Here is a 72,089-nt window from a genome sequence, read left to right as displayed (position 1 = left end):
TTTACATTTTGCAACTTGGTATCCTATGGGTTAATTGTAAAATCAAAACATCAGTTCACTTTGAAAGGTATTGAAGATACTGTTCAGTATCCAATATTCTGTCGAAATTCAAGTCTTCATGAGTAGTTGCACATCCATCTCACTAATGTGCAGCCTAGCTTCTGTCTTGAGTAAATGGTAAAATTATATGTACTACATTTTAATAAAACAAATATGTGACATATAACCAGCAAATGCTTGCTTTGTATCATTATTTTATATACCAATATACTTAAGACTAAAGGAATTCAAAAGTAGAAAACATTTAAGAAGTCCTGTTCTAAAGTTGAAGTATGCATACATCTGCCATCTTAGCTAATTACCCAGCACTTGTCATGTATTCCCACTCAAATGTTGGGGTTATGGATGGAAAAAATAATGTGTGTCTGGAATGAAGAGAAGAATAGGGCCATACTGATGAGGTTTGTTATGATAGTGGTGTATGAACCAGTGTTTACCAGTTAGCTACAGGACTAGGCAAAAGAGTTTAGGGAAAGAAAGTCATGCAGTAAGACAACTTTTAATATATCTTCAGTGCTTGTGTTGTGTTGTGTGTATTGTACTGGAGCAAAAGCTCTGGCCCACAGTATTTAAGACTTGTCTAAAACTGCCTGGCAGTTAGAATTGTAGCACTAGACAACAAAAGCTCAGCTGGATTGTGTATGAAGAAGCCAGACATCCAGGCTAAGCAGTGTGCACAAGGTTAAGAAATTGTTGTGGAAATGAGTTTTTGGGAGGAATTTTTAATCCCACCCCATGCGTGTGTTCATGCACATGTAGAGGATAATATTAACTTAGTTCATTATTTTTACTCCCTGAGCCATGTTTCTGGACCTGTTTGTGCTTTTTAATTTTAACAAAAAACAAGGTCTTTAAAGAAATCTTTCAGAATTAGGGCAACAGAAAATATTTTGTGAAATAAAAGGAACACAAGTTTTTGTTATGAGAAGTTCTCACTAGTCCAAATTCTGAAGTGTGGACCATCAACAGACAACCTGAGTCATACCTGACAGAAACTCTGTACTCCCAAAAAGAGTGAACAGCAAATGGGATGATATGTGAATAAATGTAATGAAAATATGGACTCCACAAAGCAACATAACAATATCTGAGGTCCAAATGTGAAAAAACTGCTGTGCACTATATATAAAGACTCCTAAAATTGAATTTTGAATTTAAAAATCATAGTTCAGCAGAAAAATGGGTGGAAGACTTGAAACCTACTGCACAGAAGAGGAAAATTAAACACAAAATACATGAAATGTTACCAAACCTTGATCATAATGGCCTGATGTCATCCTCAGTCCCTGGGAGATAATCTCTAAACCCTGAGATGTTATGCAAGAAAACTGTGTCTACCCTGTGGGATCTTTCACACAAGGATGCTATCTAAACATGTGGACATGACTACTGTGAATAGTAAGAGTGCATTGACTGTGAGGACCATGGGCCAAGTCAGAAGTATAAATGTGATTCAAGATGATGGCATTCAGTTATGTGGCTCTATTTATGCAGAGCTGGAATATTAGCCATGTAGTGAGTCAAATATTCCATTGTGATGGTACTCTGATAAATTATCTAGATACCAAGACTTAGAGGTGCCTCCTTGACTAAGGTTGTTCTAACAGCAAAGCCTTCTTGTAGAGTCTCAAGTGCACATTTCTTCCCTCCTCTGACTTTAATCTTTATGTTTGTACTGAGACACACCTATGAGGATATCAGCCTTCAATGTAGTCTGTGAGTCTTACAAATTTATTGAAACAAAAACTGAAGGTCATTTTGAGAATTCCTCAAATTTATTGTCTGAGTTGGGGGCAGTCTCTTTCTCCATTCCTTTCACTATGCTGGCCTTTAAAGGTAAGCAGCAAACACTTGCCTTGCTGAACTGTCTCCCCAGGCCCCTTGAAGCCTCTCTGAATCCCTGAGCTTCAGTTTCCAGATACAAGTTGTCACTGCTTTGGTGAATGCTAGCTGGAAGCCTTTGTATCTACTTTCTGAGGTCTTGTGGAGTTTCATATCCCTTTCTTTTTTCTCTAGTTATCAATCTCCCACTGATTAAATTATAACTGTGTTTCAAGTATGAATAGCCGTGATTATATGTCAGACTGGATATTCTGCATTGTCCTAGGAAGCATCGCCCTTGCTAGGAGTCTCCTGAAGATTATGAATCTTACCCATTAGATAATGGTTTTAGAAGTTTCATTCTCAAATACAGACTTCTGAGGCTTTCCCCTTTGGTGCACGTGGTCCCGTTTTCTCCTTACTATATTCTATGTTCAAAAATCTTCTTTAACAACTTAGTGTAAAGCACTTCCTCGTTAAAATACCTACTTGGTAATGGCATTTATTACTGAACAGGAAAACGGATCTCTTATTATTTCTGCCCTGTGTTCTTGTAAAGAATGTTTTTCCCTCTGTGCTAGCAGAGAAGTAAAATGTATAACTTGGTTTTCTTGTGGCTTTCCTTATTTTGCTGCTAAAATATTTTCCAAGCTACACTAATATGAAGATTTTTCAGCGATTTCAAGTCGTGGTGCTTCTGAACAAATGTTTTCTCTTCCACTATTCAAAGGAAACCATGGGAACACAGCATCCAATCTTGTTTTACAGGAACCTGGTTAGCAGATCACATGTGGTGTGTTTGTTTTGTTCTATAGTTGTTTCCCCTGTGCCGTGCAATTTATCACAAGGATTTTGAGGGCAGAAAATGTCACAAAGCAAATATACAAAATTAATGCTTAGTTTACTTCATTGCAAAGGGCAGGTAGTGAACAGTGAGGCAGAACACTGGAAACAAGAATCCCTGGGAACACAACATTTTCACCTAATGAAGCTCAGAGTTTCAAGTGCAATATGAAGTTGCCAAGCCTCTGAAAACTATCTTGTTTAATCTTTGAATCTGCTAGCAGTCACAAATGATGTACTTTACATAATCTATCAATTAGAGCTGAACTTGTTTTTTTTAATTAACTGTAAAAAGCAGCACAAATACATCAGCATTTTCAGAACAATTTGGAAGAAAATCTTTGAGAGCATCAGATTAATTTCCAATTGATATTTGTTTCTGGGGCAACACCCAGAACAAGTGGGCCATGTTGCTTCTTACATGCTTTGCTTTGTAGCCGACAGTGATAGCATTCATTCATTCTTTTTTTTTTTCAATAGGCTGACAGGACTCAGTGGACATCTCCCACACAGTTTATTTTTTCAGACGTATTCAATCACAAGATGAGAAATAGCCAGAGATGCTTCACTTTTAATTCCTCCTTCATTTGTCTGCCTTTCGTTCCCAAGACATCAATGGATATTTACAACCTAAAGTCTGGTTACTTCTGACTAGGGAATTTAAATTCCCAGACTTTTGGTTTCAACCTGACTGGAAACATCTATCAATAAGAGATGGAAATTATGTTCCACCTGTTTACCAGGGATCCAAAGACAACCCATGAACCTTCCTTTATGTTGATAATGGATAGGTTATAGGAGTACCCACTTTATTTTATTTTTTTTAAGTTTAAATTTAGATTAGAAACAAGGTTGCTTCACAAGTCAGTTCCAGGAGCCTCTCCGCTTCCCTCCCCTTCTCCCATGCCCTCCCCTCAAACTCCCCAATATCCCCTCATTTCCCCAGGGATGATTAACCCCTCCATGGCGGTGTCCACAGTCTGTCATTTCATCCAGGGCAGGGCCCAGACCCTCCCCAGAGTTCAGGGTGAGAGTACATCTCACATTGTTGGATGGGAGTCCAAAGTCCATGTGTATACTCGGGATGAATACTGATCTACTGCCCAAGGCTCAAGAGATTGCCTAGGCCTCCCCATTGACACCCCCATTCAGGGGGTCTTGATCAGTCCCATGCTGGATTCCCAGGCATCAACCTGGGATTCAAGAGTTAACCCTTGTCAGGTCAGCGGTTTCTGGGGGTTAAAACAGCCCAGTCTTAATCCCTTTGGTCATCAGTCCTCCCTCTCTGTTACTGGCTTTCTTGAGTTCAGCTCAGTGGGAGTCTGCCTCTTCTATCAGCCAATGAATGAAGGTTCTGTTTCCCAGACCCTCTTCTAAGAGGTTCAGTGTGGCTGGATTTATGTTGAGGTCTTTGATCCATTTGTGGTTAACCTTTGTGCATGGTGATAAACATGGATCTATCCGCATTCTTCTACATGCCAGCCTCCAGTTATGCCAGCACCATTTGTTGAAGATGCTTTCTTTATTCCATTGTATATTTTTAGCTTCTTTGTCAAAGATCAGATGTTCATATGTGTGTGGGTTAATAGCAGGGTTTTCGATTCGATTCCATTGGTCTACCTGTCTATTTTTGTGCCAATACCAAGCTGTTTTCAGGACTATAGCTCTATAATAGAGCTTGAGCTCAGGGATGGTGATGCCTTGTTGAACAGGGTTGTTTTGGCTATCCTGGGTCTTTTGTTTTTCCATACAAAATTGATTATTGTTCTTTCAAGGTTTGTGAAGAATTGTGCTGGAAATTTAATGGGGATTGCATTGAATCTGTATATTGCTTTTGGCAAGATTGTCATTTTTACTACATTGATCTTACCTATCCAAGAGCATGGGAGATCTTTCCATTTTCTGAGGGCTTCTTTAATTTCTTTCTTTAAAGATTCAAAGTTATTGTGATACAGGTCTTTCACTTGTTTGGTTAGTGTTACCCCAAGGCATTTTATGTTGTTTGTGGCAATTGTAAAGGGTGATGTTTCTCTGATTTCTTTCTCAGTCCTTTTATCATCTGTATATAGTAGGGCTACTGATTTTCTTGAGTTGATCTTGTAGCCTGCCATTTTGATGAAGGTGTTAATCAGCTGTAAGAGTTCCCTGGTAGAGTTCTTTGGGTCATTTATGTAAACTATCATATCATCTGCAAACAGTGAAAGTTTGACCTCTTCCTTCCCAATTTGTATCCCCTTAATCCCCTTTTGTTGTCATATGGCAATGGCTAGAACTTCAAGTACCATGTTGAAAAGGTATGGAGAGAGTGGACAGCCTTGTCTTGTTCCTTATTTTAGAGGAATTGCATTGAATTTCTGTCCATTTATTTTGATGTTGGCTGTTGGTTTACTGTACATAGCTTTTATTATGTTTAAGTATGTTCCTGTTATCCAAGATCCTTCCAAGACCTTTATCATGAAGGGGTGTTGGATTTTGTCAAAGGCTTTTTCAGCATCTCATGAGGTGACCATGTGATTTTTGTTTTTCAGCTTGTTTACATGGTGGATTACATTGATGGGTTTTCGTATGTTGAACCATCCCTGCATCCCTGGTATGAAACCTACTTTATCGTGATGAATGATTGTTTTGATGTGTTCTTTGATCTGATTTGCCAGTATTTTCTTGAGTATTTTTGCATCAATGTTCATGAGGGATATTGGTCTGAAGTTCTCTTTCTTAGTTGTGTCTTTGTGTGGCTTGAGGATCAAGGTTATTTATGCCTTTGTTGTTTTGACTCTGGGTTCTGCTATGTCAAAGACTAGCCTGGAACTAATGATTTTCTTGCCTTAGCCTTCTGAGTGCTAGGATTAGGTGTGCCCACTATGTCCCACTATATGCTAATGTTCTAAGATAAGTGCACAGGTCATAGTATGTGTTGAAAGCCAAAGAAATAGAAGATAATAGTTGAGCTAAACATTTCTCTAGCAGTTCCCAATCCCGCTCTTTCCTTGGGAAGCTGATACTTTTCTGAGTCTCTCTGTTCTCTGAATTCCAGCTAGGTTTTGTGTTGGCAAAAGTTCTACTGGGAAATGATGTGGGATGTTTGATTAGTCTGCCTCAGGGTTGTTCATGTTTCTTACATACAGATGACTGCTTGTTTCAGAGTGGGCCATTCTGCATGAGTTTCTCACCTTCCATCTCTATAATGGTTTGAATGAGAATGACCCCCATTGGCTCACCTATTTGAGTGCTTTGTTCCCTGTTAGTGAAACTGTTTGGGAAGGATTAGGAGGTGTGGTCTTGTTAAAGAAGGTGTATAACTCAGGACAAGCTTTGAAGTTTCAAAACCTCTCATTATTCCTGGTTAGCTCTTCTCTACCTCAAATTTGCAGACAAGAATGTAAGGTCTCAGTTATTTTTTTCCAGTGCCATGGTTGCTTCCCTGCTACCATGCTCCCACCACAATGGTCATAGACTTATCCTCTGGAACTGTGAACTCCAATTGTTCTATAAGTTACCATGTTCATGGTATTTCATCATAGCAGTAGAAAAGTGATTATGATATTTTCTTAATGTTCCTGGTGTTTTCTGGGGCTCTCTGTTCCCAACCCAATATTTAAAGTTTGTTTCAATTTTTAGTAAATTCCTCCCAAATTACTTTGTTTTATGTGCAATACAAATATTAAAACTATGACAGAAAAAATGTAAATAGCAAAAATGAGTAATTTCATATAACAAAGAAACAGCTCAAATCTTAGTCAGACATGGTGTTGTAATTCAGTAATGCTAGCCACTGGGAATGCAAAGCAAGATAATCAGGAGTTCAAGGTTTTTCTTAGCCACTGTTAGAGACCAGCATGTATAAAAAGCAAAACAAACAAACAAACAAGACAAAAACAAAAAAAACACACAAAAAACAAAAACCAAAACCAAAAACTAAACAAAAAACAAAACAAAACAAAAAATCAAACTAAACCAAAATCTAAGTGCTGTTCTTTTGTAGGATGAAAAAAGATAGTCTGCTAATTTCGCTTACACTTAATGCTTGATATGACAACTAAAACAAGTGAAAATGAAAAAACAAATAGTACCCAGTAACCACATACACAAAATTCCCCTTCTTCTCGAATTTGCCCTAGATTCTTCCTTTAGTTCTGAAGTGGACTCAGCGCCTGCCCAGCTTTGTGTACACGGTCTCTCCAGGACTTCATCAGCGCCTGTCCAGCCATGGACACCTGCCCAGCCTACGTACACGGTCTCTCCAGGACTTCATCAGCGCCTGCCCAGCCATGGACACCTGCCCAGCCTACGTACACGGTCTTCTAGGACTTTGTTAGCACCCGCCTAGCCTATGTATACGGTCTCTCCAGGACTTCACCTCCAAAACTTTTCTTGGTAAGCCCAATGCTTTCATATTTTATGGCTTCTTTAGTTTTGTTTTGATTGGTCATAACAATGAGGGGAACATTGATGGGGTATGTCCTGTATATAAGTTACTTTTATTGGTTAGTGAATAAAACTCTGTTTGGCTAGTGGCCAGGCAGGAAGGATAGGTAGGGCTATCAGACAGGAGAATTCTGGGAGGTGTAGGCAGCCAAAGGAATAACAGGTCCGGACCCTTCTCTGGTAAAATAATACTATGTGGGAATACTTAGATTAGTAGAAATGAATTAATAGCTAAGACAGAGCTAGGTAATAAGAAGCCCAAGACACTAGCCAACAGTTTTATAACTAGTATAGAATCTGTGTGTTCATTTGGGGCTGAGAGGGGTGGCAGGACAAGGCCCAACAAGAATCTCTGGTAACAGAACAGTTTTCCTGAGATGGGAAAATTATGGGCAGAAACATTTTTCTGAGACGTCTATATATCAGATTTATGGAAAGGCTGTATTTCTTAAACAAAGTTTGGTTCAAAAATCTATGAGACTTGGATATTTTAAAGATGTTTTTGAGCAGAAGTCCACTAAAGTGAGTGGAAATGAAAAAGAAGACCCTAGCATAAAAGAACAGTGGTGTATCAGGGATTTTCAGTTTCCTCAGTGACTACAACATCCATGGGGATAAAGGTTCCAGAAAAAAGGCATCTTCACTGTGTGGACACTTCTTTCTAAATCCTGTCTGTGCCGTAAAAAAGATGCATGTACCGCATGGCACAGTCAGGTGCCTCTTTATTTTTGTTGATCCTAAACCATCCTCTGGGCACGTGTGAAGTCCACATGTCCTACAAACTCCTTTTGCAACTGAAAAATGCCTTTACTATTGATCAATACTTTAGCTACTGTTAAAAGTAGAGTTTCCTTTGTATTTTAAAGCTGATTTCTTTGTTTTTAGTGTATAGCATTTTTGAAATGATATTGGACACCAGTTTTATTCCCCTTCCTTTGAAGACATTATTAAAAACACATTCTTCATTGTTGATACTACCTGAAGTTTTTAAAGGAAGTGTCAGAGTTTGTTCTTTTTTGCAGTCCATTTTTTTCTGAAGACTTGTCTTTTGTTACTGCTGGGAAATAATCCTTTATTCTACAAAATTTATTGTATCCATTTTCTTGCTATGGAATTCCTTTAAGATAAATGCTGAACTCCCTGAATTAATCTTACATGCATTTTTCTCGCATTGTCTAGCTCTGTCTTTTTGATCTATGTTCTAGGAGATTGCCTTACTTTTCATCTTGCCATATGAGACATTTTAAATTTTAGGTGTTTTTCTTTCACTCTCCTCAGATTTTATCATATGATTTTACCCTCTCCTTAGGATCGTATTTTTTGATTTATGAAAGTAATATTTTCTCAAATATTTCTGAAGCGTATCAATTATACCCCATTTTTTTCTGTTCTTCTTGTAGTTGGTTTCTGTTTGGCCTTGGTCATTGTCTTGTATGCTCATATAATATTGGTTTACTCTTGTCTATTCATATTTTATTTTCTTTATACTTCTCTCATATAATACATTCCAACTGCAGCCACCCCTCCTCTCCGTATTCCCCCACTTCCCTTCTTCCCCAGATCCACACTGCTCTGTTGTTTCCCTTCAGAAAAGAGCAGGCCTCCCAATCTCGTTTATAGGACTCTCTCTCTCTCTCTCCTTCCTTTTTTTCTTCCTAGGTATTTGTAAGGGAGTGTGCACACCCCTACTCACTTGCATATACTCTGTTTACTGGTTTATTATTGGTGTTATTGGCTAAGCAGCCATTTAACACTGAATTGGATATGTTTGATGTGAGTCGTGGGGTGATTTTGTTCTGTTTTCAGATGGCCAGGCATAGGCTTTAACATGTGAGGATGAATAGAACTCTTTTTTACACTGCCAATATTTATACTGGAAGCATTAGAATTATTTAGATGATTTTCATAGTTTTTAACGAAACATTAGCCCCGGCCAATGATTGTCTGCCAACAGATGGTACACAATGGGAATTCTGGGTGGTGGGAGAGCCTTTCCTTTAATGTCTTTCCTTCTCTGCACTGGGGTGGCTGAGGTAATTTCTCATTGTGAGTATTTCCAGATTAGATTGGGGCATTTTATTGCCATAATTGGTTAGCATGTCTCTCTTCTGCCCTAGCTTATGAACTCTTGGTCGTGACAAGGGCAATCTATTATTAATCTTTCTGCCATCTGTTTTTCTTTCCCTGTGCTCTTACAAAGAATGAAATTCTGTGACACTGATAGCATTTGTTGCTGTTGATACAGACATTTCACAGTGGTATTGCTTAGTAAAATAGTCATAATAATGTTTTGCTCCTTTAATGATTTCTTTGCACTGCATTTTGAGGATTTTGCATCTTAGATTAAAAAAACAAATGCTTCTTGGTATTTATAACTATCTTTTCTATATAAGATTTCATTTTTCAATGCTTCATCTTTATAAGGCTCATTTGGTTCAATTCATTTGTCATCAGTTTGGAAAGAAAAATCATAGAAAATATTTTTCTTTTTATTTCCAAGATGAAGAAAATATGAATCAGTTATTTTCACATTCACAGGACTTGGACATCTGAGGACAAGAATTTCCTTAAGATATGACTTCTAACGGTGGTGGACCTCAGGATAACATGGTCAGGTGCTTTGTCCAAATGAAACTTGCTGCTCTGGTGCAGGCTGTGCAACCAGGAAACGCTTCTGGCTATCAGTACACACTTTCTGGATGACTCATCTTCCTTGACAAAGACAGAGTATCAAAACGCAGCCATTTCTGCCTGGTAGATGATTCTTTGACAACAGTATATGCTCTGGAACTGGAGCTGGAAATTTCAAGGCTTTGTGAAACATATATTTTAATTCCCTCTACTCAGTGTTCCTTTATCTCTTTATACATACTTTTATATATGTTGATCCCTAGTAAATGATCTCTTACACTACATTCCACTTAAGAAGCTGCTTCTGGAGATCTTCTGTGGCACCTATTTCTGCAGATTGTAAAACCTTACTATTGAGGATGACTTAGACTTCTTCCTTATGCTGCTACACTGACCTGAAAGGATTTCATATGACTTAGATAAAAATAAGATATACGTTTTGTGTTTGTAGACATGATTGATCATTTGGCACCTTATTCTCTAAAGATTATAATCCTCAATATGTAGATTCTAGCTATGTTTAGACCTAGAAGACTAATTCTGTACATGGCCAAGAGAATATGCTTTTACTCATTGAACTGCATGACTCACAGTTGCCTTTTTCTCATAGCAAGTACTGAATGTATTCCCTTCACCAGAAATTACTAGAAGATTGCCAGATCTGGTTTTTTTAGTCTTGATCCAATTGTTTTGTTATCATTAAGTCATGGTTCTGCAAAAATCGTTGAAACTAAAAGACCCCCTAAATGAATTGGTCTTTTTTCATGATGCCTATTCATACTAAAATTTGTCATTCATTTATTGGAAAAATGATTTTTTCTTTTAATACTTTTTGAAGCATGCACATACACACTTCTGCTTTTACAAAATTTTATGCATATAAAAAATCTGAATGAAAGCTGCACATCTCAAAAGTACTAACAACTTGCAAAGTGTCTGTAAAAAACAATCCCTTCCACTCTCAATTCCCTGAGCACTGTTGTGGTAGGGATTTCACTTCTCTGTAATACATCTTTGTCCTTATGCTTGAGTTCCCAAGACTTATCCAGAATACAAGAGATAAAGAAAATATTCTTAGTTTTTTTCTCTCTCTTTTGTAGTGTTGTTTCTGAGTCTTGATTTATTTTGTGGTGAATGTAAAGCTTTAAAAACATAACAAACCCACAAATATTTGAATATAAGCCATGTCTCGGAAAGAGTATTGGTTGCTAAATTCATCATTTTATATTATCATAGTATGTATAATTGAGAAATTAAGCATTGGCTATACAAATGTAAATTTTCTTCCTTTTTTTGAGATAAAATGACAGAAACATCTATTTACTTGCAGTTTATAACCAGCTAATATATAAATATTTCTCAAAAAGATGATGAAGTATTAAATATCTCAGCTTTGTATAAGATGGAGTTGTTTAAAGGATACCACCTTTGATGAGTATGAAGTGTCCTTCTCCATTTCTTTTGATTAATTTTAGTTTGAAGTGTAGCTTGTTAATTAGAATAGCTTCACCATCTTGCTTCGTGGTTCTGTTTGCTGGGAAAATCTTTTTCCAACCCTTTACTCAGAGGTAGTATCTATCTTTAATGTTGAGGTGTGTTGTTTCTTGTATGTAGCAGAAGCATGGATCCTGTTTTCTCATCTGTTCAGTTAACTGGTATCTTTTTAATTGGGGAATTGAGTCCATTGATATTTAGAGATATTAATGTTCAATAATTGTTAATCCCTGCTATTTTGTTGATGTTGTTTGTGTGCATCCTTGGTTTTGCTGGTGTGAGAGTATCTATTGCTTGTGTTTTCATAGGTGTAGTTAGCCACCTTGGGTTGGAGTTAATTCTTTTTGCAACTTCTGTAGGGCTAGATTTGTGGATAGATATTGTTTAAATTTGACTTTGTGATGGAGAAACTTGTTTTATTCATCTGTAGTGATTGAAAGTTTTGCTGATAGTAGTCTGAGTTGGCAACTGTGTTCTCCTACAGTTTGCAAAAAAACATCAGTCGAGGCCCATCTGGCTTTTGGAGTCTCAATGGAGAAATCAGGTGTAATTTTAACAGATCTGCTATTATATACTACTTGCCTTTTTCCCTTTTCAGCTTTTAATATTTCTTTGTTCTGTATTTTAGTGTTATTATTATGTGACAAGGCGACTTTTCTGGTTGACTCTATTTGGTGTTCTATGAGATTCTTGTACCTTTATAAGCATATCCTTTAGGTTAGGAAAAGTTTCTTCTGTGATTTTGCTGAAAATATTTCCTAGGCCTTTGAGCCCAGAAAATATTCTGGATTCCTTCTTTTCCTTCTTCTATTATTCTTATGTTTGATCTTTTCATAATGTCCCAGGTTTCCTGGATGCTTTGTGTCAGGAATTATTTTGATTTAATGTTTCTTTGACTGATGTATCTATTTCTCCTCTCATTTCTTCCAAGCCTGAGAGTCCTTCCTTCATCTCATTTGGGGATGCTTGCATCTGTACTTCCTGTGCACTTACCTTCCTTTTCCATTCTTAGAATTCACTCAGTTTGTGGTGTTTTTATTCATTCTATCTCTGTTTTCAGGTCTTCAACAGTTTATTCGTTTATTTTACCTGATTGATTTTTTTTTATTTCTTGCCTTTCTTTAAAGGATTTATTCATTTCCTCCAATTATTAGTTTGTGTTTTCTTATCTTTCTTGAGAGATTTATTCAGTTCCTTCAATTATTGTGTTTTCCTGGAAAATTTTTGTGACAGGTTTTCTCTGTATAACAGCTCTGTTTGTGCTAGGACTCACTTTGTAGACCAGGCTGGCTTCTGCTTCCCTAGTGCTTGGATTAAAGGTGTAGGCTATCACCACCCAGCCTTTTCCTGGATTCTTTTAAGGGATTTATTAGTTTCCTCGTTAAGGACCTTTATCATCTTCATAAAATTGCTTTTAAAGTCATTTTCTTGTACTATGGCTATGTTGGAATAGTCAGGGCTTGCTGTAGTAGGATAGCTGGGCTTTGGTGGTGATGTATTGCCCTGTGTGTTATTGATGGTGTTCTTACTGGTGTCTAGGAATCTGGGTTTGGAGTGATTAGGTTTAGGTGCTGATTTCTAAGTTTTTCTCTGTTGGATGATTGTTTTGTTCCTGGTTTGTTTCTGTTTTCTCTTGGTCTTTTGGTCTTTGTTGCCTATATTTCTGGCAACCAATGTGACCTCTGCTCCTGTTGGGTCCTGGAATTGTGCAAATAATGGGTAACTGACCACAAAAGTCTATTAACCAGAGCAACTTTATTCAAAAACTCTGCAGGGATCAAACACTTTTAACTAGTTAGGGATACAGAGTTTTATTTCACTCTACAGCCCTGAGATGGGGCTATAAGTGTCTTTTTATAGCCAAAGGTTATATACAGGGGAGACAACACATATTGAGATTTAGTGTGTTCCTGGCATCTCAGTATCTACAGACTTGAACTATGGATTTTACATTGGCACTCTCTGGGCATTTCTGATATCAAGATCAGAGTGGGGATATGAGATTTATGGCTTCTGATTACAGGGTGTGATTTCAGAATGTTTACATAGCCATGGGTTCACTTAAATTGCCTTTCCCTTGTCTGGGAAAATGCAGGGCCAAAGTTTAAAGCTTCTCTGCCCAAGGTGGGTACTGGTACCCAGTGATGAGGAAGGAAGTGGGTGTTGAGAATAGTGTTTTGTGGCACTAAGAGAACAGGTGAGGTACATGGGTGGGCCACCTATCTGGAGTTTTGGCAGAGATGTGGTCTTTTGTGCATTAGGTGTCTCTACCTGAGTTGGGGAGCTTGAGTCCTGGTGACTGGCATGGGAACTAGTTCTACAGTGAGTCTCTATCTGTTTACCTGGATGGCATGGCCTGAACCTAGGCAAAAATATTATTCTTAAGTGAAAAAGTGTTATAACTATCACACACATATACCTTTGTGTACATTTGATATGAAGAGTTACCTAGTAACCCTTCCCAGTAACAATGACTACTAGTCCCCACTGGAAGGAAAAACACCATAGGGATCATTCTAGGACAAGTATATTCAGCACCATCTTTTCATTATAGTATGTGTATATGCATATATTATCTCATAGAAAATCATAAGAAACCTGACATCTTGGTAGAAATATCTAACCGCATTAAATCATCTAAGTTGACAGCAAAGACAGAAACTAAAATGATCTACTTACAATCATATGATGACTTACAGAAATTTGATTTGAGATTTTTATTTAAAAAATGGAATTTTGGTCTGGTGGTTTGAATGAGAATGGCCCTAACACATCATATATTTGAATATTTGATCTGCGGTTGGTGGCTCTGTTTGGAAAAGATTAGGAGGTGTGGCCTTGTTGGAAAAGCTGTGTCACTGTGAGCTGGCCTTAAGGCTTCAAAAACCCACACCATTCCCAGTGTTCTCTCTTCTTCTTCTCCCTCCTCCCCGTGTGTGTATGATGTGTGTGCTTGTGTGTGTGTCTTGTGGATCAGCTGTAAGTCCTCAGCTCCTGCTCTAGCACATGCTTACTTACCTGCTGCCATGCTCCCCACCAAGATGGTCACGAGCTCATCCTTTGAAGTTGGAAACACCCACTGGATGCTTTTTCCTATAAATTCTCTTGAACATGGTGTTCACAATAATACAAAAGTAACTAATATAAAGGGCATCTCCCTGTTTTCTATTCATACTGAGAGGGGAAATTTGATAGCCTAATAAAGTAGTGACAGCTACAAAGATACAAATGTTAATGACCTTTGGCACCCTGCAACAAACTTGGACACATTTTCAGTGGCATGCTTGGAAAACTGACCACTTAGCATCAACCAGACAGGAGTATGGTAGACTTAAGAGAGAATGATATTTTTAAAATGTCTCTCAACCAGAGAACTTAAAGCAATGGGAAAATGTAAAAATGTTTGAGAGGACTACTGTTGTCTTAATCACAGAAAGGTAATTTAATTGATTAGACATATACTTCAAAGGGCAGATAAATTTGCTTAATTACATTCCTAATGTTTCCAGTGAAATTGTTGTAAAAAATTATAGGGCAGAGAACAGGGTTTAAAACATTCTTCACTTATTTTTCATTGTATAAAAATTAATGGAGCTATTCTTTATAAGGATGTATAATTTTAACAACAGCATAAAAACTTTTTGGGAACAAACCTAACTAATGCACTACAATGCTTCTTAATGTTTGACCTTCAAACCATCAAGAAACAGAAAGCAGACACAGGGAAAAAGAAAGACATTCCAACTTCATGGACTGGAAGATTTAACATTATTAAGATGTTTGCTTTACAAAAAGTGGTCTACAAATTTGATACAATCACTAACAAATGTAAATGGCATTGCTTATAGAAGTAGAAAAAATTCTAAAATGAAAGATGATTAACAGCCAGGCACTGGTGTACATGAAGAGCAAAGTGGAGAGAATCACATTTTTTTAATTACAAACTATATCACAAAGGTAACATAACCACCCAAGTATGCTAGTGAAATTGAAACAGATGTATGGACCAAAGGAAAGAAGGAAGAGAAACCAAATCAAGACACACACACACACACACACACACACACACACACACACACACACACACACAAAACCAAAGACATAGACAGAAAGGAAGAAAGATAAAAAATAGTAAAGAAAGAAAGGATTTAATTTGAATTTTACTTCTTGAGCAAGAGTCCATAGTAGTGGGGTAGGCACAGCAGCAAGTAATCTGAGAAGGAAGATGGCTGATCACGTGCTGTCACCAGAAAACTAAGAGAACAAACTGGAAGTGGAGCTAGGCTATAAACTCTCAAAGCCTGTCTCCAGTGACCCATTTCCTTCAGCAAGCTTCTGTGTCCTAAAATTTCCTCAACTTCCTCAAACTTTACCACAACCCAGGGACCAAGTGTTGAAATACATGAGCCAATGGGAACATCCTCCTCTTTTCTTCTTTTTCCTTTCATCTCACCACATTTGGTCCCGAAAGACTCATCAATATCTCATGACGCAAAAATGCATATATTCAAAATTAGATATCCCCATATAATCTTAACATTGCTCAAAGTACAAAGTCCTTTTGGAGACTGACGGTAATCTCTTAAGTGTGATCCTTTGGGAATTAAAACAAAACAAAACAAAAAACCCAAACCCAAATTGCATATTTTCTATATCCAATGATAAAGAATACACACTACCAATCCAAAGGAGGAAGAATGAGGCTCTTGCTGCTTAACTTAGCCTCAAATAAATTCTCAGGTATGGACATAAACAGTCATATTCTTTGCCTAGATGTCATATGAATGGCGTCTAGTCTACTTAAAAATACAGTCTTTATTTCTCTCTGAGACCTACTGAGTCAGGCCTTCATAGTCTGCATACTCTTTTTTTTTCTTTCTTTCTTTTTTTTTTTTTGGTTTTTATGAGACAGGGTTTCTCTGTTTTGGAGGCTGTCTGTCCAGCCTGGCCTCAAACTCACAGAGATCCGCCTGCCTCTGCCTCCCGAGTGCTGGGATTAAAGGTGTGCGCCACCAACACCCGGCAGTCTGCATACTCTTGGCACCTCTGTCTTCCATAATCCTACTAGAATTGTCAGTTATGTTCTGATTACAGCATTCAATGTCTTTTCTAGTTCAAAGTTCTGAAGTCTTCCTCATTCCTCTAAAAAAGACACTCAGACTCTGTACATCAACATCACATTCTCTGTTAATAATTTCTATATTAGTTATTTCTTTTTGTTGCTGTGATCAAGCACTGTGAACAAAGACAGCTTGTTGAAGGAAGATTTTATTTCTAGGTTCTAGAGGGAGCGTCCATAAATATGGGGGAGACAAGACAGCTGGTTCACAGAGTAGGAAGCTAGTGGAACTCCCTTCTGCTCACACACAGGATCAGAGCACAAGCTAGAAGTGGGGTAAGGTTATGAACTTCCATAGTCTTCCCTCAGTGATGTACTTCCTCCAGCAGATACTCAGTTTCTTTGTTTTTTCATTTTATACATTTTATTTGAATTAGAAACAATCTTATTTTATATATCAATTTAAGATCCCTTTCCCTCTCATCCTCTCATTCATTCCCCCAGAGAGGGTGAGGTTTTCCTTGAGGGATCATCAAAATCTGTCATTTGGGGCAGAGCTTAGGCCCTCCCTGTGTATCTAGAATAAGAGAGTATCCCTCCATGGGAAATGGGCTCCTAAAGTCTGTTCGTGCATTAGGGATACATCCTGGTTCCATTGCCAGAGGCCCCATAGACTGCCCAGTGCTCCTAGATGGAGCACCCACATTCAGGGGACTCGGTTTGGCCCTATGTTGGTTCCCCAGCTGTCAGACTGGGGTTGATGAATTCCCACTTGCTTAGGTCAGCTGTTTCTGTGGGTTTTCCCAGCATGGTCTTAACCCCTTTTTTTTTGTCACTCTTCCCTTTCTGAAACTGGATCAGTGCATAGCTGTGAATCTCTTCTTCTCCTTTCATCAACTACTGGATGAAGGTGCTAGGATGGCATTTAAGGTAGTTATCATTCTCATTATAGGGGAAGGGCATTTAAGGTAGCCACTACACTATTGCTTAGATTCCTAATTGGTGTCATTCTAGTGGATCTCTGTACAATTCCCTAGTACCAGATTTCTCTTTAAAACTATAGTGGCTCCCTCTATTGATGTGTCATTTTCTTACTCTCCTCTATTCATCTCCCCACTCAGTCTTCCTGTTCCCTCATGTTTCCCCACCCCCACATCTTCTCCCCTCCTCTTTCTCCTCCCTCCCTTCCCCTCTCCCATGTTCCCAATTCGTTAAAGGGTTCTTGTCCCTTTCTCCTTCACTGGGGCACTGTGTATGTATCTCTTACAGTCGTTCTTGTTTTCTAGCTTCTCTGGAGGTGTGGAATGTAGACTAGTAATCCTTTGCTCTATGTCTAATATCCATATATGAGTGAGTACATACCATGTTTGTTTTTCTTTGACTGGGTTACCTCACTTAGGATGATTACTTCTAGTTCCATACATTTGCACCACATTTCTGTATCCATTCTTCAGTTGAGGGGCATCTATATTACTTGCAGGATCTGGTTATTACAAATAATGCTTCTATGAATATAGTTGAAGAGATGTCCTTGTTGTATGAATGTGCATCCTTTAGGCATATGCCCAAGAGTGGAATTGCTGAATCTTAAGGTAGACTGGTTCCCATTTTCTGGAGAAACTGATTTTCAAAGTGGCTGTACAAGTTTGCACTTGTACCAGGAATGGAAAAGTGTTCTGCATTTTCTCCATCCTCTCCAGCATAAACTGTCATTGGTGGTTTTGATTTTTAGCCATTCTAAGGGGTATAAGATGGTATCTCAGAGTTGTTTTGATTTGCATTTTCCTGAAGGCTAATGATGTTGAGCAATCTGTTAAGTGTCTTTTGGACATTTTAGATTCCTCTACTGAGAATTCTCTGTTTAGTTTTGTACCCCACTTTTTAACTGAATTGTTTGGAGTTTGGGTGAGTAGATTCTTGAGTTCTTTGTATATTTTAGAAATCAGCCCTCTGTCAGATGGCTATTTAGTTTTGTACCCCACTTTTTAACTGAATTGTTTGGAGTTTGGGTGAGTAGATTCTTGAGTTCATTGTATAGTTTAGAAATCAGCCTTCTGACTGTCAGATGTGAGTTGGTGAAGATGTTGTTACATTTTGTGGGCTGCCATTTTGTCTTGTTGACTGTTTCTTTCACCTTACAGAAGTGTCTCAGTTTCAGGACATCCCATTAATTGATTGTTAATCTCAGTGTCTGTGCTACTGATATTATGTTCAGGAAGTGGTCTCCTGTGCCAATTGGTTCAAGGGTACTTCCCACTTTCTCTTCTAAGAGGTGTAGTGTGGCTGGATTTATGATGAGATCCATTTGGACTTAAGTTTTATGCATGACAATAGATATGGATCTATCTGTGATCTTCTTCATGTCTGCATCTAGCTATGCCAGCACCATTTGTTGAAGATGCTTTCTTTTTTCCACTGTATACTTTTAGCTTCTTTGTAAAAAAATCAGATGTTCATAGGTATGTGGGTTAATATCTGGATCTTCAATTCTATTCCATTGTTTTTTTTTGTGCCAATACCAAGCTGTTTTCAGGACTATAGGTCTATAATAGAGCTTGAAGTCGGGCATAGTAACGCCTCCAGAAGTTCCTTTATTGTACAGAGTTGCTTTTGCTATCCTGAATTTTTTGTTTTTCCATATAAATTTGAGTATTGTCCTTTCAAGGTCTGTGAAGAACTGTGCTGGATTTTTGTGGGGGATTGCATTGAATGTATAGATTGCTTTTGGTAAGATTGCTATTTTTACTATGTTGATCCTACCTATCCAAGAGCATGGGAGATCTTTCCATTTTCTGGTATCTTCTTTAATTTCTTTCTTTACTGACTCAAAGTTTTTGTCATACAGGTCTTTCATCTGTTTTGTTAGAGTTACCTCAAGATATTGTATGTTGTTTGTGGCTATTGTAAAGGGTAATGTTTCTCTGATTTCTTTTTCAGCCCTTTTATCATCTGTATATAGTAGAGCTACTGATTTCCTTTAGTTAATCTTGTATGTTGCCACTTTGCTGACGGTGTTTATCAGCTGTAGGAGTTCCCATGTAGAGTTTTTCAGGTCACTTATGTAAACTATCATATCATCTGCAAATAGTGAAAGTTTGACTACTTCGTTTGCAATTTGTATCCCCTTCATCTTCTTTTGTTGTTTTAATTGCTCTAAGTTGAACTTCCGGTACAGTATTGAAGAGAGTGGACAGCCTTGCCTTGTTCCGAGTTTTAGAGGAATCTTGTTGAATTTCTCTCCATTTAGTTTGATGTTGGCTGTTGGTTTTCTGTATGTAGCTTTTATTATGTTTAGGCATGTTCCTGTTATCCCTGATCTCACAAAGACCTTTATCATTAAGGGGTGTTGGATTTTTTCATGGGCTTTTCAGTATCTAGTGTGATGATCATGTGGTTTTTCTTTTTCAGTTGGTTTATATGGTGGATTACATTGATGACTTTTTGTATGTTGAACCATTCATGCATCCCTGGGATGAAGCCTACTTGGTCATGATGGATGATTTTTTCTAATGTATTCTTGGATTTGATTTACCAGTATTTTTTTGAGTATGTTTGCATCAATGTTCATGAGGGGGATTGGTCTCTAGTACTCTACCTTAGTTGTGTCTTTGTGTGGTTTGGATACCAAGGTAATTGTAACCTCGTAAAAAGAGTTTGGCAATGATCCTTCTGCTTGTATTCTGTGGAACACTTTGAGGAGTATTGGTATTATCCCTTCTTTGAAATTCTGGTAGAATTCTGCACTGAAACCATCTGGCCATTGGCATTTTTGGTGGGAGATTTTGATGACTACTATTTTATTAGGTGTTATAGGTTGATTTAAATTGCTTATCAGGTCTTGATTCAGTTTTGGTATCTGATATCTGTCCAAAAATTGTCCATTGCCTTTAAATTTCTAAGTTTGTGGAGTAAAGATTTTCAAAGTATGACCTAATGATTCTCTGGATTTCCTCAGTATGTGTTGTTATGTCCCCCTTTTCATTTATTATTTTGTTAATTTGCGTGTGCTCTCCCTGCCTTTTCATTAGGTTGGATTAAAGTTTGTCTATCTTGTTGATTTTCTCAAAGAACCATCTGTTTGTTTCATTGATTCTTTGTAGTATTTTCTTTGTTTCTACTTTATTGATTTCAGCTCTCAATTTGTTTATTTCCTGGCTTCTACTCCTCCTGGTTGAGTTTGTTTCTTTTTGTTTTAGAGCTTTCAGGTTTTCTTTTAATCTCCGAGTTGGCTATTCTCCAGTTTCTTTTTTTATTATTTTAATTTTAAATAGCTTGTTTTACATGTCAATCCCAGTTCCCTCTCCCTCCCCTCCTCCTGTACCCCTCCACCACCACCCCCAACCTCCCATCCTATTGCCAATTCCTTCCACATAGGGGATGTCACTCAGGGTAGGGTCAAGGCACTCCCCTAAGAGCCCAGACTGAGAGAGCATCCCTCTTTGTGTTATGGACACGCGATGTCTGTTTGTATTCCCTGGATAAACACTGATCCACTGCTCAGAGCCCCATAGGTTGCCCAGGCCTCCTCACTGCACTTAGTGCTATGAACTTTACTCTTAGCACTGCTTTCAGAGTGTCCCATAGGTGTGTGTATGTTGTACCTTCATTTTCATTGAATTCTAGGAAGTCTTTGATTTCTTTTTTTATTTTTTTCTTTACCCAGGAGTGATGTAATTGAGCATTGTTCAATTTCCATGAGTTTGTACAGTTTCTCCAATTTGTATTGTTGCTGAATTCTAATTTTAAGCCATGGTGGTCCTATAAGATACAGGAGGTTATTTCAAAATTTTTTGTATCTGTTGAGGTTCGATTTATGGCCAAGTATGTGGTCAATTTTAGGAAAGCTTCCATGTGCAAATGAGATGAAGGTATATTCTTTTGTGTTTGGATGGAATGTTCTATAGAAGTCTGTTAAATCCAATTGGGTCATAATGTCTGTTAGTTAGTTTGTTTCTTTGTTACATTTCTTTCTGGTAGTCCTATCCAGTGGTGAGAGTGGGTTGTTGAAGTCTCCCACTATATGTGTGTGTGGTTTAATGGATGCTTTCTGTTTTAGTAATGGTTTTTTTTATGAATGTGGGTGCCTTTTTATTTGGTGCATAGATGTTCAGAATTGAGACTTCATCTTGATGGATATTTCCTTTGATGAATATTAAATGACTTTCCTTGTCTCTTTTTATTAATTTTACTTTGAAATCTAATTTGTTAGATATTAGGATACAGCAGCTTGTTTCTTAGGGCCATTTGATTGGAAAATCTTTTCCCAAGCCTTAACTATGAGGTAATGTCTGTCTTTGAAATTGAGGTGTGTTTCTTGTATGCGGTAGAAGGATGGGTTCTGTATTTGTATCCACTCTGTTAGCATGTGACTTTTTTTAGGTGTGTTAAGACCTTTGACACTGAGGGATATTAATGACCATTGATTGTTGATTCTTGTTTGTTTTTGATGGTGGTATTATATGTGAGTTTTTTTTCCTTTTTTCTGTTTTTTGGTAAAGTGGGATTATCTGTTGCCTATGTTTTTGTGAGTGTAGTTAACTTCCTTGGTTGTTTCCTTCCAGAACTTTTTGTAGGGCTGGATTTGTGGATATAAATTTTGTAAAACTGTTTTTTTCATGAAATACTTTGTCTTTTCCATGTATAGGGATTGAGAATTTTGCTGGGTATAGTAGTCTGGGCTGGCATCCATGGTCTCTTATGTTTGTAGAATATCTATCCAGAACCTTCTGGCATTCCATGGAGAAGTCAGGTGTAATTCTGATAGGTCTGCCTTTATATGTTATTTGGCCTTTTCCTTTGCTGCTCTTAATATTCTTTCTTCATTGTGTAAGTTTGATGTTTTGACCATTATGTGCTGAAGGGACCTTTTTTTTTTGACCAGTCTATTTGGTGTTCCATAAACTTCTTGTACATTCATAGGCATGTCCTTCTCCAGGTTGGGAAAGTTTTTTTCTATGATTTTGTTGAATATCTTTTCTGCCCTTTTGAGCTGATCTTCTTCACCTTCTTCTATAACTATTATTCTTAGGTTTGGTGTTTTCAAGGTGTCCCATATTTCTTGAATATTTTGTGTTAAGGATTTGTTGGAGTTAAGATTTTTGGTGGATTAATCTGTTTCCTCTAGTTTGTCTTCAGTGCCTGAGATCTCTCTGTCATCTCTCGTATTCTTTTGGATATGGTTGCATCTGTAGTTCCTGAGTGCTTACCCAGATTTTCTATTTCCAGAATTCCCTCAGTTTGTGTTTTCTTTATTGTTTCTATTTCAGTTTTCTGGTCTTGAACTATTTGAATTGTTTCCTTCAATTGTTTTTTCTTGGCTTTCTTTAAGAGATTTGTTGATTTCTTGCATTTTTCTTTTTTTTTCCTTCCATTTCTTTAAGGGATTTTCTCATATCCTCTTTGACCGACTCTATCATTTTCATGAAGTTGTTTTCAGGTCATTCTCTTTTGCTTCATCTGTGCTTGGATGTTCAGGTCGTCCTCGTATAGAATCCCTAGACTCTGGTGATGTCATATAAGTCTTTCTGTTGTTGAATATATTCTTATACTGTCGTTTTCCCATCTCTTCTTCCAGTGGTTACAGTTGGAGGGTCTCTTCTTCTCCTTTTGGGTATGAGTTCAAGGCTCTATCCTCTCTTCTCTCTTGGAGGGTATGGGGAAAAGACATGAATCATGGCCAATGCCGGATGTTCTGTTCTGCCTCTAGGTCCCTCTTGGGGATTCAGTGGCAAGAAGGGTCTGGCAGTGGCAGATCAGGGGTCTCAAATAGGGAAAGTTGGGGTGGGGCAGTCCCTGGTACTCACCTCTCTACCAGAGGGTAGAGGGACACAACAGGAGTGAAGGCTGATGGCAGATGCTTTTTTTCTGCCTCTAGGTCCCTGTAGATACTTAGTTTCTAAAGTTTCCATAATTTCTCCAAACACCACTACACACTGGGAACCAACCATTCAAATACACATGCTTACAGGGGACATTTCTCATTCAGAGCACAGAGATGAAATGACTCTGTGGTGAGGAGAGGAAAAAGTCAATGCATTAAAAGTCCCGACAAAGAAAGTCAGTTCAGAATGTGAGACACTGAGGATGAGCTCAGACCGTGAAAAACTATGACTGCAGGAAGGAAACGTAAATGCACATGTGAGACGTAGGAAGGCAACTTTTACAGGGTAATATTTTCAGAGAGAGGGAAACAAGATGATCAACATGGTTCATCCAGGCAAGGGAAAAACAGTCAAGGAGAAAAATTTATCTTATACGGAAAAAAAAGGAATTCAATGAATACAGAATCACACCTCTCCAAAAGCCTAGCTAATGAAGGAATTATTATCTGCTGCACTAGTGGAAGAAAGTGAAATAAAAGACTGTTAGCCATTTAGAGAGCATTACCAAATGCAGAGGCAGAAGTCATCTTTACATAGCTTGACATAAAGAAAAAAGTTGGGTATGAGCACTTAAATATTTCACCTGAAAAAAACAAAACAAAACAAAATCCTTCCAGAGCAATCTCATGACCACAGCAACATCAAGCTGAACCAAACACTGTAAATAAACATCTGTAGACTGCAAACAAACTGAAGCTAACCTCAAATCAGAAAGTCAAAAACCAAACTACAAATGAGAAATAGGAGGAATACAGTTTTATGTGCAGTGCAACCCAGACCTTTAAAAGTGAAAACATATAAAAACTTAATAATAAATGAAGTAAAGCCTCTGCGGTGAGCATACCAAGCCCTGCTTCATAGAATAGTTAAGGAAAGGCTTATGCTGAGAAGGCTGCAGCCACACTTATAACAGAGTTAGAACAGAGTCACATGATCTGGTTTTATTTGGGTCTGCAGCCATCTGCATTGCTTTAGAATTTTTTTTATTGTTCTGTATTTTTTTTTCAAGACTGTGTTTTTCTGTGTAACAGTTCTGGTTGTCCTGGAACTTACTTTTTAGACCAGGCTGACCTCGAACTCACTGAGATCCAATTACTTCTGCCTCCTCATTGCTGGGATTAAAGGAGTGTGCCACCACCACTCAGCTTGTCATCTGCATTGCTAACTGAAATGTTTGCATCAGATTCTTGCTCAACTCTGTACACAGGCATGTTTAATCATTTAAGTAGTTTCTGTCTAAACATCAGTGATACAAGTTTAATGAGTACTAATTATCTCACCACTTTCATCTCTCTTCAAGGCTGTATACACATGATAAGAGCAAGTACAAATGACAATGTCAAGATCACAAGAATAGTGAGCTATCCTGAAATTAGAACTGAGGCTGTCTACCCCACAGAAGCAATGGCTCCATAATGGGAATATAGGATGACCTCCTAAATGTGAGTAGTTCTGTCCTAGTAGGGAGGAAACTGAACTTTTTAGAACAAGAATTTTCCCAGCACCAACAGGACCACCAAAACACAACTGAAGTGCCAATCAGTTTATAGTTTGACCAAGAGTGCTTGGTGATATATCCTTGCCCCGCATTCCTCAAAGCAGCTAAACTTTTATTATTTTTATCCCCAAAGGTCTTAGAAGTGTTTCAAATGCAGGACTAAGCTTACTGGACCCCTGTTCCTTCCCAGGGTGGTTAAATGAATTCCTTTTAATGACTCCTCATAATTCACTTTTATCTCTATGGTCTTCCAAGGAAATGCAGGATTGAATCTGGTCTGTTGGGATACCAACATCAGGTTTCTGGCTTAGGACTCCTAGGACTCCAGGATGCTCTAAATTCAATGCTGGGGGTCAGAGAATTGACTGTGAAAAGGAGCAAGCTGATTCAACCAGCAGCTGTCATGAAACCAAAGGATGGGTTCATATTCTCGGATATAACTTGACTTAAGTTCTTAAATTTGGAGCTACTGTGTTGTTTATGTTCAATTTCCAGACTGTTGATAACCATCCAGAACCATCAAGTACTTCTTGTCTGTGACTCTTGTGTCTTTGTGCATTCTCTGCTTGGTGTTGTTTTTTCTTTATTGTTTGTAACCAGTGCAGGCTCAGTGACTGTAACTTAGGCTGTCACTCCTAAAATTATAATGAAAATCCTCTTAGCTCTTGACCTTTGTAAACTTTTCTGTTGCTAAGTTGATTTGTTGTCAAAAGTTGTGGAAATTCATCCTAGGACCTGGGCCTTCTTTTACTAGCCAGCGTCTCTAATAACTCATTTAACTTAAGCAATCCTAAGACTTCAAGCTCTTTGTTATGACTGTCACAATGCTATATTGAGGTCCACGCTCTCTGTAAGAGGTAATAGGTTGGATAAACAGGAAGACTTTGTGCTAAGTGAAGTAAGTCGTACAGAGAGAAATTCTATATGATCTCCTTTTTATGAGTAATTTTACATAGTCATTTATAGAGACAAAGTAGAGTGGTGCTTTCAAAGATAGAAAGGGAACTGACTTGCTAATGTTCAGCAAATACAAAGTTCTATAGATTCTTGTATTCTACTCATAAATAGCAATATAGTATTATATAAATAAAATATATTGAGAGCATATCTTATACTATATTCTTGTCATAATAATTTTTAAAAGTATCTATTAGTAGAAAATAAATGTGTCACTGAAAAGATGAAAAATATGAAATGCCTTTCTTGGCATTACATTTGTCCAGTCCCAAAAGAGAACCATATCACAATGGTTGTGAGGGCATGTCATCTATGACATGTGTGTCTATGTGGCACAGACAGGCATTAACACACTTAAACCTGGCACTCATCAACTTGATGAGAACAGGATACAGGAACAGAATGGTAGTTTTTTGTGATCCTAGTTCCAAAAGCCAGGCTTTCCAAGAGTTGGGAAAGACTCCATAGTTCTCCAAGGTACTTTAGCTCTTTTGAATCAAGAAGAGTAAAGCAATTAACTGTCATAGAAAAAAAACCTTTTAAATCTGACTGAATCTATCTGAGACTTGGATAGAAAGAACAGTTTTCTATACAATATCCATTAACTACCATGAAATAAAGAAGGGAGGAGAAGTAAGTAAGAAAGAGAGAATTAGAATCAAAATGAAAGAAAGCAAAACAAAAGAAACTGGCTACATGTAGAAAAATACAAAACTGATCAAAATTTCACAATTTGACTTAATTGGAAACCAAAATTTATCAACACAAATGTATACAACAAAATATAACAAGGGCATTGACAAACTTTTATGCCTGTATGGAATGAGCCCTAAAATACCATAAAATGTCTTAGTTAATGAGAGGAGGTAGCTATTGATAACTGTATTAAAAGAAACCCAATCTCTGTTTACCATTGAGTTTCCTGGTCACTTATCATCACTGGTTTCCCTCAGAAGATAATATGTAAATGAATTCTAATTACCTCTTTGAGATTTACTCATTTATCTATGTAAGTACCATGCATATGTGTGAGTCTCTCTCTTCTCCCTCCCTTCATGCGTACCCACTCACTCATTTCTGTTTATTTTTCTCTCATCAATCTGTTCTTCTTCAGTCCCAATTAAAACTCAGAAGGGTAGCAACTAATATCTTTTTACAAATCAGATTGATTAGGAACCATCCTAATGGCCTCATTTGACTTAATTACTTCTTTAAAAGCCCTGCCTCCAACTGTAATCACACTCTGAGGTCTCCAGCATTGGGGCCTCAGCATATGAATTTTGAGGGGATTTAATTAAGTTTACAGACTATCTCTTTTAATAAACTGCTTCTCTTTCTTTCCTTTCACTGTTCAAAGTCCTTCTCTCTCTTCCTTAATTAATCTCTTTTCCCTTTCATTATTAGAATATAAAACCAAACTTCCATCTTAATCATCTGGAAAAAATAGATAAGTGCTACAGTACTTTTGTGATTATAAAATCTATTTTGAATGTGGGGTGCCAATGCTAGTATCAATGCACAGTGCTACAGGTACATAGTATTGATAGGTGTATTATTATTATTTTTCTATGTGTGAACATAGAGGCTTTTTTGTTTGAAGTAGCCCAAAGACATAAAGATACCAAAACAAAATGTAAATCATCTAGCCAGCTTATTACACAGCTCTAAACAGTGAGTGATAAAACAATCCAAGTCACAATGAGAATAATAATGCTTAATTATGCATGTCTGGAAATTGCTTGATTTGTTTTCTGGAGGAGAGCAGAAATTCTGTATTCCATTTATAAACACATAATTGCCAATCTTATCTTTACCTCTTACTGGGCCACATCTGCAGAGAATTCTGACTATTAGAATCTGGGCGCTCTAATGTCATTAAGCATTCCCCTTTCCCAGTCACTAAGTAAATTCTGCTCACGGACTGCTCACAGCTCCTATTTTGCTCTGCAAATGGCATGGTCATCTGCTTTAAATTTTAAAAAAAGCATCAAAAAGAACATTGGTCCTACGTGGCCTTCTGAATTTGGTCAGGGTCCATCTGGCAGGAATTGTGAATGGATAGATTTCCACATATTGGCTATAATACTTGCAAAAGCCAACCTGTAGGTGATTTTACTATCTGCAGATGGGAAATTTGACTATTGCCACCTGTTCTTATCTACATCATAATTCTTATGAAGTATTTCTATGAATACTTGAGCCTTGAAAAATTTACCAATGCTTTTATTATAATAGAAACAGTTCATTTATGATGGGCAAATAAGTGTTTTCTAATTTATGCCACTGTTAGACACAATTTAAATATTTATCTAAAGTAGTTACAGGAAAATAACACCAGCAAGATAGTGATATGGGAATTCTTCAGTTTTTCCTCGGTCCCAAAGAAAATTAGCTAGCAGATTTCCACAGGGAAAAATAACAGCCCAATTACCCTAGAATTTGGGAGTGAGGCCGAGTCATTCCCTTAGACTGCAGATTTGAGAGAAGTCGTCAACCATAAGATGATTAGTTCTATTTCCCTCCCTTATTCAGGCTGGTATTGGACCACACAGAATTCTAGATGTGTGGTTTCTATAATTTGAAACTGAGTTACAGGTATGTGTTCATGTTTCCTGACATTTTGGAACTCCTTGGAAAACAGCAGTATGACTAACTGTTCAGTGCATATTAGAATACTCCAAATGGACAATACAAACTAAAAATTCTGACATCACAGTCTTCCCTTACATGTTAACTAAGACTCAGTCCTTCTACAAAACTAGGCTACACAAAGTGGTAAAGTTTTCTTATAAAAAAATTACTTTCAAAGTCTAGAAGAGGTTTCCATCTCCTTCAGTTGTCTGAACATCAAGATAAAGGAAGATGTCTTAGTTACTTTTCAATTGATGTGACAAAATTCCATGACCAAGGCAATTTAAAAAAAAGGACTTGTTTAGTTGGGCTTACAGTTTCAGAGAGTTAGAGTCCATGATGGCCGAGGAACAGCTGAGTGATCACATGTTGGTCCACAACATGAGGTGAGAAAAACAGAGATTGAGAGATATAGAGACAGAGAGACATAGAGATACACATACACAGAGTTGTCTTTTGAAACCTCAAAGCCCACTATTAATGACATGTATTCCAAGAAAGCCAATACTTCCCAAACAGTTCTCAACTTTGAACCAAGTATTCAAATACATGAGCCTATGGGGGCCATTCTCAATCAAACCACCCAAGTAATTAAAAGAAGTTTCTCAGTAGTCACACCATCTGCTTATTATTTTATTTTATTATTTTCTCAGGACTGGGGGTTGAATACAGGACCTTCTACACACTAGGCAAACTCTCTCCCACTGATTTGCACTGTTAGCTAACATACTGATGCTCATTTTATTGAATTATGTTCAATTCTATTGTGGCCAGGGTCATGCTTACTTTCAGATTGTGATTTACCACAAAGAAAAAGTGAAAGTTACAAGATGACTGATGCAGTGTGAAAATGTAAATTTCTTGTAAAGCCATTGGGAGCTCCTCTGAGGACTTGAGGATTCCTTCTTTCCTAGCCAGGGCAGTACCCATTTCCCTGACAAGTCTGAGTCTGAACTACTTCCATTTTCTAGGTCTGACAGAGAAAGATATAACCGATTCTGACCGGAGTCCTTCTTTTTGGGTCGCGCCCGGAGATCTCTACCCGTTTTTTTGTTGTTGCTAAGAGACTCCTCCTCATCCTCACTAACAATGGAGCCTCTAGTTTCAGTTAGGGTCTCTTCAGAAAATTCATCATCACTCTCTGCCCCTGACCTCAAAGAGGCTTGAGTCTCAGTCTCTTGTAACTCTAAAAAAGCCTCTTTTGTGTCCTGAACTACCTGGCAGTGACGAACCTTATCTGTCAAAAGTGCACCCCTCACTAATTTCCATAAGGAGAATGTGGTAGGGGGCAAGGACTCAGATCCCTCTTTTCGTAAAGGTTTATGAAGATCACTGCAAACCTCCTCCCAATCTGGGATATTTAAGCTTCCCCCAGTAATGAACCATGGATTCGCTCATTCGATTGATTTTAGAAAGCCTTCTAGGGTTTTAGACTTGACTGCAGTCCCATGTCCTTTAAGTAACTTTTTTAATTGATACTGTAATGACTCTAGCTTCCCGGAACTATTCCCCATCGTTTCTTTACCCCATCCACTTACCTCACTTTCACAATCTTGGTGGGACATCCAATTGCCATGTCCGCTGCACAGCCTGTGTCCAAGAATGTGCAGGGGGTGTCGGGGATTGACAACACAGAGACTCGTTCAACAGTGTAAAGAAAACTTTAAGCCAGCCCCAAAAAGGCTCAAGAATACTTCCCAAGAAAGGCCTCCCTCCAGAAAGGCTTCTGCTCTCTCTCTACCCCTGGCTGGTTCTGCTCTGGCACCAAAAACTGATCTGGGTGTATCAGAAGAGGCAGTTAGTCTTTGGACAAGGTCGAGGTCAGGGCGGTTCCTGTGGGCCAGCCCTTTTCAGGAACTTATTGCCCCGGGCATTGTAAACATGTTTTTAGTAAACATTGTGTTACAGCTGCCTACTCCTAGGCTGATGGGGAAGTGGGTCTCTGAACAAGGTCTGGTGTCCCCACAAACTGGTACTCTGGGATAACTGTATTTCCTTTCACACAGCCCCTGATAGACTTGCTTATTGTTGGCAAGACAGGGAGACACAGGCTTAGGAAGGTCTGGCTTTTTACCCTGATGCTCTTCAAGCAGCATCAGCCTTTTGGTGTGGGCATAGGTACCCTAGAGCAATAACATTGTTTCATCATGAATTTTGGGTAGCTGAAACTGACTGTTATTAGATGTTTACAAACACTGTGGTAAGTCAGTGAGGTTTCCTCAAATATTTCTGTGTGGCAGCTTCCACTGTGAATTGTACATTAACCCATCACCAAGCTAAATGGTACTGTTTCTGAACTGATCAGTCAAGGAGGGAAACTCCATATTCTTGGTATGAATCACAAAATGGTTTCTTGCCCAGGGACAGCTTTCCTTGTGAGGCAAGGAAGACATGTTGTTAAGTAATACTGAAATTGCAAGGTGACTGATGATGGAAAGGCTTGCTATGTGTTACTTCCATGCAGCACTCATTATTCTTCATTTGTGAGGATTATTTGTATATGCAATAAGTATTGATTTGAATATGCAATCTATTAGTTACATGACCACTGTAATATTTAAGTATATCATTAATTTGTTACATTATAGTAATATCTAAAATTATTTTACATCTCCCTTGACCATCTAAAATATACAAGATGAGGATTTAGAAATATATCAGACATTAATATTGCCATTTTATAACTATAGAAAGAAATTCCAACTGTTAAATGACACTAAATTTCTATTTATGCATTCATAAATGGTATATATTTATGGTTTGCAATAGCTATAGTGTTATAAATTGAAACAAAGATTTGTATAAAGATCAGTATGAACCTGGAAGGAAGGAAACAGTGGAAAATATGACTGTCAGCATAATTTCTTCATAAAGGAGGTAGTATTGTTCTATTTTGAGGCTGGATGTCATGTAGCTGAAGTGTGATCCTAGTTGGTCTTATCAATAAAAACCCAGAGTCAGATACCGAGGTAAAAGCTGAAAGATCAGAGAAGCAAAGGAGCAGCTACAGTCACCTCTTAACTCTCTGAATCCTCAGACCCAAAGGGCTGAGATCCTGTCTGCGTCCTGCCTTATCATTTCCTGCCTCTTTCCCCATGTTGTCACTTCCTGTTTTCTCTCTGTACAGACCTCCAAACCTCTATGGTTAACTAGTGGTAGCTCCATCCCTTTGTTCTCCAGGCAAGCCTCATTTGTCAGAACACAAACAAAATATCACACAACATGTAGCCTTACACTCTTTTTGAAAATTTAAGCTTCATCAGATCTTGCTTTACATTCTATCAAATGGCTACCACTGTATTCATGTTCACTATTAATGCAAAGGCTCTTTTCACAGAAATGGAATATTTTGAAATAGGGAAATATTCCCCTGGGGACTTTCTGGATTATCCTGATAAAGCAAAAATTACAATGGATGGTGCTAAATCAAGGAAGAGTTCCTACAGAGGAGTAACTACAATGCCATTGCCATCAGAATCAACTTCACTGCAACTCAGGATGGGGGACTGTAGTGCTTGGTCTCCAATACCATGCTGTTTCCTTCTTATTAAAGGAACAGAACTTACTGAGCATGCACTGAAAGATTGTTGAAGCTATGTATAAATAAATTACTAAGTAAATAATATGAACCTTGGAAAAAGCAAGTTAATGCAATATCTCTCCCTAAAGGTTGGTGAAAACTTGAGTGATTCTTAATATAGTAGTATAAAGTTTATGAAAACCAAAAAATGAGAATAATCTAATTGTCAGAATCATGAGCTCAGAATAGAAAAGAATTTCAAATATTTTCCTAAACGTAGTATGATCATATCTGAAAACATGAAATAGAGATAACCTGACATTTTAGAAATTAATCCGAGAATACAACATATCCATTATAATCTACTTTGTTACTTTTAAACATTTTCCCCCAACAAATATCTAAATAAGTTGTTGTTTTGGTTGGAATTGAAAATGTTTTCTTCTTTGCTTCTAACAAAAAGGCTATTCTGTAATCTATACTTTAAAATCTTTAGATTTGAAACAAATAATTTCATCCCTCAAGCAACTGAAAAGAGAAAGTTTTTCTTTTCTAAAATTTCACTATAAATTATGGAATGAAAGATGGTTAAGTACAGGCATACTGTTTTATTAGTACAAGTTTTCACTCCTCTAGTGCCTTTTCTTGAACGAGAATCGGGTGAATCAAGGTCAAACTCTAACAGGCATGAGTGGACGCTATTCTAAGGATTACTAATGTTTAACTACAAGAAGGAAAGCAAAACCCAATTACCATGCAGAACAAAACTATCCAGCATACACTATATGTCAGCTCTCTGAGCTACTGCACTGCTTTAACCAGCAGGGATACTTGTGAAAAGCTATTTTTGGTGCTCCAGTGGGAACTTAAATGCTGAGTGGTCTTTTATCAGTATTTGTTATTTACTGAACTAATTAATATAAATAATCATAACTATATATTAACATTTACATGTAAGTATAAGTATGATATCGTTATTTTTAGCAAATAGCATTTATTTGCATTCTACTTCCTAGAAGGCAACACTGTGGCATTCTCTCTTATTTTTCCTTATTTTTTTATTTCATTTTTTACACGTCACTTTCAGTTCCCTCTCCCTTTCCTCCTCCCCCACTCCCCAATCCTCCCAACCCCTCACCCCCACTCCATCCTCTCTCTGCTCCCCAGGGAGGGCAAGGGCTCCCATGAGGGATTTTCAGAGTCTGTCACATCATCCCGGGAATGGCCCAGGTTCTTCCCCATGTGTCCAGGCTGAGAGAGCATCTCTCCACACAGTATGGGTTCCCAGAGTCCCTCTGTATGCAAGGATAAATACTGCTCTACTCTCCAAGGTCCCACAGATTGCCAAGGCCTCCTCTCTGTCATCCAGGTTTGGTGGGAGGGATGTCTGGATCAATCTCATTCTGGCCCCTCAGTCATCAGTCTTGGGTCCATGTGTTTCCCCTTGTTTAGGTCAGCTGCCTCTGTGGGTTTCACCATCCTGATCTTGATTCCTTTGGTCATCACTGCTATTTGCAACTCGTTCCAGTAGTTCAATTCGGTTCACGGCTGTGGGTGTCTGCCTCTGCCTCCATCAGCTACTGGATGAGAGTCTAGTATGACATATAAGGTAGTCATCATTCTCATTATCATGAAAGGGCATTTAAGGTAGCCTTAATGCCAGTTTGTGTCATTCTTATAGATCTGTGAAGATCTCACTAGTGTCAGATACTAGGAATACACCCTTAGATATATCTTATAATGTAAGATGCATTGTCTTAAATAACAAAATCTTGTAATTGTTATCGGTTTTGTAATAATACTTTCAGACATGATTTTGAAGGTGATTTACTTGGCAATACCTTGGAATCTTATGAGCAATTGATGTGACGGTCCCTTAACTATGTGACAATTCCGTAATTGTTGAACAGTATCAACCATGCCACACAAATGAGCAAGTGACAATTACATACAGAGTATTCGTCGTCTGTGAGGAGCCGCCCTCACTATCGCTATCACCATTAGAAGATGGCGCTGACATCTGCTGTCAGTTGGAGTTTACCGTTTAAGCTGTGCCTCACCCGTCATCTGGGGTGATGAGCAAACCACCAATCCCGGCTCTACACGTCTCACTCGGAGCTCCTAGGCTTATATAAGGGGCTGGGTTTCTTAGCTTGGGGTCTCCCTTTCAGAAGCTGATCATCTATCTCTCAAGATGCATTAAAGCTTTACTGCAGAAGGATCCGAGTGTCCTGCGTCGTTCTTGCTGGTGAGACGGTAGCGCGGGACATCTGGTGCCGAAACCCGGGAACTCTTCAACATCGCCGGCGCCGCGGGAGACCCCTCGGAAGACGGGGCAGATTCAGAACTGCAGGGGCGTAAGTTCAGAGAGGTATGCTTGATCCTGAACACCCCTTTTCTCGACTTTGGCCTTAGTTTGTCATCACCGTGGGACGGGTCAGTGGAGGCTTTGGTGCTAGTCCTGTTTGTCCTTCTTCTTCATCGTGGCTGGTACTGACAGAACGGTGCTGTCAGTCTGGTAAGTCGAGCGCCGTTTTTTAGATAAGCCGCTAGCGCGATGGGGTTGTCACAGTCAGTGGTTACTGCCCTACAGACTGTGCTAAAACAAAGAGATCTCAAAATTGCACCACGAACACTTCAAAATTTTGTGAAGGAGGTAGATAGAGTGGCACCATGGTATGCTTGTTCCGGGTCCCTCACTGTGGCCTCATGGAACAAGCTAGGTAAAGAACTAGACAGGAAGCATGCAGAAGGAGATCTCCACTTAGGTACCAAAGCCATTTGGAAGCTAGTTAAAAACTGCTTGGAGGATGAGGCCTGTCACCCTGCTATAGTAGAAAGTCAGGGAACCTTAGAGGAAGTTCAGGATAGCATGTCAGAAACTGAACGGAGTGAGAGAATGGGAGCTCGCAAAAGGAAAGACATGTCTAAGAAAAAAGGCCCTCCCCAAGAAGTTAAGAAAGGGGGAGAGAAAGAAGGGAGTGATCATTCACCCCCTAACAAATCTAAGAAAAAGAAAAAGCCAGAATCTAGGCTATACCCTACGGTAGAGCTAGAAGCCTTGGAGCTAGATACACTCTGGATTCTAGCGAAGAAGGTGGTCTAGAGGAGGAGGTGGCACGGTATGAGGAAGAAAGATATCACCCTGATAGACACCGGCCGCTGAAAACAAAAATGAATGTGAGGCCACCGCCTATAAATCCGGCGGGCTCACGCCCCTCGGCGCCTCCGCAGTATGAGCTTCGGCTGAATACTGGTACTGACTCCTTTTTACCTTTAGAGGAACGGAGAAAAATACAAATGGCTTTTCCAGTATTCGAGAATGCGGAAGGCGGAAGAGTACATACTCCCGTAGATTACAATCAAATCAAAGAATTGGCCGAATCCGTTCGTAATTATGGGGTCAATGCTAACTTTACCACAATGCAGGTGGAAAGGCTTGCTAATTTTGCCATGACTCCCACTGACTGGCAGACGACAGTGAAAGCAGTGCTTCCCAACATGGGACAATACATGGAATGGAAGGCTCTCTGGTATGATGCAGCCCAGGTGCAAGCTAGAGTTAATGCCACAGCTGAAGATGAGAATCAGAGGCAGTGGACATTTGAAATGCTGACAGGTCAGGGTCAACATGCCCTTAATCAAACCAACTACATCTGGGGCGTCTATGGTCAGGTGTCGGCCGCCGCTATTAAAGCATGGAAGGCCCTCACAAAAGGGGAGAATCCAGTGGACACCTTACAAAGATTGTCCAAGGACCCCAAGAGCCATTTTCAGACTTTGTGGCCAGAATGACCGAGGCCGCCGGTCTCATCTTTGGTGATTCAGAACAAGCTATGCCCCTGATTGAGCAACTTGTCTATGAACAAGCAACCCAGGAATGTCGAGCGGCTATCGCCCCTCGCAAAAGCAAAGGTTTACAAGATTGGCTCAGAGTGTGCAGGGAGCTGGGGGACCCCTAACCAATGCAGGACTAGCTGCCGCCATTTTACAAACGCACAGGCGTAGAGATTTATCTAGTCGAAAAGCTTGTTTTAATTGTGGGAAAATGGGGCACCTTAAGAAAGATTGTCAATCCCCTGAAAGAACAAGAGAACTGAAGCTTTGCCATCGTTGTGGTAAAGGTTATCATAGGGCTAGTGAATGCAGGTCAGTCCGGGATATGAAAGGGAGGCTTCTGCCCCCTACTGAAGAACCCAAGGTACCCCAATCAAAAAACGGGTCACGGGGCCCATGGTCCCAGGGCCCTCAGAAATATGGGAACCGATTTCAGAAAAGCAATCAAGAGGAAGTAGAGGCTTCCGAGGAACCCCCGGAATGGACTTGCGTGCCGCCTCCAACTTCTTACTCATGCCCCAAATGAATGTTCAACCAGTCCCAGTCCATTCCCCTGGACCTTTGCCCCCTGCCACCATTGGGCTTATTCTGGGCCGTGGCTCCTTAACTTTACAGGGACTCATTATATATCCTGGGATTGTTGACCCGTATCATAAAGAGGAGATTCAAGTTCTCTGTTCTAGCCCTCGGGGTGTATTTTCTATAAAGCAGGGAGATAGAATTGCACAACTGGTGTTGCTGCCCTCCCTCGGGGATGGAGAAACCTACACTTTACAAAAAAGGGCTATGGGATCTTCTGGAAGTGATTCAGCCTATCTGGCTATACCCCTAAATGAGAGACCTACAATAAAATTGTTAATTAATGGAAAAGAATTTGAAGGGATAATGGATACGGGAGCAGACAAAAGCATTATTTCACTCCATTGGTGGCCGAAGTCTTGGCCCACTGTTGTTTCATCTCATTCTCTACAAGGTCTTGGATACCAGTCCTCTCCTGCCATCAGTGCCTCAGCCTTAACCTGGCGGAACGCTGAGGGCAAACAGGGATGTTTTACCCCCTATGTGTTGCCACTCCCTGTAAATTTATGGGGACGGGATGTGTTACAAGCCATGGGCATGACCCTAACTAATGAATACTTCCCCCAGGCATCAGCCATTATGGCAAAGATGGGGTATACAAAGGGTAGAGGCTTGGGTAGGCAAGAACAAGGCAGAATAAAACCCATTATGCAACATGGAAATCGGGGTAGAAAAGGACTGGGTTTTATTTAGGGGCCGTTGAGGCTTCACGACCCATACCGTGGAAAACAGAGGAGCCGTTATGGGTCTCTCAATGGCCTCTATCCTCTGAAAAATTAGAGGCTGTCACAAGATTAGTGCAAGAACAGGAACGGCTGGGGCATCTAGAGCCTTCTACCTCCCCATGGAATACACCAATTTTTGTTATTAAAAAGAAATCTGGGAAGTGGAGATTACTCCATGACCTGCGGGCCATTAACAATCAGATGCATCTTTTTGGCCCTGTTCAAAGAGGACTTCCTTTGCTTTCTGCACTCCCTCAAGATTGGAAGCTTATTATTATAGATATTAAGGATTGTTTCTTCTCTATTCCACTTTACCCACGGGATAGACCAAGGTTTGCCTTCACTATCCCTTCTCTTAATCATATGGAACCAGACAAGAGATTTCAGTGGAAGGTACTGCCGCAAGGCATGGCCAATAGCCCAACAATATGTCAGCTGTATGTGCAGGAGGCTTTGGAGCCAATTAGGAAGCAATTTACATCTTTAATCATGATCCATTATATGGACGATATTCTTATTTGTCACAAAGAGTTAGATGTTTTACAAAAGGCTTTCCCCATGCTGGTGGCTGAATTAAAACAGTGGGGATTAGAGATTGCCTCAGAAAAGGTTCAAATTGCAGATACAGGGCTCTTTTTGGGCTCAATGATTACTCCCAAAAATATAGTTCCTCAGAAAATAGAAATTCGCAAAGACCACTTACAAACATTAAATGATTTTCAGAAACTTCTGGGAGATATAAATTGGTTGAGGCCCTTTTTAAAAATTCCATCTGCTGATCTAAAACCCCTCTTTGATCTCCTGGAGGGTGAGCCTCATATCTCCTCACCCAGAAAATTTACCCCTGCCGCCCACCGAGCCTTACAGATGGTGGAAGAGGCCTTACAGGAAGCACAATTACAACGTATTGAGGAGTCACTACCTTTTAATCTGTGTGTTTTTAAGACAGCTCAATTGCCAACTGCAGTCCTGTGGCAACATGGACCATTACTTTGGATTCATCCAAATGCTTCCCCTGCTAAGATTATTGACTGGTACCCTGATGCTGTTGCACAGCTCGCGCTTCGCGGAATAAAAGCAGCTGTTACGCATTTTGGCAGGGATCCTGATTCCTTGATTGTGCCTTATACTGCTGCACAAGTTCAGACCTTGGCAGCCACATCTAGTGATTGGGCAGTTTTAGTTACTTCGTTTTCAGGACAAATTGATAATCATTTTCCAAAGCATCCAATTTTACAGTTTGCCCTAAACCAGGCTATAGTGTTTCCACAAGTGACAGCTAAAGACCCACTCCCAGATGGGACTGTGGTGTACACTGATGGATCGAAAACTGGTATGGGAGCTTATGTGGTCAAGGATAGGGTTATATCTAAACAATATAATGAAACTACACCTCAAGTTGTAGAATGTCTGATAGTACTGGAGGTTCTTGAGGCTTTTCCAGGACCCCTCAATATTGTATCAGATTCCTCTTATGTGGTTAATGCAGTTAATCTCCTTGAGATAGCTGGAATAATAAGATCCTCCAGCAGAGTTGCTAACATCTTTCAGAAGATACAAGCTGCCTTGTTAAATAGGAGATTTCCTGTTTTCATTACCCATGTCCGAGCATATTCTGGACTCCCAGGTCCCATGTCCTTAGGGAATGACTTAGCGGACAAGGCTACAAAGCTGGTGGCCGCTGCCTTGTCTACCCACGCACAAGCAGCAAAAGAGTTCCATCAGCGCTTTCATGTGACGGCTGAGACCTTGCGCCATCGTTTTGCTCTATCCAGGAAAGAGGCTAGGGAAATTGTTACTCAATGCCAGAATTGCTGCGAATTCTTACCTGCTCCCCATGTGGGAATAAACCCACGTGGCATTAGACCATTGCAGATGTGGCAGATGGATGTTACTCATATTCCCTCTTTTAGAAGGCTTCAGTATGTTCATGTTTCTGTTGACACCTGTTCTGGCGTAATGTTTGCCACACCCCTAACAGGGGAAAAGGCCTCATATGTGATTCAACATTGCCTTGAGGCCTGGAGTGCTTGGGGAAAACCCAGAATTTTAAAAACAGACAATGGACCAGCATATACCTCTCAAAAATTCCGACAGTTTTGTCGGCAAATGGATGTTACCCATCTAACTGGCCTACCTTATAACCCTCAAGGACAGGGCATTGTGGAACGTGCCCATCGTACACTCAAATCATATCTGATTAAACAAAAGGGGAGGATTGAGGATGTTCTACCCTCGGTACCAAGAGTTGCTGTGTCCATGGCACTTTTTACCCTTAATTTCTTGAACTCTGATGCCCAAGGCCACACTGCGGCCGATCGCCACAGTTTAGAGCCTGATAGGCCAAAAGAATTTGTAAAATGGAAAGATGTGCTAACTAATGAATGGAAAGGCCCGGATCCTATTCTAATAAGATCCAGGGGAGCTGTGTGTGTTTTTCCACAGGAGGAAGAAAACCCCCTGTGGATCCCTGAAAGACTCACTCGAAGAGCTCCTTCACAACTCCAGAATAAGAAGGATGGAGGCCAAGTGGGTGATGAAGACTCTCCTACTCGGGATGATGGTTCCTAGTATGATGGGAGAGTTACGGTGGGCCATCATGTCTACCTTCCCCTACCGATGCCAGTGATGCATAATGCCCAGGAGTTCCCTAGATTTTTCACAACTAATAGAGAGTTGGGGCTTGCCTTTTTGCCTTTAGATCCTCAGATACAGAGTTTTCAGGATGAGAGAACCTTGTCATTGGTAGGAAGCTTGTGCTTTACTGTGATTTCTTCATTAAAGGATAATTTTATTCATATGGATCCCAAAAGATCTAATGCTAATCCTTTTGAATTAATGGAAGCTGTACTGATCTTTCTCCTATGGCAATGATTGCTGGAGGATATAGTGAGAAGGGACAGATTACTTTTGATTGGAAAGGGGCATTAGGCAACAGTCTGAGTGAGGGACAGAGCTCTGGATCATCTGATTGGTCCTCCTCCAATGTTAAGTATACCCCTTTTAAGAGAACTAATTATTCAGCTGCTCCAATTTGTGTTTGGCTGCCCTTTATTTGGGTTGTGAGTAATGATACCTTAGGTAAGAATCAGAAAGAAATAAATTGCTCTGCTTAGAATTGTTTTTATGCATTATGCTGGGATGCTATTAAGCACCCTTTTGCTTTGGTAATGTGCATGCCTCGATTTGTTCCAGTTCCTGTTGAGGTGCCAAGTAGTTTGAGTTTGTTTAGGGAAAAGCGAGATTTTTGGGATCTCTGCTATTATTGTGGGCCTGATAGCTGCCGCCGCGGTTACTGCTTCGGTTACCGCCTCGGCCCTTGCACTTTCCGCCACTGTGCAGACAACTCAAACCATTAATGAACTATCAGCCACTGTGACCATGGCCCTAGATAAACAGGCCACTGCCAATTCTCAGATACAAGGAGGCCTGATGTTGATAAACCAACAGATTAATTTGGTTCAGGAACAATTGGATATATTGTGGCAGATGGCCCAATTGGGATGTGAACAAAAGTTGCCTGGCCTTTGTGTCACTTCAGTACAATATGAGAATTTTACAAGAGCAGCTAACCTGTCAAAAGCTCTGTCTCAACATTTATTACAGAATTGGACTTTTGAGTTTGAGCAGACACTCCGTGAGTTGAGAGTGGCGATCCTGCAAGTGAATTTCACGCGTCTGGATCTTTCTCTGATGGAAGGCCTCTCCTCCTGGATTTCATCTGCATTTTCTTATTCTAAGGAATGGGTGGGGGTAGGATCATTTGGCCTAGTACTCTGCTGTGGAATAGTGTTGATGCTTTGGATGGTGTCTAAGCTCAGAGCCCAAACAAAAGAGACAAAGTGATGGTGGCACAAGCACTTGCTGCCTTAGAACACGGAGCCTCCCCTGACATTTGGTTAACCATGTTAAAGCAATAGGTCGCTGGCCTCCCGGCTCTTGCACCCCACGAGGCTAGTCTCATTGCACGGGATAGAGTGGGTAGGCTTCAGCAGCCCAAGGAGTTGCAAGGCTAAGCACTGCACAGGAGAGGTCTGCGGTATAATGACTTTCTCCTGGGAGATAAGTCATCTTGCATGAAGGTTCTATGTCATGATCTCCTTCCCCCAGAAAAACGACATCGGGACTGGTCAGGGCTCCCTCTGGGGATAAGACCCTGGAGAGGAGCTTTGTACATGTTCCAAATTTGCACATGGGGATTTGACCTCTATCTCCACTCCAAAGTTGTGGGTGTCCTATGGCTTCAAAAATAAATGAATAGGGGGAGATGTGAGGAGCCGCCCTCACTATCGCTATCACCATTAGAAGATGGCGCTGACATCTGCTGTCAGTTGGAGTTTACCGTTTAAGCTGTGCCTCACCCGTCATCTGGGGTGATGAGAAAACCACCAATCCCGGCTCTACACGTCTCACTCGGAGCTCCTAGGCTTATATAAGGGGCTGGGTTTCTTAGCTTGGGGTCTCCCTTTCAGAAGCTGATCATCTATCTCTCAAGATGCATTAAAGCTTTACTGCAGAAGGATCCGAGTGTCCTGCGTCGTTCTTGCTGGCGAGACGGTAGCACGGGACAGTCGTCTATGCTTATGTTCTCAGTATATTATAAACAAAGGTGACTACCCAGCTGTAAGTTGTCCTGCAGCTGTGACTTCTGTGGTTTTTCTTTGAAAAGGAGATTAGAGCAACAAGAGAAATCCCTTGACTCATTCTCTGTACCAACCTGAAAAGGTATAAAAAACACAGTAAGGTGCCTGAGAAATGATCCAACATGCACAGTGTTCACTTCAAGCTTGAGAATCAGAGTTCCAATGCTTAACAACTCTGGGTCAAAGCCTGGAGTTGTAGAGGATATCTAATTCCAGTACTTAGAAGTAGCCTTAGCAAGAGTAATTGACGGGCCAGTGAGTCCAGTCCAAATAGCAAGTTCCAGACAGGTTAGTAAGAAATCCTGTGCCTGAAAGTTAGGCGGCAACAAATGAGGAAGCTAATTGACATTGACTTCTGGAGAACACTTCTACCCAAAGTATTATAAGACATTTTGAAATTTTGGGGGACTTTTCCAGTATATACTTGTTTATGCTAGGGAAATAGATGGGAGGAAGGAAGAGAAGAAAAGAAGGAGTAAGAAAATGCCTAGATTTAATGGTTCCAAGAGGCTATTTCCTCACTCCTATAAAAGGTGTGCCTCGGTCTTTCATGTAAGCCAGCTGCCCACATGTCTTCTGATAGCAGCATATTAGGAGAGAAAGAAATTTGTTAAGATTGTTCAAGATGTCTTTAATCTCTATTGCGGGAAATGCTGTGCCTCACTTCTATCTTCCCACTGGCTGGAACTTAATCCTTAGCTCCACATTCCTGGAAAGGGGATGTTAGGAATTTTATCTTTGTTTGTCCAGGAAGAGACAGCAAAAGAGAATTCATGTTGTTGAACCTATCGATGTCTCATGCAGGTATATTCTTCTTGCTCTCTCTCTCTATGTGTGTGCATCTCTCTATCTATCTATCTCTCTGTCTCTGTCTCTCTGTCTCTCTCCTCTCTCTCTTCCTGTCAATCAACCTCTCTTCTTCCTCTCCTTCTTGCTATTCCCCCTTTCTCCTCCCTCCCTCTCTTTTTTCTTTCATTTTTTTTTCAGACAGGGTTTCACCATGTAGTTCTGGTTGATCCTGAACTCTGTATCATCCTCAGCCTCCTGAGTATGGGATTACAGATCCATGCCATTCTTCACTAACTTTAGTAAAGAAATTCTCTCTCTCTCTCTCATTCTCTCAATCTCTCCACTCCCACAGGGCATGGGCACACCATTCAGTGTATTTGTATAACTATTCAATACCATGACATGCAATATAATTATTTATTATATGTGCAATAGCTCCTGCCATACATTCTACCTAGTTACATAACAGTTTGATGTTTTCAATCATTTCAAGTAGTCTATTAATTAATTTACCCCTTCTGTTAAATATCAGGTTTTTCAACAAGCTGGTGCAAATATTGAGCTGCATTCAATGCTTAGCTGAACTCAAGGTTAAGTACTATAAAATCTATATCCTGGGTTATGGTTTAAAGATAAATTAATGTTTCTAGTAAGAGTGACACACTTTCATGATGGTTTGTTAGCTCTAATAGTGATACCTTCCCTCCCCTGTTTCCAGAGTAAAACTATGTTTTCCTATCAGGATCTCTTCCATTCATGGGCTCAGGGCAAGTAATTTCCAGTAATTTAATTTTTAGGCATGCTAAATACAGTCCTACCAACAAAGTATGATGATTATCATCTAGAATAAAATGTGAGTATTTTTATATTGTGTTCTTTACTGGCAAGTATCTATGAGTTCCAGCTGTCAAACCTAGAATCACTTGTAGAAGGAACCTTAGAACTGTCTCTATCAGGTTAGCACATGGCCATGTCTCTGGGGACACTTTTCAAAATGCTAGTTGATGTAGAAGACCCAAGCCCACTGTGAGCAGTGCCATCCTTACACAAGTTGACCTGTGCTGTAAAAGAAAGGTAGGTGAGTAAGCCAGAGAGAGCAAGTCAGTAGTAAGCATTCTGGATTTTGACTCAAGTGACTGCCTTGAGCTCCTGTCTTGGCTTCCCTCAATCTTCACGGAAACTTAGTAGATGAAATAACTCTCCCCCCAATGTTGTTTTTGGTCATGGAGTTTGTCATAACAACTAAGAAGCAAGCCAGATTATCAAGTAATACATTTATGAATAATCTATGTTATTTCTTCATATCTAGTTCCAGAAATAATTTATTGTATAGCCAGCATGTGTAGTACAAGTCTGAAATATCTTACTTAATATTCCTAGGGAGAGAGTAGATTGCAATTAAGAATTTTGATTATTTTGGAGGTGGTGACTAGGACTTTTCCAATTCTGTAGGTATATTCTACATGAATAACTCATATTTACTTGCCTTTTGCTCAAATACCAAGCTCTAGGAGCTAGGGGGTGTTGTTAAACACAAGTATTTCTATGAACTGTAAGTAAGGAGAAACTGAGTGCCGTGTAAGGGACAAATTTGTGGATTTGTGCATCCATCATGCTGTGTACATGATAAAAAAGCCTAAGTTGCCTCTCCTACATTGTTCCTATGTTAGTCTCATTGTGTGCCTTATAGAACAGTACAAAAGCAGCATGGGGCTCTATTCAGTCATCTCCATAACCCAAGCTGAAAGAGATGCACAATGATAATATAATAGTAAAAATTATCAATGGCATTTTTCTTTTGAAGGTTGGTATAGTAGGTAGACCTAAAATACACCACATGGGCCTCATTATTTATTTGAATGATATCCAAAGTGGATGCTGTGGTTTTCCAGATTTTTGTTCCAGTAGCTGTTAGTGCCTCTCCCTTTATTCTTTGCTTCTTCATGCATGCATGCATGATTTGGCAGGCATCCTGGGGATCACCAAGGCAGCAGATGGTCTGTGCTCAGTTCCCTCAAGCATAAAACAAAATTTTTATACTTGTTGTCAGGACCTTAAACTGCACACTGCTCTGCTCATTTTCATCCTCTACACTTACTGTAGGAACTGAAATGAAAATTATTTGTATAAAAGTTTTGAAGAAGAAAAGACCAATTAAAAGGGCAAATTTTCAAGTAAAACCAAATCTGATGTAAAAATCCTTGTTTCTTTGGTTATCATAGATTTGGTTTATTTTTATTACTATTGGTAACACTAGTTAGTGTTTAGGTTGTGCTTTTTTATTCAAACCAGTAAATAAATAAGCTAAGGTTTTATTAACTACATAAAAGAACATAGCTGACATAATTAACTTTAATTGTCAACTTGTCATAATCTAGAAACTCTTGGAAAAAGAGTTTCAGTGCAGGACTTCAGTTGTCCTGTGGGCATTTAGTTAGGGATTGTCTTAAGTTAATTGATGTGGGAAGGCACAGCCAGTGTGGGTAGCACTAATCCCTACGCAGAAATTCTGAATTTCATTAGAGTGGAATGTGAACACATAATAAAGCAAATGCACACAGGTACACTCATTCCTCTCTGCGCTTATCCATGAACAGGACTGACCAGCGGCTTTAAGCTCCTGCCACTCTCTTGCTGTGGATTGTGACCTGGAATTCTGAGCCAAACAAATGCTCTTTCCTCTTAAATTGCTTTTTTGTCATCTTATTTTATTATGGCAACAGGAATGAAACTAGGACAATATCAAATTAGAAATATTTACATTTTAATGGGAAATCTCTCACGATTCATACTATTGTATGAATCTTAGCCTAAATATAACTTAAATTATAATTATTCAAAACTACATTTTACTTTTTCAGTGACATTAGACATATTTCAGGCATGATAAATCACAGGTACCAATGGGCTATTCAACATGAGCCTATCCTCGAGCATGGAAGGTTCTAAAGGCAACACTGGTGTGGATGCTACTGCCTGCAAAGGGTTACGCTTCTTCCTTCACAGCAGAATAAGCACCGACTCAGTAGTGTGCCACAGCTACGTAAGTCCCCTACCACTGAGCTATATATCCCAGCCTCGTTATGCTCTGTATTTTGAGACATAGTCTCACTGAGTTGTCCAACTGTCTTGATTCATTCTGTAGTCCAGGCAGAACTTGACTTATAATCTTTTTGCCTCAGCCTCCTGGGAAGTTGGGATTTTTGTATCACCAGGCCAAGTTTTACCATAGATCTTAAAGAATCTATGTGCTAACAGTGCATCCAGGTACTTCTGGATTTATATTATTCATGCACCACTCTACAGTGGCAGAATGGAATAGCTCTGAAAATAGTATAAATGGCAATGCCAAGGGTATCTGCTATCTCTCCCCTTTGCTAACCTTTAGGGCAGAAGAGTTACTTGAATCTATTAATACATGACAAATAACACATCATAAAAAGAAGTTATTTTGTGTGCTAAATCAATACATTTTATTTGCACACTACATAAAATCATAGCAATGCATATGCAGCATTACCTCACATAAAAGAGATACATGAATATTTTTTCTGTACAAAAAATCTTTCATATAAAAATAATTTCTTTTCCAAGAGGGCAGAGCTATTTAACAGGTTTTTTATTTAAATTATAAACAAGCTTGTTTCACAAGTCAATCCCACTTCCCTCTCCCTCCCCTCTTCCTCAGCCCCCACCAACCCCCCAACCCCCCCACCCAATCCCCATTCCATACTCTCCAGGGAGGGTGAGACACTTCATGGGAGAATCTCCAAAGTCTGTCATATAATCCAGGGCAGGGCCTAAGCCCTCCCCCATGTGTCCAGGATGAGAGAGCATTCCTCCATGTAGAATGAGCTAATAAGTTATTTTGGAAAAAATATGAGTATCTTACTGGAAATTTATGTGATCATAGCTAGACACAGACAATTGGGCAGTATTTCTTGCTATGAAAAGGTAGGTATTCTGGAATGACCCAAAGCAGTAGAGAAAATAATGGGCATTCATTCAACAATGATGCATGTAACCTGATGATGAGAATCAGAGTATTTCAACTTTTGTAAAACAGACCCATGGGGTCCTTGGCTAAGTGAGAAAAAAAGTATCAACTAAAGGTAGTGTTGAAACAGAATGTTAGCCATTTGCTAATCTAGACAGGAGTAGTGGTGACGTTGACTTTGAGTTTGATAATGAGTCAGAAGCCCAATTCTCATTTTGAACACAGAAATACTTTAGCAAAGGCTAAATACAAATTGAGTTATAAAGATAATAACAATGAAACTGCTTTAAAACTAATCTAACAGTGGTTCACTAAGAAACTATTCATTTTTCAAGAATAAAAAAATCTTTGTGATATCCTAAATGTCTAGGCATTTGTCTATAGAGCATGTCTACCTGAGTAGCAAAAGAATCTGTGCTAATCTTACATTTTTTATCAGCTCATAGGATTTTGTATTAAATGATTTAGTATTCTTCCTTCTCCTCCCTAGAGTAATAGGAAAACTGAAGGGATAATATAAACTCTACCATTTTATCTTATACTGAGAGAACTTAATTCCAAATTAATTAAAATGGCACATCAAATCAAAAAATAATTATATGACATGTCATGGCTATGTTCTTCATAGATCTTCAACACACTAAAATTGAATAAAGATATTGGAATTTAAGTACTTAGACCCCCAAAAGAAAGGGCAGAGTTTCACAACCATAAAGTGATATAAATATTTCATTCTACCAATGCTTATTCTTCTTTCTTAACACATTCTCAGTGAATTAAGAAACCATTTTTAGTCCTGTTTACTCCCCATTTATTCGTGAAAGGCAGAAAAGGTCATATAGCAAAAATTATTGACATGATTCAAACTTTTCTTTCTTAACTGGCTGCAATCCTTTTCAAAAGATGTTTTATTAATTCTGCTGTGAAAGACTAAAGTTATTCATCTAATAGTGGGTACCAGAATAATTTGGTAATATGAGGAAGATAGGTGCCTAGCTGGAGGTAAAACTCAAGGTAATTTGAGAAGAGAGAAATGGAAAAGTTTCTAGAGAAATTGTGTTGTTGAATTAGTCTGTAGAGGGATAATTGCAAAAGATATTTTTTACAAATTTTATTTAAATTAGAAACAATCTTATTTTACATATCAATCCCAGTTCCCTCTCCCTCCCATCCTCCCATTCCACCTACTGACCCCCATCCCATCCCCCATCCCCTTCCCAGAAAGGGTGAGGCCTTCCATCAAAATCTGTCAAGTCATTTGGGACAGGGCCTACTCCCTCCCCTGTGTATCTAGGATAGGAGAGTATTCCTAGATGGGAAATGGGCTCCTGAAGCCTGTTTGTGTTCTAGGGATACCTCCTGTTCCACTACCAGAGGCCCCATAGACTGTCCAGTGCTCCTAGCTGACACCCACGTTCAGGGGGCCTGGTTTGGTCCTATGTTGGCTCCCCAGCTGTCAGATTAGGATCCATGAGTTCCACTTTCTAAGGTCAGCTGTTTCTGTGGGTTTTCTCAATGTGGTCTTGATGCCTTTGTTGGTCACTCCTCCCTCCCTGAAGCTGGATTCCAGGAGTTTGGCTCAGTACTGCAAAAGATTTTTAAAACGGATTTTTCTGACTGTTATTTTCAGTAATGTGTTTGGGTCAGACTTTTCCTTTGATTGTATCACCATAAAGTGATATACCTTAAACAGACAAACAATGCATTGAATTATAATTTCCATTGAAAAATCCAAATAAGACACTGTGCATGGTACTGTGGTAGGATAACTATACAGGCTATGAAAGAATCTTTTTTTGTAATGTTTTTATTTAAATTAGAAACGTAATGCTTCACATGTCAATCCCAGCTGAGAAAACTAGATTTGTAACCTTCTGACAGCTGGGTAAGAATTACTTAGGTGAAAAGTTCAGCATACATAGAACACATTGCTTATATCTTAATACCAGAGTTTTGGTGTGGCAGCCAGATGAGGAATGAGTGCACAGCCAGTGTGGACTAAACTGATAAAATAGTGTGTGAAAGTTCTCAAAACTTGACTTGAAAAGTATGAGAGAGCAATATAGTTTATGATAAGGAATATATGGGACTCAAGGACAAATTTGCTTTCCTTTAATATGAAAAATGTCCAATGTTGTTTGAATATTCATAGAGTAACTTTATCAAAAGCATATATAATTAGTGGCCTTAAGACTATAAGAAGAGTGACAATGGGATATAAAATCCTATGACCACATTATCTTTTAGGAGAAAGAAAATACCATCAACGTCAATGAAGAGAGAACTGAGACAGGTTCAGGGCAATTTGTACTTGAATAGATAGGATCAATTCTTGTCTAATGACTCAAGATTCATTATACAGTAAAGCTGTGGCTGAGGTGACTAGTTGATAAATAAACCAGAGAGGAGAGATTCTTTGCAAAGGTGTGTGTATTGGCAAAGATATTGATTTCACTATTTTGTCAACTGTGCTGATAATTTAATAAATTCACGGATTTTCTAACAACTGTGTTAATACTGATGATCCTGAACATATGTTAAGGAAGCCAACATATGAGATTTTTAGTCAGAGATTCTCAATTATTAAGATGAAAGACCAAGAAGAAATAAGTAGAATTTTGAACAATCATGTAAGAAAGATGGTGAGAACATGATGGAAATGGAAAGTTTGGGGAAGAAAATAATTTAAATGGTTGATGCTGAAATTTTATCCTGTGTGTGTGTGTGTGTGTGTGTGTGTGTGTGTGTGTGTGTGTGTGTGTATTCACGTTCAAGATAGCGAAATCAGAAAATAGGAGTTTTCAATGGACAGAGATGCAATTTGGAACTTTGGTCCAGTTGGATGGAAATATAGGGAAAAAAATAAGCCATACTAGGCAGTGATGAATCAGTGGTTTGGTATTGTACATATGTGGAGCATCTTATAAAATGCAAATTAAGTAAATGAAGAAATTGCAATTAAACTGAAATTAATAACAGTAAAAAATTGAAGAGGAGCATTGGTAACCATGATAACTGGCTGCAAGGAAATCTAGGCTCCTTGATTAATGCTCTTAGACTCTTAAAATACATACCTCATTTTGTTGTTATGCAGGAGTGGTAACTATGAAGTTATGCATTTCAATGATGTGATAATATAAAACCATAGAAAGGTAATGTATAATAGTCACACATTGTACATGGTGGCTGGTCCTCACTGGAAAAATGAAAACAGCCTTTTACACTTAAAGTAGATATGCAGTTTTCTGTTATGTTGTGGTTATTTTTTTAAAATCATTTCATTTCCTGCCATCTTTTAGCTTGTCTAGTCTTTATGTTGTTGAAAACTATAATTAACATCCAAGCTATGATTCAAAGAAAAGAAGTGGCATCTTTGTTGGAAACAAGGAACTGAAGATGCTTTCTTTGCTCTGTGAAACGTTGCTGTTTTGATGATTCTTGTTATGGTAAGTTCTATATCAAGAAATGAACAAGATTAGAAGAGTAAAAAAACCGTAACATTGTATACTTTGAGTTTATGTATATGCCCTGTATTCTGTGTACAGTATTAAACACTTGGCATTTATAACTTATCACCATAATAAGTTAAACAGGTGCAGTTATAAGCTGACTTACTGTCATTCTGCTAAGCAATGTTACATCAGGATTATGTTCTATGAATGTTCCATGAAGATCATAAAGATTTTAATCCACATTGCCTTTAGATTTTGCATTTTTTACAGAAGACCCTGATAGACTGTATAGATCAGCGACCCTTGGTAAATATAAAAATAGGGCCTAAGGTAGACTTTCTTCCCAGTTTTCACAGTCATTTAAATAACAGAAGCAGGTCTTTTTATATTACCATAGAATTTTGCTTTAGTATACCAAACATTCCCGATACACTAAAAAGGGTAAAATATTCGATACTCAAATGAATGAAAATATCTGAAGAGAAACATTTCAGAGCACTGTTTTTCTTCATAATATTTAAATATACTTTGTAATATTTTAAGTTATTTCAAACATGCTTGTTTCTGTTGTATTAAACAATTTGCATCATATTTTCCTTTTACAGACATGTAAGTATCATGGGTACATATTCTCAATTATCCAAGTTCACCAAACTCATAAATATTAAGAATTTAATTTTGAACACATACTTTGATATTATAAATCAAATATACTTTACACAATTTCATGTGTTCAAGCTCACGGACTCCAGACTTATAGCTGGGGAACTTGCATAAGACTAGGAATCCTGAATGTGGGTGTCAGTTGTGGGGGTTTGGGCAGTCTATGGGGCCACTGGCAGTAGAACCAATATTTATCCCTAGTGCATGAATGGGCTTTGGGAGCCCATTCCCTATGGAGGGATATTCTTTCAGCCTAGATCCATGAGGGAGAACCTAGGTCCCTCCCCAAATGATGTGACAAAGTTTGATGATGCCGCATGGGAGGCCTCACACTCCCTAAGTCGTGGATGAGGGGTGGGATGGGGAGATATTTGGGTGTAATGGGAGGATGGGAGGGAGAGAGAACTGGGATTGATATGTGAAATATTATTGTTTTTAATTTAAATAAAAGTAAAAAACAAAAAACCAATTTCATATTTCAAGTTGTATTTCTGTTGCTGTGATAAAATACCCTGAACCAAAGCAATATAGGAAGCAACAAAGGATTTATTTGGCTTAGAATTCCAAGGTATAGTCTATTATTTTATGCAGATCAAGGCAAGAACTGGAGTACCTAGTCACATGGCACAGCCACAGTCAAGAGTATAGAGAGACAAATACATTCATATTTCCTACTTCACTGAGTGAAGAATTTGGTCTGCCCAAATTCTTCACTCTTATATAGCCCAAGGCCCAGTCCATCAATGATGCTGTCCACAATTGGGTTGAGTCTTCCCACTTTAGTTAACAATTAGGGCACTTTCCCACAGATATGGGAACATGTTAACCTGACCCACAAAATTCCTCATTAAGAAAAGTCCTACCTATCTGTGATGCCTACGAACCACAACAAACACCATGGCAATGTATCCTGAAGGTGCACTAATATTGTGACGAAAACCAAGCATATTTAATTGGATCCAAAGCATAATTAGCAGGAGGAAAATCATGTCGGGAACTTTAAACCAAGCCAACTACATGTGGCTAGTGAGATCACATATCTTAGAGGAGAAATTATTATCTCCCCTTGCCAAACCTGTATAATTCCTAACTGCATTCTAAATACTTATCATTATACTAACATATACCTCTATATCTCATCCTCATCACAGATGCCTTTTGGTAATAACAGGAAACAATTACAACTAGTCAGATGACAAAGAACTGACTGTGGGTTCCAACCTTTAATTGATACACCTACAGTAAAATTCCCTTGCCCAAGCTCAGGAAATATTGCAGAATATGGGCACAAAGATTTTAAGAGCCAGAAGATAAGGAAGTCTGCTGTGTTATTGTCCTTTCTAGCTATGATAGGAAAGCTACACACATGAGTTATTGACAACATGGCTGCCTAAACAGAACCAGAATAACTCCATTACCAGTTGACATTCTAATGTAGATGGGAGAAATTATATGGGACCCCACATCTAGATAAAGAGCTGCAAGGAATTATGTACTGAGAGATGGGGGGATTAAGTTTCTCCAGGGATAAGTGTCGTGATTCGTTCTTTAGTATCAAGTAGTCAGGAATAGAAAAATATCTTTGCAGGAAACACTGAACTGACTTAGCAGGTGATATTTATATTTTTATTTGTGCATATGTCACGACATTGGTTAAAGGAATGGAGGCTATGAATTTAGGACGGAGTGGGAAGGAGTAGATGGGTAAGGTTTAAGGGCGAAGAGGGAGGGGAAATCATACAATCCTACTTTAATGATATAGAATACTCTTCCTAAATGATTCTAGATTACCTCCACAAACACATCTAACCAAGACATTGTATGATACGTGCTATGTCTAATGAATATATTGCCTTATGGATTTGTTCAAGTCATTGAGAGGATGAACTCCAAAAGAAAAACTACATGAATGTCTCAGAAATACAATAGCATATGTTTTATCATATGCAGATCCTAGCATACACACACACACACACACACACACTTACACACACACACACCCGATTATGACTATAGGTCATGAAATGTAAAAGACACTTTTAAGCAAACAGTGAGGAGGGAACTAGAACACATGTCATGAAAAATGGGAAGGGTCTACTGGAGATTGAAGGATATAACTGGGGTCAGGGAGCAATGTGCTAACGAGAGAAGCAGGGGAATGGGAATCAATCCAAACACCATTGTGTATGAAAAGACCACGAGAAAACTTGTTATTTCATGAGCTAATTAAAATTTTCAAAGAAAATAAAACATCATTTAGAATCCACTTAGATGGCCACCAATCAATGAATGGTTAAAGAAAAAGTGGTACATATTTATCTAATGAAGTTTTATTATGCTAATAAAGGAAAACGAATTAATGTTATTTAGAAAAATTGATGAAACTACGGAACATTATGATAAGAAAATAATTCAGACTCACAAAGACAAATAATTGCTCAAATGAGTTTCTCATGGAGGCAGTAGCAAATTGAATACAACATTTTGGCCATAACTTGGAACATTATGTTTGTGGACACCTGTGTCCCACATTTCAATTCAAATCTGGTGGTAATGCTTCAGATAATGAGGCTTGACAATGTATCCTCTCAATGAGGAGTCAGCATGTTTTTCAAAAAGCAGCTGCATGGGGATTCTCATCCATGCAAATGGACAATAACAGAGTTCCAGATTGGGAGCTGAATAGCAAAAGGAAGAAAGGCACTTTCCTTTTCAAGGTACGAAAGCATGCTTTCAGGACTGAGTGGACATTGTGGGGAACCAATGCAGGGATGATGTTGGTTTCTGAAAACACACCTTATAGCATCATAAGTAGTTGGGAGGTATCACAAACTAACAAGCATGAACAGATCCAATGGCACCATAATAAAGCCAAACTCTCAAGTCATTATCCCTTCTATAGTGCTTTATCATCCACTGACAGGCATATTTTGTGTGTTGATATTTTTTACTTATTTTTTGAATCAAACTACCTCTTTGGCCTTTCATTTTCTTTGCTATCATTCAGGATCCACTCCCCAGTCAACATCTATCTCCTCCATCTCAATAGAAGTTACTCTTTCTTTTCTTAATGTATCTAGGACCTTGTGTCCCTTAAACAGCCTCCAGTGAACAGCTAGGATCTTCAGAGAGAAGCTCATTGAAGAATTGTAAGTCAACTAGTCCTTTCAAAATTAAATGTTAAAACCAATAGCAAAATTTTGGTGTAGAGATGAAATGTTTTTCCCTCCTGATAAATTTTTATCATAATCTCATTGAGTGTATTAATATATTAAAAGAGCGAATGAGATAATTATATTAGAGTTAGATACAAGAATAAAAATTAGTGAAAATTGTCACCTTTCATGTTAACATGTCTACAGATATTGCCATTGTTCCATTCTTGTTATTGAAGCTATTTCTAGGACAGACTCGCAGCAGTCTCTGATATTCTAACTCTTACATTCTTTCCCCACTTCCGTGATGTTCTCTGAGCTATGTATGAAGGAACTGTGAATTAGATGTGTCCCTTGGGGTTGAGCTCCCTACAGTCCACTGCTTTGCATTGATGAAGTTATGTTTTTTCACTTGCTGTAAAGAGAGGTTTCTTTGATAACGGGTTGGAGCAAACTTTATTCAGGAAAGGTGCAAGTATATACATACTAAATATATTTGCAATATGCATATGCATATGTAGGAACAATAACCAAGTAAAAGGAGGCCCTTATCTTTTGAGAGGGAAGCATGGGAGAGGTTCAAGGAAGAGTAGCTGGAAGGGAATGGAGAAAGAAAAAGGAGGGAAAAAGTGAGATAATTTTATTTGAGATGTATACATATATATGTTTGTGTGTTTCTTTGAGATAGAGTTTCTCTGTATAACAGCCTGGCTGTGCTGAAACTCTCACTTTGTAGACCAGGATGGTCTCAAACTCGTTGAGACCCACCTGCCTCTGCCTCCCAAGTGCTGGAATTTAAGGCATGTGCCACCACCACCCATATATTTCTGGTGAATATTTCTACAGCCTAAACTCCCCAGAGAAGCAGAAGGAGTTATTCTTCATTGGAAGATCTATTACCTTGTGAATGTGGTGCTCTCTCATTCACTCTTCTGGCTTGATTTTTCCTGTGTTCTCTAGTCTCTATAGTTTCCTCTTTTAAGTACTCTGGTGTGTCAGGCATGTCGTCTATGTCTGCTTGCCAAGTTAAATATTTGCTGTATCCAATGGCATGAATGTGTATTTCTTCCACAGTTCAGATAATTCTCTTCTGTCTGCATGTTGATTTATTTTGCCTCACTTCAAGCATACCACATAGTCTTGTAATAATAAGGCATTTGAGGAATACTATTGTTTTCAATAGATATAGTCTTTACACTGTTGCAGTTAAATTACCATTTGAACAGATTGCATTCTTATTTACAGTTACCTAAATTCTTGATAGTAAATTATACACTTAGAATTAATTTTCAATTACCTCTATGAAATTTTATATGCAAGTTGGCAGTCTCCTGCTAAGGAACAGGTGGTGTCTGGAGCACTGTCCCCTCTGCCTGCTGATGTATTTTGAAATGCAACAATCTTTCTTAGATTTGCTAACACACTGAATAGAAATGTTCATTTATTGCATGTGGATATCTGAAAAAAGATTAATTTGTGAACTTCAGAGTTAAGTATGATTGGTATTTGAATGTTATGTGAATCAACATTTCTTCATTTTTCTATTGCAAGATTAAAATGGGAGTCTGCTGTTATATTTACAACACAGTCTTCCTCCAGGGGTTACATTGTATTCATGTGTGTCTTGTTTGCAGAGAAAATAATACCTTCAACCATCACAAGAATTTGCTTGTATCCTGAAGCAACTCTCAGGGATCCTGATGTGTAGCATATCAGAGTCCTTAGTATCTATGGACCCGCTAGATCATGACATGTGGCTAGCTTATAGATCCGCAGGTGGGGAACAGCATCACTCTATTCTGCTAAATTGTGTGTGTGTGTGTGTGTGTGTGTGTGTGTGTGTGTGTGTGTGTGTGTGTGGAAATAAGTTGCCTGAATTACTTGGAAACCTGGACAATTTGATTTCATCATTTTTGCTTTCTTTTTGTGTGTGGTGGAATATCCAGCTGGTGGACAGGTCACAGAATTAAATGCTGAATAGTTAAGGACACTATTATATCATAAAAAAACAACAAAAAGCATGAAAAAATAAATTGTATTATGTGATCTGTTATAAAATAGTTTTGTTTAAGTTAGGAACTAAATTTCACAATGAATGTAATACAAATTTGAAAGACAGAGGCAAGTTCAGATTTCAAGTGTGATCCCATATGAGGAATTTACAATAAAGAATGGCACAAATCTTTAACATCTATAGAAAATGAGCAAACCATCATCATATGTTAATTTAAGAAAGAGAGTGTTATTGTATTGGTTAGTTATCAGTGACTGGGAGTGAATTTTGGATCTCACACAAGGTACAAATTGCTCTAATGAGATTCATCCCAAGATTAGTAGTGTTAATTTTAACCTAAAGAGAAATGTTCAAAACCTAAAACTATAAATACAATTTTATGTGCTATATTGCTGTGTTAATAAATTAAGTACAGATGAAAACTATTCTGTAGATTAAAATTTTAATGATTAACATCACTATTTTATTTATTATATTGAGATAAAACTAAAAACAGAGCATCTAGGTTTTAATAAAATATAACTATATTTAAAGTACATTGATACACTGACATTTATGATGAGGGTCTGGTACACTTGAAAGTGTATGAGGATTTGAAAGGAGCTGAGTGTTCTCGTTAATCTCTTTGGCGAGCCGTTCAAATTTGCTCTGTTCTTGACTGGTGTTAAATAAGTCTCCCATGAAATGAAAGATCAACCAAAGATTCCATCAGATTGATTCACACACCCACTTTCATCTTCGCCCTTAATGTTAGCAGCCAACAAAGAAGAACAGAAAAGGAAATTAACTTACACAAACCTGTCATCAGCTGTCTTTGAAAAGGTCAATACATTTAGTTCACACAAGAAAATTAAAACCAATCCCCAACTAGCTTGATTTAAACCAAATTTACTGACAGAAAAGAAGTTTCTAATCTTGAGATAGGTGTTACTCAACAATACCTGTATCAAATATTTAAGGTTTACTTTTACAATGTGATCTAGACAACAATATCAGAGAATTTTTTAAGAATCACAAAACACATCAAATTAAATCAGCTATTATCACCATTTTTCTTTTTTTATTCCTATTTTCAGAAATAGATTTTCATGCTTACACTCAGATTCAAACAATCATTTCATTAAGACTCTTTAAAAATCCTGGGTAGTAGTGGTGGATGCCTTTAATACCAGCACTCAGGAGGCAGAGGCAGGCAGATCTCTGTGAGTTCAAGACCAGTCTGGTCTACAAGAGCTAGTTCCAGGGCAGCCTCCAAAGCCACAGAGAAACCCTTTCTCAGCCCCTACAAAAGACTCTTTAAGTAGTATTTTCCATTGCCCCACTGACATTAAATATTGATTATTAAAGACTGCATGATCATTGTAAACTGAGAATTTGATTGCATTTCACTTGAATCCCATAAGTGATTGGTGTAAGTATAAATAATATCATTCTAGCAAATCTTCAAGTAGTTTCTTTCAATTTGTTCTTTCTTTGTACATGATTACTACCCCAATCTATGAGACTCTTAGTTCACCATGTGAATTACTTGACAAATAAAATTCCAAGTCTCTGATGGTACCAGAGACCTAAAAGCAGCCTGCATGTCAGCTTTGCTATCTTGGTAAGTGGCTACATCATGGAGCTGTCCAGACCAGAGTGCTAGAGACAGAAGGTCTTGCATCAGCCAATGGCAGCCTCCAAGCACTGTGGGTAAGAGTGTCTCAGATACCAACACTCTCTTATCAGAGAAGTGTGGGCACTGTGGTGACCCCATTGAAGATTGCAGAAGAATTTGTCAAACATCAGACAAATTACTGGCACACAGCTACAGACTTACAGATGGTTGTGGATATCATTCCATTTGGAGAATGAGAAGGATAAGTGATGAAAACAACTGCCTGACCTCCTTTTGTACAGCAAAGTTAGTGGAATGATGTAATTTCAGGAGGATTACTTATGCTCTGCCCATGGCATATTACTAAACATTTTTTTGAAACAGAGAGCCTTAGCTACATACAAGGCCAAAGGTTTGTGAATACACTCAGAAGTCAGGCAGTAAAGAATTTTTGCATGGATAAATTAGAATTGTCACTTGATGTAAGGTATAAACAGTGATCATTTCCAGCTTTATTTTGTAGATGCATAAAGTATTAAGTGATTGTGGCTTGTTGTTTTTTTGTTTTAAAGATTTATTTATTTATCACATATACAGTGTTCTGCCTACATGCCAGAAGAGGGCACCAGGTTGAATTGTAGATGGTTGTGAGCCACAATGTGATTGCTGGGAATTGAACTCAGGACTTCTGGAAGAGCAGTCAGTGCTCTAAACTTCTGAGCCATCTATCCAGCCCCAGCTTGTTTCTTTTTATGGCAATAAGATTAAAGGATCAAAATCTAGAAGCATTTACTTTTGCGGTAGGATGTACACACACACACACACACACACACACACACACACACACACACGTATATATAATGTTCATTAATTTTTAACTAGTATTTCAAACATACACTGCTGAAAAAATGCATCAATAAAGCTATCATGTAAATATTTTGTTATTTTCATACCAGCCACCTCTTTTTTTTTTAGAAAATTACATATCCATCCCCCCATTCCCTCTCCTTCTCGTCTTCCTATGCTTCTCACTGACCCCTCAACCCACCCAACTCTCACCCCACAGGGATAGTGAGACATTCCACGGGGGATCATCAAAGTCCATCACATCATTTGGGGAGGGCCCAGACCCTCCTGTCCATATCTGGGCTGCAATAGTATCCCTCCATTGGGAATGGGCTCCCCAAGTCTATTTGTGGCCTAGAAATAAACCCTGGCTCCACTATTAGAGGTTCCAGAGACTGTCTTGGACTCCTATCTGGTACCCACATTCAGAGGGCTTGGCTCGGTCCAAAGCTGGCTCCTCGGCTTTACAGCCAGGGTCTGCATGCTCTCATTAGGTCACGTCAACTGTTTCTGCTGGTTTCTCCAGTTCCATCTTTGTTCATTTGGTCATCTCTCCTCTCTCTCCTCAACTGGATTCCAGGAGTATGTCTCAGTGCTCAGCTGTGGATGCTCAGCTGTGGGTGCCTGTTTCTGCTTGGATTGGCTACTGGGTCAAGACTCTAGGAATGGTAACCAAGGCAGTCATCAATCTCAATACAAGCGAAGGGCATCAAAGGAAGCCTCTCCACCACTGCCTTGATTCTTAGTTGGGGTTATCCCTGTGGATCCCCCTACCTGCGCGCCAAAACTCTCTCCAAACATATAGTGGCTCCCTTTATCAAGGCATCTCCTTTCTTGCCCTCTTCTATTCCTTCCCTGTCTCAGTTCTCCTGTTCTCCTCTCCCCTTCTCTTCTTTCCATCTCCCTCCTCTCTCCCCCCTGTTCCCAATTTGCTTGGGGGTTCTTGTCACCCTTCCCTTCTTCGGGTAACCACGAGTTTTCTCTTGGGGTCCTCTTTGTTTTCTAGCTCTTCTGGTGGTGTTGTTTGTAGGCTGGTAATCCTTTTCCCTATGACTAAAAGCCATATATGAGTGAGTGCACACCATGTTTGTTTTTATGTGATTGGGTTATCTCACTCAAGATGGTTTCTTCTACTTCCATTCATTTGCCTGTGAATTTCAAGGTTCTATTTTTCTTGTTTTGTGCTGAGTAGTACTTCATTGTGTAAATGTACCACATTTCTCTATCCATTCTTCAGTTGTGGGGCATCTAGGTGGCTTCCAGATTCTGACTATTACAAACAATGCTGCTATGTCGTTGTTGTATGAATGTGCATTTTTTGGGTATATGCCTAAGAATAGAATTGTTGGATCTTGAGGTAGACTCATTCCCATTTTCCTGAGAAACCACCAGACTGATTTCCAGAGTGGCTGTACAAGTTTGCACTCCCACTAGCAATGGAGGAGTGTTCCTCTTTCTCCACTTCCTCTCCAGCATAGACTGTCATTGGTGTTTTTGATTTTGGTCATTCTGGCCGGTGTAAGATGATATCTCAGAGTTGCTTTGAGATCCCTGATGGCTAAGGACATTGAGCACTTTCTTTTTTTTTCCTTTATTTTTATTTTTTTTATTTAGGTTAGAAACAATTTTGTTTCACATGTCAACCCCAGCTCCCTCTCCCTCAGGTTTCCCAGGCCCTCACCCAATATCCACTCTGATCCCCAAGGAAGGTGAGGACCTCTATGGTGGATCTCCAGTAACTATCATTTCATCCAGAGCAGGGCTTAGGCCCTCCTCCAAGAGTCCCGGCTGAGAGAGCCTCCCATATTGTGGCATGGGCACTCAAAATCTGTCTGTACGCCAGGGATAAATACTACCCAAGGCCTCATAGATTACCTAGGTCTCCTCACTGACACCCACATTCAGGAGTTCTGGTTCAGTCCCATGCTTTCCACACAGCCATCAATCTGGTGTTCAAGAGCTCCCCCTTGTTCAGGTCAAGCCATTTTAGATTCCTCTATTGAGAATTCTCTATTTAGTTCTGCACCCCACTTTTTAAATGAATTATTTGGTGTTTTGGTGACTAGCTTCTTGAGTTCATTGTATATTTTGGAAATAACCCCCCTGTCAGATATGGGGTTAGAGAAGATCTTTACACATTCTGTCAGTTGTCATTTTGTTTTGCTGACTGTGTCCTTTGTTTTACAGAAGCTTCTCAAGAGGTCCCATTTATTGATTGTTGATCTCAGTGTCTGTGCTACTAGTGTTATGTTCAGGAAGCTTTCTGTACTGATTTGTTCAAGCGTACCTCCCACTTTCACGTCTAAGAGGTTCAATGTGGCTGGAATTTTGTTGTGGTCTGTGATCCATTTGGATTTAAGTTTTGTGCATGGTGATAGACATGAATCTATCTGCAGTCTTCTACATGTCAGCCTTCAGTTATGCCAGCACCATTTGTTGAATATGTTTCTTTTTTTCCATTGTATATCTTTAGCTTCTTTGTCAAAAATCAGGTGTTCATAGGTATGTGGTTTAATATCAGAGTTTTCAGTTCTATTCCACTGGTTTACCTATCTATTTTTGTGCCAATACCAAGCTATTTTCAGGACTATGGCTCTAAAATGGAGTTTGAAGTCAGGGATGGTGATGCTTCTGGAAGTTCCTTTATTTTACAGGGTTGTTGTGGTTATCCTGTTTTTTTGTTTTTCCATATGAAGTTGAGTACAGCTCTTTCAAGATCTGTGAAGAATTGTGTTGGCATTTTGATGGGGATTGCATTGAATCTGTAGATTGCTTTTGGCAAGACTGCCATTTTTATTATGTTGATCCTAACTATCCAAGAGCATGGGATATTTTTCCATTTTCTGGTATCTTGTTTAATTTCTTTCTTTAAGTACTGAAACCTGTGTGTTTTAAAATAATTGATTATTATATACTTACTAACGCTCTGTACTGCTCCTTATGCTTTTTTTTTTGATCATGTGAGTTACAAGAAAGGATGAAACTCACTATATATTAGCATGGGCTTGATAAGGGTAACTAGAGCTCTTCTGCTTGTATCATGATGAGTGTGGGGCCATGAGCAAGGCGCAGAGTCAATGTCCTTAATTAATACTGACGACGGCTGTTTTGAAAGTGACCATGACCTTCCTTGTGTTCTGTTTGAAGATTTGAAGATTTCCTTAATTTTAAACATTCTTTCTCAGTCATTTGTGGCTCTTTTTGCTTGGTTAGGATCTTTTGTACAACTAAGCAATTTGGAGAATATGGAATTTTATTTCATGACATAGGACAACTCTGTTTTCTTTATGATCAGTGTTTTATTTATCTTACTTACGGAGTCTTTTGCTAACTATTTCCTTCAAAAGGAACAGTAAAGCTTTTATTTTATATCTTTTAAATCTGAAGGCTTTTTCTTTATAATTTTTTTCTTTCTTCTTTTCCCATTTCTTGAACAAGGTTGTGTAGAATTCAGACTGTTTTCAAACTTAGGCTCTCAGTGAGGAGTCTACTGCTGGTATAGCCACGGCCCACCCCTTTAGATGTTTTATCCCTTTTATTTTTAAAACACATTCTCTCTGACTCTCTATCGCTCTCTCTTTTTTCTATGAGCATGCATACACATACATGCTCATGTGCACGTATGTAGGTGGGTTACAGTGCTCTTGTGGAGGTCAGAGGATGATGGAGAGAAAGATTTCTCTCTTTTTGTCATGTGAGTCCTGGTGATCAACCTCAGATTGTCAGGTTTGTTAGTGAGTGCTTTCACTCTCTGAATCACCTCACTGACATCCTAAAGTCTTAACTTTTAATTATAAATTCTTTCTTTATGACATGAGGAAGGTATTTAATCAATCTGTTTTCACACATATATGGTGACCATGCCATCCATTGGTAGTATATTTTCTGTCCTGCAGCTTAATTTTTCCATGAATGAAATGGGTCATTTCATTTTCTATGTCATTGTGAAGACTAAATGAGAAGATTAAAATACCTACAACAGTGCCTGACACAGTGGTTCTTCTGTAACCACTAGCTAATAGGATGAGCCAGTATGGGTTCATTTTTTTTAGCTCTGTTCTATTGCTTAATACATTTATTTTCCTTGGTACTAATTCTCACATTCTGATTCCTGATATCTGTAGAGTGAGCAATAAATATTTTTCAAAATTGTCTGTGATTTCAACCTTGCATATACATATTATGTCAAAGCTGAGGACTATTACTCACTCCTAACATATTTAAACACACATTAGTGCACACTCCTTTGGATGATTGCTCTAAGTTGACTGTCAGTTCTGGTATTGAGGTTACTCTGAGTGTTTTTTATTAATGTTGTTGTTTGTTTCCTGCTAAGTCTGTTGTATTTTATGTTGGGCATTGGAAGATTTTGCATCAGGTGTAGTTTTTGGAGAGTTCATATTTTAAAAATGAAACTAGGTCCCATTACTTTCCAGAGTATTTTTTTCAAAATACTTTTTTTATACCTCTTCAGCTTTATATTTCTTTCTTATGTTCCCCCAAGGGCCTAATTATGAATTCCTTCTAGACCTCTTCTGAGTGTTATTAAGGTTTAAATTTCTGGGAGTTCTTTGTTAATATTTCCCCAAGCTTGCTGGAGAGAAGCTGTTTATTTTCTCATTGCGTTCTACTTTACTTGTGTGGAATAAGGGTGTTTTCTCTTTTTTCTAATGAAGAATATAATAAAACTGCTTATTTAGATGATTAAAATGTGTATGTGATGTGTGTGTGACATTTGTATGTATGTGTGTATGATTTTTATGTGTATGTGACATTTATATGTATGTGTGTGTGATTTTTATGTGTATGTGACATACGTGTGTATGTATGTGTGTGTGATGTTTTAGCATGTGATGTTTGAGTGTATGTGTGTGATGTATATGCATGTGATGTGTGATACTTGTGTGTATGTGATGTGTGTGTGAGGTTTGTGTGTATGTGACATTTGTGTGTGTATGATGTTTGTGTGTCAATGTGTACCACGGCATCTGTGTGTAGGGCACATGCTAACATTATCTTCAATCTTTACTTGGTCCTGGGGATTATTTAAGGTCATCAGGCTTACTATCAAGTGTCTTTGCCTGACATACCTCCTTGTCAGGCCCAAATCAAATTTTTAATGATTTATACTTAAAGTGTACTTTTTGCATTTTCACATATTGTCAATCTAAAAATGTAAAGACAAATCTTGAGATATATTTTTGAAAGATACATACCAGTTAGAAGCTAAGGTGCATGTTACAAAGGTAAAGCATTCTAATACGAGTAATTAAAATGTTGCTTTTCCTCCTTATTATTATTTGTGTGTGTGTGTGTGTGTGTGTGTGTCTATGTGAGTGTGTCCAATTCATCATGCTCTAGCAAAACAAAGGAATTAAAGCACCAAGAAATTCCAGTGTGGTTTAGTGTTTGATGAGAGTTTGGAAGAAGGAAGTGTTTTGAAAGACAAGAGTTCTGTAGTGTTGGTGTGCTGATGTTTTCTTGTGGGGATATGCGCAGGAGGACAAAGGAATAATTCTGTATAATAGACCAGTTCTGCTGAGCTCAGGATTCATGCAGAGGGAACGCTAAGAATAGCTGCAAGAAGTCGGGAACGCTTCCCCTGTCTCACAGCATTCCTCCCACCGAGAATCCTTTCTGTCTGACCCCTTTCTACAAAGGCCTGCACTCTTGCTGCTACACAGTGCATACCTTGCTCAGAAGTGTAGTAACTGCATTAGCTATTATATTTTTTACTTATTTGACCTGTTTGTCAGACTGCTGTGGGCATGAGAACTATTTTGTGCACATCAACCTTTCATCACAGGCTCAGGGTGAGGGGCCTCATTCTGAGGAAATCATGGCTAATATGGGCCATCTTAGAGATAACAGAACAAGCTCTCCCCCTCCTGCTGAACTTCTGGCAGGCACAGAGCAAACTGAAGAAATAATGGAACCTCTTATTTTAAAATTTAATACCCTTTACTGCCTGCTGTCTAAGGCAGGCCCTCTATGAATTTGCTGACATTTTAAATTCTACCGTGAAAACTGCCTCTCTATTTCAAATATCCACTCAACTCAGAATTGTATATAAAGTTATCCCCTCCACACACTATCAATATGAAAGTTCTTCTTTCTTTCCTGCGGCATTCTAAGTCACTTCTGTAACCAGCTCCCTTAAGAGAAAACTACTAAATCTTGCTGCTTACACAGCAGCTCCAAATCTTACCACAGTGCCTGTCAAAGAAAGAAATATTTTCAGCGTAAGCTCCAGCAAGGTTCACAGGCTCAGTAGATGGTGCTTGCTAGCTAATAGGAGAGAAAGGCAAACTGCAGAAACCCCAAGAGAGCTTTCTGGCAGAAAGCAGATAACACAAAATAAAATCATTGTTTTATTTTATTAAGGACCTTTGTGAAGGTTCATTTGAAACAATTTAGTTTGTCTAACATAATTAAGTCACTAAACAGCAGCAGACAGTAGCCAGTCGAAAAACCTTGGATTAACAACATTGAATTCATATGTAATCAGTCTCATACACAGAATTTTACAAAATGCAAAATGATGAGTAAGGACAGTTGGTGGATAAATCATAAAAGAGATGAGGAGCTTATACTTGCAATTTATGACTATCAGCTGGCAGCCAGTGGGTTTCTTTATAAAGAAAATATGAATTAATTAAGTTCAGTACAGCTTTTGAGATCAGAAATGTGCAGATAGAGCATGAGAAGTGTTTCTCTCTTGCTTTCATATTCCTGAGATGTGCACACCACAGAGTGTTTCCAGGGTCACCATAGAAGTAGCACTGTACCTAGGAAGGAGCAGGATAGTGAGTGCAGAGCCATCAGTTCTTAATAATTGATATGCTTCAGCTGGACTGAACAGAATTTGATCAATTGGAGTAAGAAAAAAAGGAGACAGGGGTCAGGTTTAGACAGAAGATTTTTGATGCAGTACAGATCAAAAGTGATTAGGGTTTGAAATGAGGTTGTTAGAGGCACTTGAAAGCCCTGTAGATGTACATGTGGCATGGACCTTAATCATAACCCACTTTATATATTGACAGTTGAAATTTAACAAGCATTTTTCTCTGTGTTTGAGTAGGAGAGTCCTGATGAAACAGAGAGCAGCATTACAAAGTTTGGAAGGGAAGGGAAGACAATTAGGTCACTGTGACTTTAATTAAATGGGTTCAGAGCTTAATCTCGAGGTAATTCCAGCATCTGGAAATTTGTAATCCTAAAATTTCAGAGGCTATGTACACATACATTGAGCAAACTAGAATTGTTAAGCTTCTAAATATCAGCAATACTGACTCTGTTGATAGATTTCATCTACTTGTTGATGCATGCATTTTTTATTGGTTTAGAATGAGTGAAAGGTCTTTTGAACTGAACTATTACAAACATAACAAGATATTCTACATACAGTTTTCAGATACCATAGATTTAAATTTCATTTGTTATCCTTTATTTTTCCATGTGACCTGAAATATTAACAAAACAAAGAACCTACTATCATACCATGTTGAAGTTAAGGAGTTATTGAGCAAAATAAAATACTGCCAATATTTTCTGAGTGCAATAGAATCTGAGGGCTCTTGTGATCAATTTCTGGTCATGTGAACACTGGAAAGATTAAAGAGCATCTGGGATAAAGTATTCTTGGGATTTATATAGATTTGGATGCCGGTAAGATCGATACTGGTTTGTACAAGGATGTGGGATGGCTGTTGGGGGGGGCAGCAAGTTACGAGGTCTTGCCTTCCCATTACATGGGTAATGCCTAAAAGAAAGGCATGGATAGTACATTTCATCCACATTTTATATGACATTGAAACACTCTGTAGTGGAGCCCAGAAGGCCCAGGAAATACACATTTATTGTTCTGTTTATCTTTGATGAACAATGAATGCCATTTTAGAAATGTGACCAGACAGAGGACATAACTTAATGACAAGATACTAAGAGGGAAACTCAACAAGACTCTTTGTTCATATTCTTCTTGAGGTCCTTGTGTAGAATCGCTATTCTTTTTGATTATGAAAGAAGAGGTTTTCTGCAACAGGGTCTTTTGACAAAGGAAGGTTTGAGAAAATTTTAATGGCCAGATCATACTCAGAATGTGGCAAGGGAGGATAGAAAGTAAAAGTTGCTTTATTTTATTTTTGGATTAAAATACAATTACAACATTTCTCCTGTCCCTTTCCTTCCTACAAATGCTATTATATACCCCTCCCTTCTCTCTTCCAAATTTATAGCTTCCCTTTTCACTAATTGTTATTACATTCACCTATATATGCACATTTATATTCAATACACACATATTACACACACTTATTCAGTATGTGTATGCTAGTTGTACAAATGTTTGACATTAGTACTTGTAGCATTTGTCACTGGTCAACCAGTTATTGTGTCCTTTCTTGGGGAAGATCACCTCTCCCACCCCAGGTTTCCTCAGTCACCTGTAGTTCTTTGTGTAGGGTTGAGGTCTCATGGACTTTCCCCCCATTCATCCATTAGTGTCATAATTATTGCTGAAGAAGAGGAATCCTGATGTATATTAATTGCTTTGGGAAGAGAAAGATAGGGATAGGAGAAGAAAAATCAGGGTACATGGAAGTCATTTGAAATTCCTGTGATGACCTTCAGTTCAAAGTACACAGCATGCATGCCAAGGCACTATGCATTAGAATATCACTTGCTGAGACTCAAGGGTTCAATGTTACAGATTTTGCTTTATTATTTGTTTAACAAATGTTAATGTGATATGTTTTGGGTGATTATTAGGTTTTGAGGATACAACAGCAAAATGATTTTGCATTAAAACAGTTTTCTATCTTATAAGCAGATTTTCATAGAAACCAAATGGATAATGAAATTATTATGTAAGAGTCATTCTACCTGTAATTGGAAAACTTTTCAAGAAGTTGGTAACACATCAACCTTCTCAATGAATAATAAGATGCAATCCCCTTCTGTAGAGATGTTTCCATAGTGCTGTATTTTCTTAAAGCCTTACCACTGGCCTCTCATTTCCAGAAGAATGTGTGTTCCTATTATTAAATAAACATTTCTTAAAGCCTGGTTCTGCCATTCTAGATAGAATATGATGGTTAAAAACCCATGAAAGGCATGGAAAATGGCTCTGTTAAGAGAAGTCTAGGAATATAGCTTAAACTGAAGCAGTTGGGAGAACCAGCATGCAGAAGAAAGAAAAAGTCAGCCAATCATCATTCCAGATGCTTCACTAAACAAATCTTTCTAAATTCCCACTGGAGCCACAAAGACATATGAAAGGGAATTGTCTTGGTTTCTTTAACTACTGCTGTACTAGGAATGAGAAAGCAACTTAAGGGAGAAAGTGTTTATTCTGGCTCACGGTTTGAGAGAGACAAAGCAGTAGGAGCTTGAAGCAGCTGAATACACTGCACAGTCGAGAAAAAGCAGGGAATGCTGCTAGCTCTCATCTTGCTCTTCCTTTGATACAGATCAAGATCCCTAATGAAGGACTATGTCTACTTACAGTCAGGATGGATCTTACCACATTAATTAATACAATAAAGATACCAGCCCCTGTGTCATGCCCAGAGATCCATCTCCCAAATGATTCTAGATTCCAGCAAGCTGACAACACCAACCATCACAGGATTCATTCTGGTTACAGGGTTATTTGGATAAAGAAAAAGTATGGGAACTGACAATATAAAAAAGTAGGATCAGCAATGTGTGACTGGTGGGAGTATCACTTGCAACAGTGAGCAATGGTACCTGGGCCTGGCAGCAACACTTGATTTAGAACCAAAAGTCAAAGGCAGAATTTAAAAACATATCGTTCATGTTTAAGGAATTCAGCTATAGCAAATGGAGTAAAATAGAATCTTTCTTTTAGAAGTTTTGTACTTGAGTCCAGTGTCAATATGACAGAAAGGGAAAAAGAGAAATTTTTCTATCTTACTTTAAATGCCCATTATTGATTATACCTAATTTAAAAAAATAAATTACTATACAATTTTCCCTTTCCTCTATCTTTTAAAATATTTTAATGATACTTTCTCAATCACTAGTGATTTATCCTCATGCCAGAATCTTTCTCAGGTTGAGCACATGCCTTGTGCACAGGAATTCTCTTGGAAAATGACCAATGGTCATTGTAGTTGTGGGTGGCTGGGTAGTTTACCAGGGAAATTCACAGATGCAGCATCTGGAAGCTGAAGTGCAGACTGCAATGCTACATCTCTCCTGTGTCATCAGCTGTGGTGCAAAGCGGGGGCCAAAAGAGCTATTGTGTATGTTTTGGCAATTTGCCAGCATTATGTAAGTAAACTCTTGGCCAGCATTTCTGTGCTTATTGCCAGCTAACATAGGATTGAAGAAGAGTGTAATTTTCAGCTTTTGTAAAGACCATCAAATGATAAATTGAGTAATCAGATCTTTGCCTGAGTTGCTTACTGCACTGAAATTTGGATCAAACATGTAGTAAAAATATCGGTTAATCTGCTCAAGAAGCTAGATAAACTCATTTGTTTTCTTTGATACAGTTTCATTCTGTCATTTGTGATGAAGGGAAAAGAAAAACGATGCTCGAATTATGTATATGTTTACAAGATTTTTATTCCTGTTTTGCTTAGTCTGTGGTTAAGCTGGCTCATTTCATGTACTCTGTGACACAACAATTTACTCTTTCATTAAAAAATCATTAAGGGTGTTGCTCATGAATTTTTCTTACTCAGGTTGCACAGTGATAGGAATTCAAGCAAGTGTTGCTTTCTAGATATTGCACATAGAAATGACACCTAATGAAGGGATACTTTCAGAGCTGCTCATAGTCTCTGTTCCTTGAAGTCAAGTTGAAGAGTCAGATGCTGAGAGTGGCATCCAGCAATTTCTCTTGATCAGAAAAAAGTCATGTGTATACCAAACTAATGAGTAGATTTAGTGAATGGGTCACATTAAACTAAGCTCTCAGTACTAGATTAAGCCATTGCAACAGTGGGGATTCTTCTGCAGGGTCTCCAATGGCCACCCACCTCTGCTTTTGCTTTTAATTTTTAAGCAAGGTAAACATGATCCCACAAGAAAATAGCTGTGGACTATTTCATTGTTGGCCTAATGGAGTCATAAATATCTAGTCAAGGCTTATTTTGTGTTTCTAAGTCATTGTGATCACTACTGCAAAGAGAAAAGGTCTTGTTGAGAATATGATTTCTTTAACAACAAGGACAAAAAGTCAGCGATTTCAATGGAAAACACTGATGAGGTAAAAGTCACTTTTCCTCATAAGAAGTAAGATTTTGAACAAACTATAATTTGTTATTGCTCATATAGTCAAGAAACTTACAAAAGACTGGAATTTAGGTTTGAAATAATACAATTGTATAATTTGAATAATCTAAAATTAGAGACAGTGCAGAAAAAGTAGAAATTTTAATTAATAGGATAGCAGAATAAGTAGTACATAAAATGTTGAAATCATGTTACAAAGGTCACCTTAATTTTAATTAATTATATTAAGATAATTACAAATGACAATTATTAAATCATTGTGAAATAATATAGATATAAAAATAAATACAAAACCTTCTTGTTACAAATCTGTTCTCCAAGAAAGCAATCTATTTTCATCTTTCCATTCTCTCTTCTATTAAAGAGTTTTGAACAGAGAGATAACATGACCGACTGTATGATGTAGGAATGTTAGGAAGATTAACCTATGAATACTGAGCCAGATCAAGAATAAAGAGAAGTGTTTGAAACCTAGAGACGAATTATAATTCTAGTAAAGGAATTTTATTTAGAGATGATAAGAGCCTGGACAGAAATGGGAAGAAATGGGAAGTAGTAAGAAGCACTGAAATAGAAAAATTACTGATAGAAAATGGGGCATTAGAGGAAACCATCCTTAGAGATGGATGGAAAGCAATTAACAGCAACTGTTCCAGAAACAAGAAATACATTGAGGGAGGTTAGCATAGATATTGAGGTAAAAATACATGCATTTTCTAATGCGTACTACTTGAAAGTATATATCTCTATAAAACATTGGTAATATAATTTAAAAAATGAAGAACTGTGACACGCGTTAAACACACTATCTAATCCTAAAATCCTTCTAAACTTTAAGTCCTCTTTAGGTTTCCAATAGAGGATAGTTCAACTTATGGGATTTAATTAAGTTGATGTGTTAAGAAACTATAAGAGATTTTGGCAAGAAGAAAAGTGTTCAGTGAAGAATGAGTGGTGGGTGCAGTAGGGAGGACATGGAATTTATCAAAGTCAAATAAAAGAGCAAGAAAAGTTTAGAGAAGGAATAAGGGTTAGGTCAGAACTTCATATACAGATGAGATTGGGTTCAGGTGTCTCTGATGCTTTTGTCCGCTCCTACTGGGTCACTTTGTCCAGCCTTCATATGAGGGTTTATAGTTCATCTTGTTGCATCTTGTTATGCTATGCTCAGTTGATGTCCATGGGAGGCCTTCTCTTTTCTGAAGGGAAATGGAGTGAATCTAGGGAAAAGGGAAGGCGAGAGGGCCTGGGAAGAATGGTGAGAGGGAAGGCTGTAGTTGGGATGTATTGAATGAGAGAAGGATACATTTTTTTAAAAAGGCTAAAATAAAAGCATATTTCCAAAACTCAAGGAAGAAAGAAAAGAAAAATACATGTGATAGGCTAACAAAACAAAAATAAGGTAATATGCATACTGAGAGCAGAGACACAGGGAAGGGAGGGAGAATGACAATCAAGGAAAGGACATTATTTTATAAACCTAAGAGAAAGAGATCATGGAAACTACCAGACCATACAACTTTGTAACAGAGGGGTAGTTTTTGTTTGTTTCTTGTGGAAAAGGGAATGTGGTGTGCACTTGGTAGGCAATGTCACTTTTTCTGAAGCTGAAATGATGGTTAAGAGATTAAGAGCACCAACTGCTCTTTCAGAGGACCTGAGATCCATTTCTAGCACTCACATGATGGCTCACAACTGTAACTACAGTCCCAGGTTATTTGATACCCTCTTTAGGATTCTTCTAATACCAGGCATGTTGGTGGCATATTCACAAACAAAACACCTGTGCATAGAAAATAATAATAACATATGAAACTTACTTGTCTTCTCTCACAACACACTCTGGAGAAAAATGCCAGTAGTTTGTCCATTTTTGAAAATTAAATAAGATGGTGCAGCAAAGAACTGATGCCAACAGGAGTTAGCATGGCAAGGACATGTAGCAACAGATGGAATGGTGGAGAGTCAATAATTGGACCCTGCTGTTTTAGTGACTATCAAAGGTGGTGATGCTGCCTTGAGCTTGGGTAGTAGTTCTGGAAATGAGCATTTTGATTCAAACTACATGTTTAAGATACACCTCGCTTCATTTGATAATAAATTTGATGTTTGAAAATAGGGAAGTATTTTTTATAGATGTTTTATTACTGGCTTAAGTAATAGTGGTACCACTTGCTGAAATGAGTGGGACCTGGGAGATGGACAACACTTTCTACAAATGAATACATTACGAGTTCTCTTACATATTTAGTTGATTAGGCATTAAAGTGGTCATGCTGCTCCAAAAAATGGATATATGAAACTTGATCAACATGTAAAGTTTGAAAATTTGATGTTCTTATTTACATTCATGATATGGAGACTAAACAAGATCAACTGTGGAGCCCAAATAAATAAAGCAAAGTCTCAAGTGTTGAAAAAGAACTTTTCATCTTTAAAGAAATGGACAGTGATAGACATCACCTGTGAAGAGGAAGTGTAGAAAATGACCTGTGAGATCTGGGAGGTTGATGTGTGTGAAGAGAGAAATGATGTTTCAGGAAGTCATAAGCCATGTGTATTAGTCAGGGTTCTCTAGAGTCACAGAACTTCAATAAAGAATCTCTCTTTATATCTATATCTATGTCCATATCTATATCCATCTATCTGTCTGTCTATCTATCTATCTATCTATCTATCTATCTATCTATCTATCTGTCTATCTATT

The sequence above is a fragment of the Mesocricetus auratus genome, unplaced genomic scaffold, assembly GCF_017639785.1.
Source record: "Mesocricetus auratus isolate SY011 unplaced genomic scaffold, BCM_Maur_2.0 Super-Scaffold_100004, whole genome shotgun sequence".
NCBI classification, from domain to species: domain Eukaryota; kingdom Metazoa; phylum Chordata; class Mammalia; order Rodentia; family Cricetidae; genus Mesocricetus; species Mesocricetus auratus.
The sequence above is the reverse complement of the archived record's forward strand: the minus strand, read 5'-3'. Positions refer to the sequence as shown.